At 36.8% G+C, this 62,749-nt stretch overlaps 1 long non-coding RNA gene across 3 annotated transcripts; it reads right to left on the bottom strand.

Annotated features, from left to right (window-relative positions):
• Nucleotides 1-29,560: 29,560 nt before the first annotated feature.
• On the bottom strand, nucleotides 29,561-60,626 carry LOC140622411 (uncharacterized). Of its 3 annotated transcripts, none has more exons than XR_012022183.1 (4): nucleotides 60,520-60,626; nucleotides 39,743-39,882; nucleotides 37,877-37,981; nucleotides 29,561-29,757 (listed from the first exon to the last, which is right to left on the bottom strand). It is a non-coding gene; the product is annotated as an uncharacterized lncRNA (long non-coding RNA). The 3 variants fall into 3 exon arrangements; XR_012022184.1 differs by lacking the exon at nucleotides 60,520-60,626 and adding an exon at nucleotides 59,611-60,035; XR_012022185.1 differs by lacking the exon at nucleotides 60,520-60,626 and adding an exon at nucleotides 59,447-59,600.
• Nucleotides 60,627-62,749: the final 2,123 nt, after the last annotated feature.

Here is a 62,749-nt window from a genome sequence, read left to right as displayed (position 1 = left end):
TTTTTTGTGTTGCTTTAAAATTCTCTCTTTAGCACTACGTTTTGCCATTTTAATTACTATATGTCTTGGTATAGAATTCATTGGGTTGATGTTTTGGGGGCTCTCTGTGCTTTCTGGACCTGGATTTCTTTTTCTTTCCCCAAATTTGGGAATTTTGTAGCTATTATTTCTTTAAATAAAATTTCTTCCTCCTTTTCTCTCTTTTCCTTCTGAGATCCCTATAGTGTAAATGGTATTTGACTTGATGGTCACTGAGTTTCCTAAAGCTATTTTCATTTTTTTATTGTGTTTTTTTCTCTCTCATCTTTGGCTTGATTGTTTTCCATTACTCTGTCCTTCAGTCCACTGATCTATTCTTCTGCTTCCTCTAGGCTACTGTTTATTCCATCTACTGTATTTTTAATTTCTTTTATTAGGGTCTTCATCTCTGACTGGTTCTTTTTAATGTTTTCTATTTCTTTGTTAAGGGTCTCACTGAGGTTCTCCACTCTTCTCAAGTCCACTGAGACTCTTTATGGTCATTACTTTAAGTTCTCTATCAGTCATGTTACTTATCTCCATTTTGTTTAAGTCTCTCACTGTGACTTTGTCCTGTTCTTTCATTTGAGACATATTTCTCTGTCTCTTCATTTGTCTAACTCTCTGTGCCCTTTTCTATGTGTTAGGAAAGTCAGCTATATCTCCTGCTCTTGAAAGTAGTGGCCTTATGAAGAAGAGGTCTTGTAATGCCCTGCAGTGCACTGTCTCCTGTTCACCAGAACCTGTGTCTCCAATATGTGTTGCATGTACCATACTTTTGTGGCTTAGCTGCTTTTGCCTTGAGTCCAATTGTCTGCAATGACTCTCTTTGCCTGTTGTGGGTGGGGTTTGGTTCCTATGTAGTTAGTGGGCCAGTCTGTGGCTGCCTTGGGCTTAGGTTTAGTTATACCAGGCATTTGCTAGTGATGCAGTAGGACCAAACTGCAGGAGAACATGAGGGTCTGGTGCATGGTGCTAACAATGTCCATGCTGATGAGAGGGGACCTGAAGTTGCTAGGGACTGAGTCACACCAGGTTGAAGAAGGCATATCCACAGAAGTGTAGGGGGGAAGGACATGTTGTGTTAGCAATGTTTTTAGTCTGCTGTGGGAGGACACCTGGACCTAGGCCTGGATGGAAGGGATATGTCGTCAGAAGAACACATGAGCAGGATGTGCTTTTAGCAAACTATATAACAAGTTTTGGCACCATGCTGGCTTTAAGTTAAGAAATGGCATCTGTCACTTTCTTTGTTCCTGGAAAGTCCCCCCAAATCTCTGTCCCTCTAGTGCATGCTCTGAGATCAGTAAACAGATAGTCCTGTATAACACAGGCATTTTTAAAACTACTGCTTCTATGCAGTTTGTTGTGCTATCTCTTTAAAGGCAGGGTCTCAGTTTCCTCCCATTCTCCTGGCTCTCCCATTACCCTATTTTTTTTAAAGGTCCAGGTTTTAAGCCCTGCTGATTGCAAGAACTTAGGAATTTCAACACTTCTGGTTTTCAAAGCCAAATGTTGTGGAGATTCATCTTCCCTGTTCTGGCTATCTGGTATGGGAGTCTGTTACTCTTCCCTCTCTGAGACTGAAGTATCCTTCCCTCCTACAGGTAGTTCTGTGGGTCTGTTTACCTCCCTATCATGTCTTTGCACTTTCTACCCTCTTCAGTGTGGCCTCTTCTCTACATTTAGCTATGGAGAATCTGTTATGCCAGACTTTGGGTTGTTTTCTGAGGTGATTGTTATCTAGTTGTATCCATGAAGCTAGGTGAACAAAGGGTCCTTCTACTCCACCATCTTTCCTGGAAGTTCAACTTACTGCTTTGCAGTGGGTCTCAGAATGAGTGGTTCCATGTGCTAACTGTTTTAATAGAGTCTCTCTTATTTATAGCCCTTTGGATCTCCTAGGCATAAGCCCCATTGATTTTCAAAGCCAGACATTTTGAGGACTCATATCTCTATTGTAGGTCTCAAAGGTTTGAGTGGACTGATGGACTTGAATCCCTCACTCCTCAGGAATGTATTTTGTATTTGTGAAACCTCCCCTGTTCATGGGTCACCATGCCAGGAGTGGGGTTTTTGGCAAGATTGCATCTCTGCTTCTTCTACCTTTCTTGAAGTGGCTATCTTATATTTTGTTGTATAGGAACTAGTTATTCAGTTAGTTTTCAGGTCTTTTTCAGAGAGAGATCATTCTATATGTAGCTTGGTGTGTCCATGGGAGCAGGTGAGTTCAAGGTCTTCCTATACTGCTATCTTGGACCACCCTCCCATTTAATGAATTTTCAAACTGCTAAAGAATTTGCATTCTCTGAGGTTTATTGAGTGCAAAAAAGCCAAATAAATAAATGAAATATAGCCTTTGACAGTCCACAAACCTCCAGCAGTTACTATAATTTATAAAATTCTGTAATAAAATCTATTTTTGTATTCTCCATGAAGAAAGGGTACACCAAGTAAATGAAGATTAGCTGTTTAAAGCAAAGAAAGAAATTACTTTAAGATAATTGAGAAGCAATTAGTCACTATAAATGATAAAGATATCAATAAATCACTTTTTTTGTGGAATCATTAATTAATTGACTTTTTTTTTTTTAAATGTGGAGATGAATAAACTACAGTCTGTCTACTTGAAGCTCTCGCAGTATGGAAAGAATATCAGACTTTTCTTCCAAATAAGGTGTGGATAAAATTATGAGAGTTCAAAGAGAACAATACTAGGTTTTTTGGAGACTAATCTTAATGAGGAAAGCTAGCATTTATAGAATGCTGACTATGTGACAAATCATGGAAAGCCTGGCTCTAGAAAGTTCATCTTTAGAGCTGATGGGACCTTGTCCCAACTTCTCTATAGAGGTTGTTCCACACTGCAGCCTGACAGTAAACTTTAGCTCTCAGTTAAGGAAACAGGAATTCTCCTGTATATTTGTTCAGAAACGAGGTCTTGCCTTCTGATTTCTGATAGAAAGAGGAAGAGAAGTTTAGATTATTCAAACTCTGCTTCTCTGGTTTGTATTCTCAAAGTACCAATGTAGAAATCTACTTTTCCTAGAAATGGATAGGAATAAACTATCAAATTTAAGAAAAGTATTGGTAAGAGACTTTTGAAACTTCACAGGTGTGAAGAACTTGTAATTTAGGATCTTAGCTGCAACAAATAAATACTGGTTTCCTGTTTTGGGCTTCCTCCTCAGGGCACTGAGAAAAATTGTAGATGAGCTTAATCCTTAGGAAACTGTGGAGAATGTAAGAAACACTAGAAGGGGGACTTATGACTTACTGGTAATCCTGTGAGAAACCAGTAATCTGGGCATCAATTCTAGATGAAAGTATGATTTATGAACATATAGAAAAGAAAGCAGGAGGTTCACTAAGTCATGACAAATAAGTTAAAATTGTTTTTCCTTTTTGCAGGAATTATAGTTTGGTAGCTCAAGAGACTGCATTAAATACAGCCTATCCATATTTCAGGATTGCATTTGGCTATCTCGAACTTTTCTTCAACAAAATGAAGAAAGAGGAACAGGACGTCAGTACCAGCAGATGTATTCATAACTTGTCAAGGAAATAATTGAATCCCAAAGAGGACTAATCAATGGATTGCTGTTAACCTTGATATATAGTTCTAGAACCCTACCACATAGATTGTAGGTCCTTGTCCTGGTCAACAACTGACAGTTTAATTTAGTATCTACTATGTAATAGACTGTACCATATGTTAGAATAACATTCACTTACACATGCCAGGAACTGGCATACTTAACATTTTATGAACACATACTCAACACCTTATGATCTTATTTGATTCTCCCGATAACCTGATCAAATAGATTTTATCTCTATTTTGTAGATGAAAAAATGGAAAGTTAAAGAACTTGATTAGCCTAAGGTTCACCACACAGCTACTGAGTGGCCGTGTCCAAATGTAAATCTTGGTCTGTCAATTTTTCTTCACTGCCTTTTAAAAAAAATTAATGATTGGAACAAGAGAATGAATCAATATGCATATAAAATGAATGCAAAAGAGATATTGACGTAGGGATGTGCTTAATGACAGAATTAGTATCCAAAAGAATTTTAATAGGCTGGAGCAAATTTAATCAGAGAACATTTAACAGAGATGCATGTGAGATCCTGAGCTGGGTTCCAAATATCCAGCTGCACAGGGCAATGTGGCTTAGCAGCTGCATAAGCTTAATGTGATTCAACAGTGTGACATAGCTGCCCTAAAAGTGAGTGAAAACGGATGCCACATTTGTACAAATCTAGGATTCCAAACAAAGAGATAGATTATTCTGTTTTATTATGGAGCTTGTGAGTAGTTCTGGGCAGCATACCTTTGAAGGGACATAGACAGACTTAACCAGTCTTGTAAAAAGACTCAGTACCATTTTTCTCTCATTCTTTTTAGAAGTAGTTTTTTAGAGTGCTTACTATGTGTCACGCATTGTGTTAGGTACTCAGGGAATGGCAGTTTATAAAATAGCCCTCTCATAGCTTACATTCTTACTGGAGAGGCAAGAAATAAACAAATTAACAAATGAATGTGTATCATAATGTCATGTCAGTAATACATGCTGGAAGAAAATAAAGCAGTGTAAGGTGATAGAGAATAGGTGGAGGCTTTTTCAGAATAGTTTCTCAGGGAAGTATCTCTGAAGGGCTGGCATCATAAATGGAAGAAGAACATTCCATGCAGAGGGAAAAAGAAAGTACAAAACTCTGAGGTGGGTGTTTGTTTTGTAATTTTTGAAAGGAACCCAAGGAAGCCACTGTGTGATGTTAACAGACAGTGAGGAGAAGCAGGACTTCAGGCTGTCCCAGAGGTCAGGTGAATGAAGCATTTCAGGAAGGACAAAGTGATCCAATACGAGCAACACGAGTAAGATGAGAACAGAGAGCTGATCCTTGGATTTGGCAATGTGGTTCTTTGAGGATTTTGTTGTTCCTTATGAGAATTAGCTGAAGGAGCCTGAAGTCTTCTAGCCTCGGGAAGAAAAATCTTAGAGCAATGTAATTGTGGACCATCTGAATACTTCCTGAAATCAGATCTCTAGGACATGCAAACCTGGAATTTGCATTTTTAGCAGTAAAGGTTCTTTCTTTACCCTAAAAATGGAAAACTGTTGATTTAGGAATTCCTAACTGACTTGACAAATGTACAAAGTTGTTCTGCATTTCCACGGAGTGGCTGATGAACAGAGGCTAAAAGGAGACAGATTTCTGTGACATATGAGATGGAATACTTTAATGCTGGGATCTTAGAGCAGAATGAGTTATTTATGACAGAAAAAAGTTCTCATCAATTGAAGAAAAGTGGATAGTCACTTTTTTGGAGGAAATTGTTTGGAGGGATGGGAAGAGTGTTGTACGAAGTAAACTTCTAGCCCTGAGGTTCCATCGTCTGAAATGCAAGCAGCAACCCCCCCCTGCCCTAAATAGTCAGAACACTAGCTCCAACTATCCTTGTCTATGTCTGACTTGACTTTGGAAATGTAGGAAAAAGACATTTCTATTTTGTTGAGTCCCAAGATTTGAGTTGTCAAGTGATCATGGAACAGCATCTATTAGCTGAAGGAAAAGAAGAGAGTTAAGATCTTACTGTACAGTAGCAAAAGAAAGAAATTAGTAATTGAGAAAGCATTGTATCAATGTTTGCATGTTTCCATTATAATATATGAAGAAAATCCTGGATGTCTATTCCCTTTCTGTTATTTGATTTATTATTATTATTTATTAAATTGGGGCAAAAGCACAAAGTCAGGAATAGATATCTTGGGTTTGTTAGCAAATGAGATGTTCCAAATTTTGTGTCACACAATTAGCTTGGTGGGTTTCTTTTCGCTGGCCATAACATTTCCTGTGTGCAGCAGAGGCTGGGCTGTGGACCTCCTCATTTGTTGAAGCATATGCAGTATTGTTGAGCTCACCACACAGCTGTGGGGGGAAAACGTTGCTCACCCTAAGGTTATAACCCCCCTTTTCTAAATTACTGTTTACTGATGTGGGAGAAAAGGACTCCTGGCATAGCTCAATAATTACTCTTGGCACAGTTCAATAATTAATGAAGTGTTAAAAAGACGCTGCTAAAGTTTGTGCATCTGCTATGGAGGGTATGAAAGTACAAGAAACTCGCCTGCATCTCTGAGTCAAAGACACACATGGCCTTCCCTGTCCTCCCAGGAGAGGACCCAGTGGGGAGTGAGTGCAAACGAATGCTTTCATGGAGGAGAGAAGGAGACCCTTACTACCAAGCTGTTGCCACGTTTTTGAGAATAGAGAAGTCCAAAGTGATAGGGCTGTAGTTTCTCAGTTTTTTACTCCCCTGTGATTTATGGGTAGGGTCCTTTAATTTGTGAGAAGAAATTTCTATACTTAAATGACTATTCTTCTTTCTCTATTGGTTATAATAGAGTACTTGTTAAATCAGTAGTTTAAAATAATTTGATGACGGTAATGCAACAGGGACAAATAACTGCTGCCACTAGTGTGGTATTTACCTCCTAAAGTTTTAGGAGGTTGCAAGGCTGGCATCCTGCCTAGTGAATAAGATATCAAGAGTGCTTTTTTAACTGCAAAATTAACAAAGGAAGGAATAAATATTATTTTTCCCTCAAAGGACCCAGTTTGGAAAAAGCCCAAGGATTAACTCTTTGTGCCTTAGTCTGATTTCACAGCGTGTCACCTCTCGCACTTGTCCTCATCAATCACTGCCATAGGACCAGGCCTCAGACAGGCCTCTGGGCTTTCCCAGGAATCCCTGCTGCTTGGCTGGAAAGTCGGGTCCAGGCCCAGGGTTTCTGAAACACAGCTCAGGTACAAGCTGACTCTAGCTTCAGGCCAATTTCTTAGGCAAAGGGTCTTTGGTAATATGTGGAACAGAAAAAAAAAATGTTGGGAGAATGGGTTGGTGTTTCATTTACCTCTTTCCTCTACCTAGCCCCCACTCCATCTCAAAGTTATTTAAGTTCTAGTTCAGACCAAAAGGAAGACATTTGACAAATTTTGTTTTTTTAACTATACTCTGATTTGGTTGATCATAAGTTGAATATTGTTTTCTTCTTCTTTTTTCCCTCAGAGTTGTGTGTATACATTTCTTTGTGGTCACAATTTCTCCATGTGACAGCTAAGGGGGAGTATAGGGCAAGGAGTAAACCTTGAGGAATTAAGGTGCAGTCTGCCCTATTTTTTCCCCCTTCCTCTTTAATATGAAACTGGTTACAGGCACATTTTTTTAAATCTCTCAGCAGGAATTGCAAAGTTTTCCCGGGTCATCACCTAGCAACAAAACCCAGCAAAACATCCGCGAAGCAGTTTTTGCAATGCAGCCATCACCGACTAGCAGAAGTGACTTGTGGAAGGCTGAATTTGCCATGGAGGGAATTGAATGCTTTCTTCTTTATTCAAGTAGAATGCTGAGATGTGCAGTCTGGATCCTGCTTGGACCAAATTAATGTACATTAAAGAATAAACCATAATGCCCGTTGTGAATAGGGGGTCGGAAGATTCGACAAAATTTGATGATGGGCCAGTTTTTATTGAAACTACTTAAATTGAACTTTTAAAGCAGTTGTTTTAAATAAAGCAATCTGAGACTGATATAACTGTCCCTTTATTAGATAAAATATTCTGAGGACTTTTGGGTAGTGTAAGAAACCTTAAGTCTATTGAGTAATAAGTTCAGAATTCAACAGAAGATTACTTAGCCTCATCCCTGAAAATAAGAGTAAAAATCCCCCTTCAGAAGGAGAGGAAATCTGCTTTGTCTGGTTTTGACTTATACTCAGAGTTAGCAGCATGGCATAATGTCTCCTATCATTAAGAAAATACGCTACCCTGGAACTTGGTTATAATATCCATCTGAAGGTCTATGCTGTGGGTCTTTTTCCTTGGAAGAATCTTACAAGATCCTTTTGCTTTGCCATGTAGTTTAGAACCAAAAGATAGAATGCAAACACATCTCTTTTCAATTATCTTTTTTGATGGTAGCATATATGGAGACTCAACTATATCACGTCAATGACCAGGCATCTAGATCTTGATTTTTAATTCTCAGATAGGGCCTGCTGTGCTCATACCTCTATTAATAACAGAGGAGTTTCTTTAGCTTAGTACTGTAGGCAGGAAGCAAAAAGATTCATTAAGCTTGACTGAGTCCTCCTCGCTCTTCTTTAAGAATTCTATAAAGTTTGCTCCACATGTGTATAGTATGTGCATGAAGGAAACGAAGTGTGTTTTCCTATCAGGCTTCAGCTCTTGATCACTGGTAATGTGGTGGGGAAATTGTGCTCCAGTTTAGATGCTCTTCTATGTGTCCCATGCTTTTGTGACAGCCTGGGATGTCAATTCTGCTCAGTGTCCATTATTGTTAATGACAGAATTGTTCTAAACATTTGCCCCGTCCTTGTACAAAATGCAGTTTTTAAGTACTGAGTCCTCAGATGATTTGTCTAAAAGGCCTTGCTTCCCTCCAGTATGTTCTGTGAAGTGTTGGCTATCTGCTTTATTTATCCATCTTTCTTCAGGCTGAATGCTCTTTGACAACTTTTTCTCAGTCACATTAGTGTCTTCTGCAGCTGTGTAAGCAATATTCTAAATCCTTGCTACTCAAAGTATGGGCCAGTGTATCAACATCATCTGGGGACTTGCCATAAGTATATAATCTCAGGCTCACCACTCCCTCCCTCAAGAACTACTGAATTAGAATTTGCATTTTAACAGGTTACCCAAGTAATTCAGATGTACACTGAAGGTTGAAGAACACTGTAGATCTTTCTTGTTCAATAATTTGCTTCCTGTTGGGAGTTCTAGCTGAAAATGAATTGTGCTGTTGGCTTTTCTTCTAAGACATGAAGAACTCCTACTCTCAATGATTCTGAGGAGGAACCATAGGAGCAACAGGGAGACTTGAACAAGATGTAGAGAGTTCCCATACCTTAGCTGGTATTTACAGACAGGACAAGCCAGTGATTCCACATGATTTAGTAGACTATCAGACAGTTTTCTCTACCTTGTACACCTTATTGTTACTCATTTTAGAGAAAATTCTACATTTAGAATTCTACAAAATTCTACATTTTAGAGAAAATTCTATAAGAGAAAAGTCTTATATTGCACTTATTTTTATACATGAGAGTTTTCTTGTAAGATGAAAAACTTCTTGAGGCAGGCAAAGCACTCATATTTATCTCCTTCACATCCCATAGCCAGGGCTTTTATTATAATAGAAGCTTAACAAATGATGGTTGCTTTGAATTGTTAACATTGCCAACAGACGCAATGTGTTTAAAAGAGTTATGACGTCACTTTTTCTAGGAAAAATGAGAAGGAAGTTGATAATGACCTAACATAAAGCGCTGAGGGGATAGTGTGCCTTGGTGACTCTAGGCATTTGAGTTACATTGCAAATGGTGCAGTCTGGTCCAAATTAATCCTTTCTATTACTAAATAGACCAAGTCTTCAAGGTATTTATGAAAGACACTGTAGTTTGGAGTTATCCTTTTGATTTGGGTGTCCAAGGGTTAAATGTCCATCCAAAGTGGTCCTAAAGAAGGAAGAACCCCTAAAAGTGGAGGGGATATTACTTTAATAGTATTCATGAATCTATTAACCCTTCTTTTCAGAGGTGTGAAGAACCAGAATTAGAATCTGGGAGCATGAAAGGGAGTACACGTGGATAAGACCGATATTGGGGAAGACTTTTTATCAGAAGACTGATAAAAAGAATTTTATTTGTGTGGACCATTGAAGACTGTATCGTGCTCTTTTGCATGTTAATTACTAAAAATATGTTGATTGTAGAAAATCTAATTCAATTTACCCAATATATTACACAGATGAGGTGCTGATATTTTGGGAATATGTTTTTTTTTAATATGAAGTTTTACAAAGGGTAACATGACTAGGACTTAATCATGTTGCCCCTCACATCAAGGTTTATGTGATACATTGGTAATTTGAATTGGTAGTGGAAAAAATGGAAATGAGAATCCTGTCATGTACAATATTAGGAAACCATACTGGGGAAAGGAAACTAAGCATAAAGAGTCAACTTAGTTTCACCTCACAGTAAAAGCAAGAGGAGAGATGACATTTAAAGGTTTATACAAATTACTGTGTACATCATCCTAAAAAAATCCCAGATGGTGAGAGGAGAATTTTTATCCTGGCTTCATGGAAGTATATATTTCTTTTAAAGGAAGAGTTATAGTTACAAATAAGTATAGCCAATTAAGAGTAAAAGCTATACTAGTTTCAGAAGCACTTAATTTCATTTATAACTAAAGGCAAATTTGTCACTTAATTAGTAAGTCTGACACAGGTAAAGAGGAAGACAGCTGCTTTTCTAGGCATTTTATGCCTCACTGGTCCCCGGTAACCAGATGGCATTGTTGTTGCTGATGGATGAACCAGAGAAGATGTGGGAGAGAATCCACCCCCCACACCAACTCCTTGAAACAACAAACTTGTATTAGAAATCTCACAAGGAGTAAGCTTTCTTCTGTGTTCACCTAGGTCAGGCTGGGGTGGGGAGAAATGCTGGAGCTGAATGAGTAATTTTGCCCTCTCCTCTTGTGGTTTGTTTGAGAAGACCCATAGTTAGTAGGTAAATGAGTGGCTGCACACACCAGCCTTCTTTTGTTTAGAAAAATTCCCAGTTACAGAATTACTCAATAATGTTGCACCAGTTTTTAAAACCAAAAGAAATCCCATTTATTTGCCTAGCACTTTAAAGTTTTCCACTTGCATTTTCATCCGTTATTTTGTGACTACTCTCAGTAACTTGCAGAGTAAAGCAGGACTGGGATTATTAAAAAAAATTTTTTTTAATTTATTTATTCATGAGAAACACACACACAGAGAGAGGCAGAGACACAGGCAGAGGGAGAAGCAGGCTCCATGCAGGGAGCCTGAGTGGGACTCGATTCCAGGTCTCCAGGATCACACCCTGGGCCGAAGGTGGCGCTAAACTGCTGAGCCACCTGGGCTGCCTAGGTCTGGGATTATTATATGAGAAACTGAGATTCAGAAGTAGAAATTAAGTTGATCAAAGTTTGCAAGGATAAATTACAAACCTAGGACTAAAATCTAGTTTCTAGATTCCCATAGTGCTTCCTCTAATACAAAGATTATACAATAAATAGATGAAATGTTGATCAATCTCATTAGTAATTAGTAATTAGGGAAATAGAAATTAATAATATATCAAAATTTTTATCTTCAATTTGGTAAAAATTAAGAGAATTAGTTTTCATTCTTGGCAAATAAATGTAGAGACATAGTGTTCGTATTTGGGTACATAGAGGCAGCTTAAAACTTTTATAATTTTTTAACATAGTATTTCTACTTCTAGTAATCCATCCTATAGAAAAAAAATCACATTTCTACATAAAGATATATGTACAATGATGCTGATTGTTAATATCAATAAAAAACTGCAAATAACTTTAAGGTCCCTAAGTTGGGAATTGTTAAATGATTATAGCATATCTATATTATGAAATACAAGATGAAACTATTTTAGAAAGGACAGATGTACACGTACTGATACAGAACATTTTCCTGACATACTGATAAGTAAATGAAGCAAATTACACATGAAGCTTAAAGTTTAATTTATTTAAAAAATTGCATGTGTGCATATACGTGTATAAAATGCAGATGCATAGAATAAAAGGTCTGTGACAGCACAGACCAAACTGAAAATAGTGGTTGCCTATGGTGGGAAGAGTGATATTATGGGGATGGACAGGTAAAGAGGAAATTTATACTTAGTCTAGATTTCTGTATTATTTGACTCTTTGATAAGAATTTCTTTATGTATCATTATAAAATAAAAAATGTTTAAAAAGAAAAGTTAACTTCTCCTGGGCTACCTTCATTCCTTGCATCCTGGATTGTGGCCTCTCTCACACTGTCTAATGACTGGAGTCTGGCCTGAGTCTCAGCAGGAGCTCAGCTCCACAGCTCTGACCCAACAGTATCTTTAGGTAGAGAAAGATTCTGGCACCAACCTTTCAGGATTATCTAGATTTTCTATCATTGCATTATGATGGTTCTTTACCAACCTAGATAATAATACCATGCTGATTTTTTAAACTTTCACTAGACCAATGGTTTCTTCTTTTTTTTTTTTAATTTTTATTTATTTATGATAGTCAGAGAGAGAGAGAGAGGCAGAGACACAGGCAGAGGGAGAAGCAGGCTCCATGCACCGGGAGCCTGATGTGGGGTTCGATCCCGGGTCTCCAGGATCGCGCCCTGGGCCAAAGGCAGGCGCCAAACCGCTGCGCCACCCAGGGATCCCAGACCAATGGTTTCAAAACACTTTTGGCCACAAAAGTTATGCTCAGAAGCCCAATGCATGAAAAGACAAAAATGGAGCTCCTTTGGTTGAATTTGAGGGTGGTAAGGACTTTTCCACCTTACCACCTCCCACTAATAAACTCTAAAAAATTGCTTCCAAAAAACACCTATGCCTCCAGAGAGCAGTTTGAAAATCACTGACATTATATTTTATAAAGAAATGGGAGTCCAGTGAAGTGATTCAGCTGAGGTTAAATGCTAAATGTGGAGCCAATCTTTGAATCTAGATATTCTGCACCCAGTTTTATTAACTTTTTCAGGATGATGATTCACCTTTTAGGCAACTCCAATTAGTTTTGGCCGTCCAGACTTTCTCAAAAATAGAGAGCTCAAATAACATCTTTACAACTGTTAGAATAGGGTTTTGTGTGTGTGTGTGTTTGTGCACACCTCTCAAACACCCTTTATGACTAACTCTTAATTACTTCATCTTGAGGAGCTCCACTAAGTAAGGACTACAAAGTGAACTTCACTTGTCTTGTACTATTTTACTTTATGAGATGAAATGGTAAAAATTATAATTTTAACTTGTACCATTTTATAATATCCAGATGGTGCTCATGTTATTCCACATTGAGCTATGATGACTGAGTGCTTAACATTGAGAGCTGTCAGTATGCAAGTCTCCTCGCTATCCTAGTGTTGGTGGTTGGGCCAGTGAACCTTTAACTAGACTAACTGATTAGGACATTCTACTCCATTGGTACTAATTTTTCACCTACATTGGAGTTATGAGTGATTTACAAGTTTACAGCGATGACTTCAACTTATTTTCTAGTTGATAAACAAATTATTCAGCAGGGTAAACCACTCTTAAAGATCATAAAAGTCTTTAAAAAAAAGCAATTAGAATAATGCAAGTTCTAAGACCAGGATTTGATCTGTATTAAGTGGAGTAAAATGTTTCACTAACTTCTGGCTGACTTGGCTAAAACAAGTTAATCCTTTTAAGTTGGGAAAGCTTAATAACATTAGTTTACCATATAAATGTTTTTCTCACCCAGTTCTAATGAGATATAATTGACATATAGCACTGTATAAGTTTAAGTTGTATAGCATGATGATTTGACTTGCATATGTTGTAAAATGATTATCATAGCATCTAAGTTTTAATATCATTATTATAATCATCATTGTGATTTATAAAGTGCCTTTTGTTAGCCTTTGGGAGTGAAGGGTAAGATCAAGAAGTATGCTATGGTTTACATAAAGCCAATAGATAGAGACTGTAGATCCAGTCCCAACATTTGCCTTTCTGGGACTCAGTTTCCTAATCTATACAATAGATCAGGGTTACTGAATCTGAGTTATCTGAACCTCTAAGAATTCATAAAGGAAACAATGAGAAACAATGGGGCCCATTTTTAGTATTTCAAAAACTCTAAATGAAATGACATGTTTATATTAGTTGCAGCCCTATAAGGGAATTAATGCATCAGCCATGTAATTAATTGCATAAATTAATTAATTTTAAATATTGATGATTGCCTATTGCTTTTACTATATTGTACATTACAGTTTTGTATGAATAAAAATTAGGAAACAATTCATTACTTAACATTACTTAATAAATAAAATCTTCCAGGAAGAAAAATTCAAAACACAAAATACATGGAATGTTTAAATGTTCTTTGGTGGTGAAAAATTGGGAACTCCTGGTCTAGAAGATCTTTAGGCATCTTCTAAGAGGACCTCAATGATCCCTGACATCTGGCATTTATACCCTTGTGTAATTGCTTCCCCTTGAGCATGACCTGGATTTATTGACTTCTTTCTAATGAATAGAATATGACAGAAGTGATGGGATGTCACTTCTGAGATTGGGTTATATAAGGATTGTGGTTTGGCTCTCTTTTGGATCATTTGCTCTGGGGGAAGCCAGCTGCCTTGTCATGAGTTGACCTTGTGTAGGGACTCACATGATGAAGTTTAGAAGCAAGTCTTCTAAGGCCTGCCAATAGCCATGTCAGTGAAATTGGAGGCAGGTCCTCCTATAAAGGAGCCCTGTAATGCCAGTAACTTCAGTTGACACCGTTATTTCGGTTTCATAATAAACCCTGAGCCAGAGTTATCTGGCTAAGTCATTCCTGGAATCCTGACCCACAGAAACTGAGATAATAAGTGTTCATTATTTTCAATCTCTAAATTTGACATATTCTGTTATGCAATCATAGATAGTTAATATGGACTTTTCACCTTTCCATGTTTTAATTTTCAAGTACCCTTAAAGAGACTTTAATAAGGGAGAGGGGCAATACAAAGAGAGATAGTCATTACTAAAAGTAGGGGAAAAGAAGAAAAACAAGAATAGGAAACATCAGACAGTCAGAGGGAGCAGCTGTCCTTGAATACCATAGAATATCCCCTTCTGAAGAAGTTGAATGAATACAGTGACCCATCATTATCTTTTGTGAAGAGTGTCTCTACCCTGGAGGCAGTTGGGTGGAGATTATGGTGGTAGTCACAGAGAGCCTCTCCATTGCCGCATCTCCTCCAGTCAGAACATTGGCCTAGGAATTTCTTTCACAAGAAATTTGTTAAGTTTTCTTTCACAGATCACCAAACATCACCACCGTAGTTTATGTAGAAAAGCCATGCTTTGTACTAAATATTAGCTATGTTTTCTGTATTACTAGTACAAGCATTACAAAAAATGATAGAGGAAGAGCAGAAACAGGAAAAATTCTGTGAAATTAAGACAGAAGTTTTTATTTCTTTGACTTTTAAGTTATGTCTATTATGCCTTTTTTAGTCTTTGTTAAGAAAATTCATGAGGAGTAAGAAGAGGAGAAGGAAAAGATAATTTTTAAAAAGAGGAAAAAATAGAGAAGGTGGGAAGATTTCTAGTCAGGACACTCACTTCATTCCAAATACAGAGGAATGATAGATAAAATGTGAAAACAAAAAATGGAGGAGAGATTTACACTGATGAAAACTCAGAATAAACATCACTGTAGACCAGTAGGGACTGATTTCACAAGCCTGGGGAATCCAGTCCTAGAAATGGATAGTGTTTTCAGGAGTCCTGTAAGGAAAGTTTTCCATGAAAGAAGCAGTCACAGCAAGGCTAACAGTTTTAATTCGGGGACTGGAATAGGATAGTCCCTGTCCTGATCACTACCTGCAATTATGGCTTTAGCAGGTGCCAGGCAAGAAGGGAGGTGGTTTAGTGAAAGGAGGATGACACAGATAAAATCCATAGCCTCATTTGTCACTATTAAAGAGGAGCTCTGAAATGCCATTATACTGCTTGATTCTGGACTAGTTACCTGGGAGGTAGGTGGAGGAAACCTCAAACTGTGGATGGATAAATACAAAGGTGAGGGAAAAAGAGAGAGACAACTATAAAAATATTGACTTAACATTTGTTGAACTTCTGTTATGTGGAAGATATATAGAATGCTTTATGTATATAGAATATATAACTCATGCATCATCTCAAGAACTATGAGGTAGTTATTATTTTAATTTTTGTAGTTATTACTATTGTCTCATCATACAAATGAGGAAACTGAGCTACAGAGAGGCTAAATAAATTGCCAAGATTACCCAGCCAATGAGAGACAGAACTTGGATTTGAACCCAGGAAGTCTGAGTCCAGAGTACAGATGCTAATCATTTCACTATTTCGTTTGGAATGCAAAACTCACTTAAAATAATTCTACTCAAAAGGAACCTACAAATTATATTCCAAACACAGTACATCTAATTCTATGAAAGGCAGGAAAATAATTAACCAAATTATGAATTTGATATAGGTAACATTAGTTTGACAAAGACTTAACATTAAATATATTTAGTATGATTAAACAAGGTAAGTGAGGGAGTAACTTATTTTTTAAGAAAGCAAGACATTTTGAAACAAAAGCAGATAAAAACAAAGAGAAATAGTTGGATGGGAAAAGAGATCAATTAGAAATATTGGAAATAAAAACATAGTCATTGACTCCACTCTTAATTTATAGTTGAGTAACTAGTACTGGATTCAACTTCTTACTGTAAGCAGCTAGAAAACTGGACAAAGGATATTGAATAATTTTTCTCAGATATTAGGCCACAGGCAGCACAGAATTGTGATTCTTAAGAGGAGAAATGGGAAACTCAAGAAGACCACAGCAGTCTCACTGAGCTGAGGAGACAGAGACCAAAACATGAACATATGAAAATAATGAAAAGAGAAATACAAAAGCTATAGACCGAATTGTGTCTCTCCCCAACCTCTGTAAAATCTGCATGTTGAAGTCCTAAGCCACTGTACCTCACAATGTGACTGTGTTTGGAGACAGGTCTTTACAGAGCAATTAAAGTTAAATGAAGTCATTTGTGTAGACTCTAATTCAATATGCCTAGCATCCTTCTAGGAAGAGATTAGCATACACAACATGCACAGAGGGAAGATCATGTGAAGACACAAGGAGGTGCCCATCCACAAGCCAAGGCAAGAAGCCTCAGAATGAAAACAACCCTAATGACACTTCAATATTGGACTTCTAGACATCAGAATGGGAGGAAATAAATTTCTGTTTTTTAAGTCACTCACTCTGTGATATTTGTCATGGCAGCCCAACAAAGTAATAGGAATATATTTTAAAAAAAGAATTCCTAGAGATAAAAATAATTTGAAATGGAAAATTGACTGGATGTGCCTAGCAGCATATTAGATACTACAGAAAAAAATATCAGTAAATTTGAAGTTGTAGCTCTCTGAATTGAAGCACAGAGAAGGAAAAGGTGAAAAATAAGAAAAAAACAGAATCTCAATGATCTACAGAACTGTATTAAGCCACCTAACATATTGTAAACAGAAAGAAATATGGAGGAGAGAGAGTGGAAAGAATATTTGAGAAAAAAATTTGCCCAAAACTTTCTAAATTTGAAGAAAAGTACTATCATATATTTGAAGGCAATCAAAAAACTTCAAGTAGGATGAACACAAATAAAAACACACCAATGGACATAATAATAAAATTTTGGAAACCAGTGATAAAGAGAAAATCTTCAAAGAAGCTAGAGAAAAAAATACACATTAATATAGGGGGAAAAATAAGAATGACCACTGTCTTTTTTATCAGAAACAATGCAAGCAAAAAGAAATGGGAAAATACTTTTAAAATGTGAGAAGAACTATAAACTGTGTTAGTCAGCTCAGGCTGCCATAACAAGATACTATACACTGGGTGGCTTCTTAATTAACAGAAATTTATTATCTCACAGCTCTGAAGGTTAGAAGTCTAAGATCAAGGTGCTGACTGATTCAGTTCCTGATGAGACTCTCTTTCTTGTTTGTATTCAGCTACCTTTTTTGCTATGTTTTTACATAACTTTTCCTCCATAGGTGTAAAGAGAGGGTGCTCTCTGTGGTCTCTCTCTTTTTAAAAAAATATTTTATTTATTTATTTATGAAAGAGAGAGAATGAACAAACAAGTTGGTGGGTAGGGGGATTGAGGGGCAGGGGAAGGGAGAGGGACAAGTATACTCCATGCTGAGTGTGGAGCCTCAAGTGGGACTCTATCTCACAACTGTGAGATCATGACCTGAGCCCAAATGAGAACTCAGATGCTCAACCTATTGAGCCACGCGGGTGCCCCTGCTGTCTCTTGTTATAAGGACACGAATCCTATGGGATCAGGAGCTCACCCTATGATCTCATTTAACTTTAATTACTTCCTTAAAGTCCCCATCTCCAAATATAGCAACACTGTATTAGGGGGTCTAACATCTAAATTTTTGGAGACAAACATTTATCCATAACATCAACCTAGAATCCTATATACAACAAAAAATATCCTACAAAGTGTGGTAAAGACACAGATAATAAAAAGCCATGAGAATTAACTGTCAGCATTACAAAATATTACATGTGTATTATGAAAGTGTTAAAAGAAAAATTTAAAGCTGAGAGAAAACAAACAGTACCACATAGAAACTAATGTGTACACAAATAATGAAGAGTACCAAGAATAAAAATATTTGAGTAGTATGAAAATATTTTTAATCATTTTAATCTCTTTAAAAGATAACTTAATGTTTAAAGCAAAATAATGTATTGAGAAGATTATAACATTTGCGGAAGCATAATGTATGACAATATCACAAAAGACAAGGTAGTGATAAAGTGGAAGAAAATTGTAAGAATCTTATACATGAAGTGGTGTAATGTCATTTGCATGTAGACTATAAAAAGTTAAACATGCATATTGGAAGTCTAGAGAAAACAATAACAATTAAAACAATTACAGCTAATAGTGCAATTGCTAGGTCAGAGGATAGCTCTCCCAAAGATACAAATATAGTGACCCAAAGGGACTATGGAAAAGGCTCAGATATCCATCCACAGATGAATGGATAAAGAATATGTGATATATATATATATATATCCATATATATATGGAATATCACTCAGCCATCAAAAAATGAAATCTTGCCATTTGCAAGGAAGTGGATAGAACTAGAGTGTATTATGCCAAGTGAAATAAGTCAATCAGAGAAAGACAAATATATGATTTCACTCATATGTGGAATTTAAGAAACAAAACAGAGGAGCATAGAGGAAGGGAGGGGAAAAAAAACCCCACCAAGACATAATCAGAAAGGGAGACAAACCATAAGAGACTCTTAACCATAGGAAAAAAACTGGAGGTTGCTGGAGGGAAGGAGGATAAGGCGAAGGGGTAGCCTGATGATGGGCATTAAGGAGAGCAGGTGATGTAATGAGCACTGGCTGTTATATAAGACTGATGAATCACTGAACTCTACCTTTGAAACAAACAATACACTAGATGTTAATGAATTGAATTTAAATAAAAAAAGAGAAAAAAGCCCAGAGCTACAACTAATAAGCGAACTGTGAGGGATAAAATGAAATCAAGATTTCAATACCAAAGAAATCATCGCAGGGCAAAATAGTAACAAAGACATGTAGGACTAGTATAAAACAGTAACATGGGAGACTTAGAACCAGCTGTATCAATAAGTGGACTCTACACTATGATTAAAAGAATAAATAGGGAGGTTTCATAATGATTGAAGGATCAATTTATGAAGAAACCATAACAACCTGAAATGTGTATACTCCTAATAACAGATCTTCATATTACCTGATTAAAAAACCATCAGAAATGAAAGAAGAAATAGGACATTGCAAGTTAAGAGTGGGAAATTTTAACAATCTGCTCTCACTAATTGTTGGAACAAATAGAAAATTAGAAAGCATAAAGATGACATTAACAGTACTACTAACCAACTAATTTGCATTTCAGAGCACTCTACTAAATAATAGCAGGATATATATTTCTTTTAAGTTCACATAAAACACTAACCAATGTAGACCATATTCTGGGCCCAAATCCAAATTTCAACAAATTTTAAAGAGTTGATATCATACAAAATGTACAGCTTTTTGTATGTTAATTATACCTCAACAAAGTGGTGTTGAAAAAACCACTGATGCTAATTCATTAAAGTATAATAATACAATCATGATAAAACAGATGCTATATACATTGCTTATTGATATAGTGAGTTGTTTATGAATTATTGTTAAGCTGAAAAAAGGCGAGAAAACTAAATGCACAGATGTTAAACAAATTTCAACAGTGCTGAGATTGGGGTGGCTGACTTCTGGTGACTTTTTTACTCTGTATTTTTCTGTGTTGCTTGAATTTTTTACATCAGAATATATCCCCTTTTTAATGAAAACAATGAAGTTGTATTCATTTCAAACAGAAAAGAGTACACAAAGTTTGAAGATGCAATAATGTTCACAAATAGTGGGGGAAAAAGTGGAGACACTACTATGGACTCTACAGACATTAAAATTATAATAAGGAATTCCTATAAAAATATTAATAAATTCAACAACTTAGATGTTAAGAACAATCTCCTGGAAAGATAGTTTGCCAATAGGACACAAAAGAAATGGAAAATATGAGAAGTCTCATTGAAAAAATTGCATTCATAATTAATCATTTTTCCATATATAAAAATAGTAGACTTAGATGTTTTCAACTGATATTTCCCTCAAATACTTAAGGAAGAAATGGTACTCTGGGTGACAGGCACTGAGGGGGCCTCTTAAGGGGATGAACCCTGGGTATTATACTATATATTGGCAAATCGAACTCCAATAAAAAAAATATATATATACATTTAAAAAAGAGAAAGAAATGGTGCTAGGTTGAAACAAACTCTTTGGAACTATGAAAGAGGAAGGAAGACAACCCAATATATTTTTTTTGAGGCCAATATTATTTTGATACCAAACTAAGACATTATAAGAAAATTACAGCCAACATTCCTCATCAACATAAATGCAATAATTCTTTACAAATGTTAGCTAACTAAATGCAACAATACATAAAGCTGATAAATCATCATGATTGAGTGGAGTTTAGTCCAAGGAATAAAAATTTGGCTCAACATACTAAAAACTCAGCAGTGTAGTGCCACCTTTAGCCCAGGGTCTGATCCTGGAGACCTGGAATCAAGTCCCATGTTGGGATCCCTGCAGGGAGCCTGTTTCTCCTTCTGCCTGTGTCTCTGCCTCTCTCTCTCCCTCTGTGTGTCTTTCATGAATAAATAAATAAAACCTTAAAAAAATACCAAAAAAAAACCCAATGCAATTCATCATATTAAAAATAATTTAGAAATTAGAAAATGCATATGATAATTTCAATAGATATTTCAAAAGCATCTGGCAAAACTTAACATTCATTTAGGATAAAATCTCTTGGCAAATTAGGAATAGAAGGGTACTTTCTCAACTTGAAATAGGGCATCTACTAAAAAGCTATAGTTAATATAATGTTAGAGAATGCATGCTTTCCTCCCAAGTTTAAGAATAAGACAAGGGTGTTTGTTTTTCCACTGTTGGAATTCTTATCTAATACAATAAGATAAAAAAAGAAAAGGCACATATATTGGAAAGGAAGAATTAAAACTCTATTCAGATATCACATGATCATGTATGTATAAAATTCTTTTAAAATCCACAAAAATCTGCTGGAACTAATGAATGAATTTAGCAAAGTCAAGGATACAAAGTTAATAAAAACATCAATTGTAGATATACCAGCAACCAAATCATTAAAGTAAAAATTACAAAGATGGTATCACTTAAAATAGATTTAAAAAAACCATGAAATACTTAGGGATACATTTAATAAGTGCGAACACTGAAATCACAAAGTGTTGCAGAGAGAAATTAAATAAGACCAAAATAAATGGAGATATACCATACTGAGAATCAGATGATGCAATTGTGTTAAGATGTCACTTCTCCCCAATTTGAATTATATATTTAATACAATATCCTCAACTCCAAACTCTAAAAAAAATTAAGTTCTTAGATTAAAACCTCCTTCTGAGTATCAAAAAAGATAATGAAAATAAATTTATACATGGACAAATCATAGTAAAACTTCAGATTCTCAAGGATTAAAAAGAACTACCTTAAAAGCTATCAGAGAGAAAATACAGGTTATGGACAAAAGGGGGAATATGTTCAATAGTCAGCACACTAAAGAACAGTGTTTTGGAAAAGTGAAAAATATGTTGAGTACACTTGCAGTTATTACAAAATTTTATAGTTAAATGTGCATGCTAAAAGTTAGGGGTAATTACGAGAGCTATAGAAATGTAACATATACCTTTAAAATTAGCAGAAGGAAAAAATTTCAGTTTAATAGAAAGCAGAAATGGAGCAGAAAAAAGACAAAAGAAAAGAAAAAATATAAAATAGTAGAAATAAGGCCAAATAGATCAGTAATCACAGTAATGTTTAGTGGATTAAATTTGTATATTAGAATATAGGAATTATGGGCTGCCTGGGTGGTTCAGTTGGTTGAATGTTGGACTCTTGGTTTTGGGTCAGATCATGATCTCAGGGTGGTGAGATCAAGCTGGAAGTTGGGCTCCAGGCTTAGTGTGGCATCTCTTGAGTTTCTCTCCTCCTCTCCCTCTGCCTCTCCCTGCTGCATTCTCTCTCTCTCTAAAATAAATACATAAATCTTAAAAAAATTATATTGAAAAAAACCCAAACCTGCTAATGCTTCTGAAGGGAGACACTAAAACAAAGTCTCACAAACGTGTTGAAGTTAAACAATACATCATGCAAGACCCAATCAAAAGAAAGCTAGTGTAGAAATACCAATATCAGAAGAAAAATAACTAAGGCAAAAACATTAATTAAAATAAAGAGGGACATTGCAAACAATTCTGTAGGAAAAATATTACAGTCATGAACCTGTATGTACTAAATTCAAGATGAAACCTCATTTAGAGTAGATTTATTAGAAACTGATGAATCACGCTGGCTGAAAAATGTTTTTGAAAAATAAAATTAACATTTTATCTAATATAGAAATAGACCCTGCATCTAATAAGAATACATTGTTTTCCCAGCACTTAGCTGTATGTGATCTATTTTTTCTATTTTGATCTTATCCTATGTAACCTAATGGATGTAAATTTTATTAGTGCTTTATGAATGCTTTAAAAACAGACTAAGATAAAAAACTGATCAAGAAATGAAAAGATAGAGGTACAAATGAAAACAATACTAATGACAAAGAAGAGATATAATTATAGAGATTTAAAAAGATCCTGTGACTAATATGAACAGTTTTATTTTTTTAAAAAGATTTATTCATTTTAAAGAGAGAGACAAAGTTGGTTGGGGAGAGAGATAAAAACCCAAGCAGACTACCCGCTGAGCGTGGAGCCCAATGTGAGGCTCAATCCCATGACCCTGAGGTCAAGACCCCAGCCAAAACCAAGAGTCGGATGCCCAACTGAGTGTGCTACTCACGTGCTCCTAATATGAACAGCTTTAAATTGATGACTTTGAAATCTTAAATGAAGTGAATGATTTTTTAGAAAAGTGTAAATTACAAGAATTGACTTAAGTATAAGTGGAAGATTAACTAATCCAATAACTCTGAAGACATTAAATTGGTAATAAATAATCTCCATCCCCAACTTTCCCACACGAACTTACTCCCAAATTCACTGGACTCTGTAATCTGCCTAAAGCTATATTTAACATTTAAATAGGAGATCTGATTAGCCATTATACCATAGAGATTCGTGTCATGAGTGATTGTCCACATACACAATAAAATACATCATTGGTGGTGAAAAGGTAGGAGCCCCGATGCCAGCGACAGAAATTTCCCAGGTCTCCTGAATTTCTTAGTCTATGTATACTTTCTTCCCCATTTCTTTGCCAACGTTTTCTCTAATGTCCTCTAAAACCCCTTCAATACTAAATGACTATTAGTATAAACTGCTACCAGTGAGCAGCTGGGAAAGCTTAAACAACAGAATGCTGAACATTAACCTAAGGGGAGTATTTTTGACTAGGGCCTCCCCTGGGTCCCAGTAATCAGTGACAACTTGCACTTCAATGTGAGAATAAGCTGGCTAACCAAAAATGAAGTGAAATGAAATGAAATGAAGTGAAATGTAATCAAATGAGAGATTAAAAATAGCAACCATGAAATAAAATACCAACCAAATCTCCATTTATTAAGTATTTTTTTCCCAATAATCAACAAGAAAATGACTTGCACATTAGTTTCCAGAATTAAGTATTAGGTCTTGAAGTGCATGGGAATATGCAACAAAATCCATTTGGCATCAATGTGTTGAACGTTACTTTCCCCTTAAGTGTTCATATCATTACCACTTGAATTGTAAAAATTACTCTAGTAGCATGGCAAAAGTGTTTCTTCTGTGCTTCACCCAATACTTTGGGTATTTTATTATAATGAAGTAGGATCATTATGGTTTGACATTAAGTTAAAATAAAATAAAGTCACCATGAATGTAATGGAGTTCTTAGGGGTTATTAAAAAGAAAGGCGAGTCCCTCCTTCTCATATTTCCCTAGGTATAATATTGATAACCTCCTGATTTTCAGGTTTTCATTAATGGGAAATGTAGAATTGGCAAGCATAAAATCCATAATTTCCAGAAGTGTACCTTTGATTATGTTTAGTCTGAATCAAAAGCAAAGGGTGTACGTTGAATCATTCAATAGGACCTGGAAATTGCATACTTCAAGCACACCTTTCAATGGTCTACTTTTGTCATTACAGTATTAACAAAAGGCTCTAGGGATGCCAGCAGCCATATCTACCTACTTTCTTGGGAAGAAAATCTAAAAAATGAAAAGACTCAACAAAAGATTATAAGATGGAAGGAGATTGTTGTGAAGGAAATGTCCTGGATTTCTTTTTTTATCTGTTGCCAAGGAGCCAGAACCCAGCTTACACAAAATCTTTACTAAGTATATTGCTGCTAATAATCCTAATTGCAAGTCAGGTAAGATATGCAACTGTGTCTTTTTAGACATCGTGTACACTCAGGGGGCCTATAAACTCAAATTGAAAATAATACCTTGTGACCAGATAAAACAAATAAAGCATATATTTTTTGGTGATGGATATATGCGTGATGAAGGTAAAAATAAAATGAATAGGTCACTGAAAGTGGTACAGATGAAAGAACACTTCAGAGTTCATAAGAAGTTTTCCTTGCAAAAAGATCAAACAATAGTTGAAAGTATATTTAAAAGCTGTATTGTGGTAGAACTTCTGTTCTAAAATTCTTCCTTAGCCACTACATTTGAAAACACACATTAGCTGTTAGGTTAGCATCAAATATGGAAATGTCAAGATGACCACGGTCTCAGTAAGGATGAAAGGAAAACTAGGGACTTGTTGTAAAATACATGCTTAACTGTCGTTGCACCTCTGGTTCATTGACCTTGCGGATATAGGTCTTTTTTCTTTACCATCACAGACAGTTCCATCCTCTGGAAGAATGAACCCCTAATGTTTGGCTAGGTGTGCCTGGAAATTTTTCTTTGAAGATACTATGTTTCATCGTAATGAGGTCTTAATTGGATCTATCTCAGTCATTTTCCGATCATCCTGGACATCTTTTAAAATATAGATTTCCTTTTAAACAAGAGTAGCATAAAACAACCACAACAAAAACAAGCATACTAAACAAGACTCATTTTGAAGATTTTAGTAACTATGTTTTAATTTTTCAGAAATCGTCTAATTACTTTTTCTTTACTTCAAAGAGACAAGGTAGGACAATCAACCAACTTACACTGATTTGAATAAACCAACAGTTTGTTTCTCTCAGCTGCTTGATATAGATTTAAAAGTATTTAAAATGAACATATATCTTGGAGAAATTATGTTGGATTATATTGCACGTTCAAAAGACTTCTAGATTTATAACTGACGATATATCCAGGTTTGAAATCTCTGTGTGTCCACTGGAGGCTCTTAGACCACATGTTCAGTATCTGGGGTGGGAAACGAACCTATTTTCCTGAACACATCTTTATATTTGTGTTAATCAAAATATTAATTTATTTGAAACTCCTTCATGGGAAAGACTATATTTATTTTCTAAAATTGTATATTTTCATTGAGTTTTTTTTTAAAATGAGCTACAGATCCAGATATCTTCATATACTACACTGTCAATTTCCTCTCTTGATTGTTTCCTATTTTGTACTTTCTTACCTCTTCTCGGTTGATTTTGTTCTTCAACAACAGATGAAACAGCGTCATAAATTAATACCACTCCATTTCTTCTCTGTTACCTTTCCACTTGCCTAGCCTTCTTATTCATCAGAAGCGATAAGAAACCCATGACTTCAAAAAAGCATCTTAAAGTAGCAGTAATTTATTCATAACTTAGACTCTGTTTTTTTAAATGTAAAACTCATTTCTGAAACACACACTTTGTGACAGACATGTCACTTCCCTAAATTGTATTCTAAGAGAAGCTACACCTGTTTTAATTGGCCCTCCCTTCCCTGACTGATTTGAGGGTTGCCACACATTCCAATGATGAAGTGACATGACAAAAGCTTTCTAGGAATGCTTTGCTGTGTATGTAACAGATTATTCCAGGGCAATTGTAAAGAGTAAAGATAAAAAAAATAAGTGAAATAATATAGGAATAAAAACAACCTTTTGAGGATCTTCTTTGTACCAGAAGCTTTATGTATTTTTTTCCATTAACCTCGACAATAGCCTTATAAAGTACAGATTAGTACCTTATTTCATAGTTCAAGAACTAGAGGCACAGACAGGTTGAGTAATGTACAAAACAGAAGAACTGGGGTTCACAGCAGGTAAACCTGACCCTAGAGTCCATGTTCTTTCCATGTGATAAACTTATTAACAGGAAAGTAGTGACATATTTTATTTTTGTCAGTTGGGAAGTCACATGGACCAGCCCCTTCTCTGTCGTTGGACTCAGCCTCTGCAAAACAAGTCAACAAAAATAGGAGAGATAATTTGAAAGGACCAGGCCAATTATGAAAAACGGGTCACTGTACTAGCTCAAAACATTTAAATACCTCTAGAGTAGAAGTACTCCTTATTGTTCATAGACTTTTTATCTAATTTAACTGATATTTATAAGAAAAGAATACCTACCATCTTAAGAACTTTGTTAAAAGAACTTTTATATCATCTGGTGATTATCTCTGGCCTAGAATGTATGAAAAAAATTATTTTATTACATATTTTGGTTTGGTGGGAGGAATAGGAACTGTGAACTCACATATATAGGTTTTAGAGAGATTTTCAAGAAAGAAATTAGGGAAAAAGCTCACAGAAGTGTTCTTGAATGCTCACACAGTCTCCTTAATATTCACATGACACATGTTCAGCAGTGGCTAGTGCATCAGCTAGTTTTAGATAGGAGAAAGAATTAAAGGATGTTTACAGGACAGGCAAGGATATGTAGTAGGATGCAGAGTTGCTGTTACTCTGCAATTATACTTTGAATTTGGCTCTCTACCACCATTGTGATTTGTTGAGACTATACCATATGACAGAATGTGACCAAAGAGATGTTTAGAAAGTAAATCTTAATTATTACATGTTTATTTCACTAAACATTCTCATTCAACTTTAATGTCTGAGACGTTTTGTTAGGCACTGAAAGTGAAGTGTCCTTCACTTGTTGGATGTGAGTTGAAGAAAGATACATATTCTGGTCCCATTTTTCACAGATGGCTCCATGCAGGGCATGGAAAAGACAAACCAAGTAATTACCATGTATTATCTGCAATCCTCAGGGCATAGATATTGTATAATAGGATGTATATATATATTTAAAAAAATATATATATATTTTAATTTGGAAAGCAAACTCTTTTTCCTTCTGTAAACAATTTAGAAACTCTGTTGAGAATATTAAGACCTGTAACTCAAGCACTAGTTTTAATAGATATGTAAGTTAGCTCCTCACATACATGTCAGATGAAAAATTTATAGAAAGCGGGCAATAAACTTAATAAGGTGTTATATAATATGCAGAATAAATATTAGTACAGTACATGAACCTAAATGACAGCAACAAATTATAAAGCTTAGCATGCAATTAAAATCACTAATGGAACACCGTACGGAGAGAATGCGTTCATTTGTAGATCAGTCAAGAGTAGCTATTCCAGTGTCAGAGCCACCACTTGAACTAATGACACCCTCTTAAACTTATTTTTAAACACACTCTGTCTGTCATGCAATAGCTACACTTTATGGGTGACTTCAGTTCAGGCTTCTAACGTATATACATACTAATAAAGCCAGTCCTCAAGGCAGAATAGTCCTCATGGCCATGAAATCATCTTCAGGTGCACATTCAAGTGAATTTTTCTGACGTCAAATTTATGGGCAATAAATAACAACAATAATAGTATATCAAATAGTGACCTGCATACTGACAGGGTCTTAGGATTAAAACCTAGCTAACAAGAACTGCCTGAAATTTGTCAGTGAATCGATCCTGCTACCTTGACCACTATTTTGCCCTGAGTTTTTGTTTTTGGACTATTAATAGAGGAGAGAAGCATCCCAGAATTGGGTATGGAAGCAAAGAAATGCCAGCTTTGGGTTTCTAAGGTAGATATGAACATTTACTGAAGTGGGAGATATTTGAGAAATGATGGAATGGCTTTGTAGTCTTTGAAGGTATTGGCATATAGAGATACGCTTTCTATGTGTTATTTTAAAAGTTGACATCTGTCAACTCTCTTGATGAAAGAAACATTCACATAAATGAAAGGTTTAAATCCATGCCCACATTTGAATGGGAGAAAGGAATGATCTCCTGTATTCAGGGAGAAAAGCTCACAGAGTTCATGGTAGGAAAGAGGAGAGAAAATTTAGTGTTGGTGTTGAATTTACTCATTGTTAGAAACAAGCCTTTTGGTTTTCCTTTTGTGCCACTACGACTCCCCACCAAGGGACAACCTCAAGGAGAGTGTAACTAGCAGATAGCCTCCAGATATTGCAACTTGGGATCCCCCACAGCCTTCAACTCTAAGTCTGTACTTTTCTAGGGCTGCTCACAGCCAGGAGCAGCAGAGCAGGGGTTTTGTGAGCCAAGTGTTGTACACCAGGTCATTTCTGCCCAAGGTGGGACCCCTGTAATGGGCAGTGTTTGCTCTGGGACTCTGCACTGCCCCTGGCTGGGACTGCAGCTACACTGCAGTTGGAGGCTCTTCCTACCCAATCCTCCTTCCTTCCCCCTCTCCTTCACAAGTGTCAAATCACTATTGTGTTACGAAGGCTTTTCCTTACTATTCTTGCATGCTTTATCTTTCACAGTGATTTATTTCTCCCTGTATCCCATCTTTACATCTGCTTCCAGAAGTATCTGAACTGACACAGCTCAGACTAGCTATCCTATTGAGGCATGTCATGGCAAAATTGGACCTGAGTACTGACACTTATGAATTCATTCATTTATTCAATTTATTTTACGAAGTTTTTGAACATTTACTATATGCTAAATACCTCTGTACTAGACACTAGTGATGCAGGAATGAACAAGGCAGACAGGATTCATGTTTCGAATAGAATCTACATTTATAAGGAAACTAATTAAATGGTTATTATTTTCCACTTATTTATTATCCCATAAGATTGTGTAGCTCATGAGTATTTCCCAGTTTTTAGCAACTTTGTGTCTAAAAGTTTTCTTTATGTCCTTGTCCTTTCTTCTTTTCCTTCTTCATCTTTTTTCCTCCCTCCCCTCCTCCCTTCCTTCTTTCTATCCTTTCTTCTTTTCCTACTTCCATCAGAATAATTAATAACACACATTTCTAATGAGAGAACATTTATAGATGGTAGTACATTTGGAGATTATACCTTAAGCTCAATGAGGGCAAAGCACATTTCAGCTTGGATGGGATTAAGGAATGTTGATACATTATCAGCACAAAACAGTAGAAAAGGAGGAAATTTGGGCTGCCAAAATCTGTGACTGACTGCAGGTTTGACTTTATTTTAGAAGGGCTGGTTTCATTCATATCCCAAGGAATTCTGCACCTGGAAAAAATGATACCATTTCTATTTTATTTAATGCTCAATTTGTTTATCTTTTGAGTTTACTTTAAAAAGATGAATAATCTTCTAAAATATAAAAGTTAATACTTCTCTAAATCAGGAGTTGAAAAGTTATGGCCTGTGGGCCAAATCCAGCCTGATGCCTATTTTTGTAAAGTTTTATTGGAACACAGCTGTGACCATTCATTTAAGTATTAGCTCTGGTTTCTTTCATGCTCCAACAGTAGGGTCAAGTAGTTCTGACGAGATGATCTGGCCTGCAAGCCTAAAATGTTTGGCATATGGTCTTTTATTTAAAAAGTTTGTGGGCCTCCTGGGTGGACCAGTGGTTGAGCATCAGCCTTCAGTCCAGGCTCTGATCCTGGGGTCCTGGGATGGAGCTCTGCATCAGGCTTCCAGTAGGGAGCCTGCTTCTACTTCTGCCTATGTCTTGGCCTCTCTCTCTGTGTCCCTCATGAATAAATAAATAAATAAAATATAAAAAAAATTTGCTGGCCTCTGGTCTAAATATTTTTATCCTGCTGACTCTGTTAAATGTGAAAAACTGATAGCTTTAACATAATAAGTAACCCAAAATATAAGCATTGATTCCATCTTTAATTGCACTCTTTTCACTTTATATTAAATCCATAAGCTATTCTCCTAAATAATTTAAACATCCCTCTCAAATAAACCAAACATGAAAAATATCACATTGATTACAAAATATCATAGTGATTACAAAACTCAGGGAAAACTGTTACACTAAAACTATTTATCAAAGTACTAATGCCATGGATTTGAGTTTGTTCTTCAGTACCTTTGTTGATCTTTTTTTTTAAAGATGTTATTTATTTATTCATGAGAGACATATACAGAGAGAGGCAGAGACACAGGCAGAGGGAGAAGCAGGCTGCCTGTGGAGAGCCTCATACAGGACTCAATCCCAGGACCCGGGGATCATGCATGACCTGAGCCAAAGGCAGACGCTCAACCACTGAGCCATCCAGGTGCCCCTCTTTGTTGATATTCTTATTCTTAATTTTGATTTTATATCTTTCTCAAGATGACCTTCCTGTCTGCTATAATTAAACAGATATTATTTCTATGATTGCAGTTATCTTCCTAGTTACTGTAATATTACCAGATACCAAGAGGGGAAAACAAAACTAGCTAAATCTGCAAGGTCTGGATTGATTCCTGATGAGACAACTGGACAGCCCAAGTTGAATGAAAGCCAAGTCTGTGATCATTGAAACATTTTTTATGGTTAAGTCTTATGCTTGGTAGTTAATAGTAGAATGTTAAAATTCTTCACTTTTTCCTTTTTTTTTTTTTTTGAAATCTGATGTACCATCTTAAAGTTGGGTATTATTATTTTACCATTGTGATATACTGCTCTAGTTTGGGAATTACTATAGCCAAATTATATGTCAAATTAGTTTTTAATTTTAATTAGTATGGTCAGACAGAGATTTTCTCTACTAAGCATCAAGAGATCAGGTTTGCTCAACTAATTCTCATCTTTGGAATCTAGGTCTGATTATTCATGATGTAACACACCATAAACCTTTTTTTTTTTTTTTTAATTGTGGTAGGTGATCACAAGGACTGATCAACTGATAAACTCTTCTTATAGTTGTTTATTTTCTGTGACCACTGATGCTAATCAGTCCTTACTGTTGGTATTGTAACTATCTTTTCTGGATCTGTTTGACTTCTTATACTTTCCTATGTGCATTCCTTGCTGTAGACAAGTACGTACAGTTAGAAACAAGTACTAGGCTAAAATTTAAAAAATATACATATCTTTATAGGAATAAGGCAAAATACCTACTTACATCAATATTTCATTACTTATTAAAATGAAAATATTATTTTTATATTGCAACTACTTTTGCCTACCTTATAAACTAAGTTTTTTCTTTTCAGTGCCATAATGAATTCTGTTTCCACAGATTCAATTGTTCTAATTAACAATAGTTGTTATTATATTTTTGTCTGGTTTGGAGGTTTGAATTATCACAGCTTGGTGAGTAGTAGCTCCTTCAGCTGGATCTGTTGTCTTTTCAGCACACTCTGTCATCCTAGAAAGAGTCTTGATCTTCTATAGCCATAGATGTACTATCATCATTTTAACTTATTCTGCCCTAAGACATGAAGTTAGGCACCCTTCAAAGAGTCCTGGTTCCTTTGAGTGGGATTTGAAACCATAAATTATACCTATGGGCTCATGGTGGCAAGTTGTACATGCAAGTGCTGCTGCTAATAGATGCAGGACTTTTAGTAGCAGGCTGGGAGAGATATTTTTAGGAGTATGATCTACATCAGATTTTTTTCTAAATTAAAAATTTTAATAATAAGTTTTCGTATTGTATTGGTAATATGAATTGAATCGCACAAATGTGTTTCATAAACCAGGGCTTGTTTCTATTCAGTACCAATATTCTCTGGCTATGGTGGGATCTGTGGTTTTTGACCCACCCAGGAGCCCTTCCCCTCTTATTGTTAATAATACTCCAATTTTCCTTCGCTTCCTTCTTTCTGTGCTGTTCTAATATGACAGTTATGTGTATTACCTATACTCCTTGGATGCATGTCTAAGGTAAGAATATTCTTGCCCTCCCAGGAGTTGAAATCTTCATTGAGTAGACGCTGACACAAAGCTCTGCAATGAGTCTTTCCAATGGCCATCCCCTGAAGAGATCATCTGTTAATGCCTATTTTCTAATTTTCTGGAGCATCTTTGATCCTATCCTTCTCAAGACCTGATTGTTTGCTGTTTTGTTAGATTCTGTAATTTATTATTGTTAATTATTATTAAAATTGCTTAAGTTAACCAGAGTCCATTTCTATAATCTGTGACTAAGTAATCCTAATTTATATGCCCATTTTGTGGGTGGGTATGGGGGTTGCCAGTAGCTTCTAACCATGGTAGATTCTAAAAATAATTTGTGTGATGACATAACTAGTTCATTTAGAGAAAATTTCAGTCAGTAACGAGGGATGTGTGGGTCTTTTTTATTTACAAAACAGGATTTTTTTTGAAGCACATTTTTGTCTCTATATTTATGTGTATATATAAATATTCTTAGGGTTATTTATTTTCATTTGAAAAAAGACAGATTGTTCATAATTTGTCATTTTCAGAAAGAAAGAATGGAGGCCTTCTTTGAGTAAATGGCTGCATAACTTCACCACTCTGCCCAAGTGAACTGAGATTGCATATCTTATATATTACACAATAATTAGACAATTACGTAACACAATTATTTGGACTCTTGTCTTCATAAAGGAGAAGACCAGAGGAAGCTTTGGTTGTTTCTCTTGATATGTTGGTGTGGAGATTTGTTCACAGGTGATGATTTTAGGATATCAAATGTTTGAACTTCTTTGAGTTGAACTGTATATATCCTACCATCAAGAGGGCTGTGTTTTCTCCATCTCTGAAGTGCTATTCTCATTTCCTGTGTTTGGTAGATGATAATGACTGAACTTGAATTTTGTTGGGTAAACAATGATTAATAGCCATGACTCCATGAGATCACAGTCTAGGTAGGGTACCCGTTGCATTCTTTGTTCAGTTATTTGTTTTCAAATTGTCGGCTCAATCTTTAGGTTGTGTGTAGTAAGCCATGCCAAATGATAGGTACAACCGCAGCTACCACATATTGAGTGTACTATATCAGGCACTGTATTAGGCAGTTTGTAAAAAGTGTGTTCTATGTTCACCAATATCCTTGGTAAGTATTGTTATCACCGTTTTATAGACAAGAGGACTGGGATTCAAAGTTCCATGATTTAACATAGGTTTCCCTACTCTGCTTTTTGACAACTTTTTCAAATGAAAGATATCCTAATCCTGCATATTTGTACAGAGATGTCACATAAGAGCCTTGATAAATAATGGGATAAAAGCAAGACATGTACCGATCTATTTAGCCCTTATTTCAGTCATTTTCTCATCTCAAATTCTTTAACCCTATTCTTTTATTACATCCAAGCATCCAACACATTTTCCAAGTTAGAAATCTGAAAGTCATCCTTGGTCTTTCCTTCTTTTTCACTCTCTTTTGTTAAATTGGTTATCATATCTTGTCAGAAATATAATTTGAATATGACTATTTATCTTCCTTTCTATTGCTGTCATTGTAGTTCAGTTTACCAGGATCTCCTTTTTCCAATAAGGGGATTAATGTAATAATATTTTAGCTGTACCTAAAAGGAAATATCTCAGGTAATATATGCTTATGCAGACCTATTGGAGCCAGGCATTTTGGGGAATTATTTGTGATCCTAAAGGGATATGGAAGAGGGTGAGACTAAGTGATAATGGATGGTCCTAGACCTGGATGAGAGACCATCTATGGAGCAAGAGTACAGATTGGGGTGGTTCATTTTAGTGGGAGGCTAAAATCATGATGGAACCCTTTGAACCAAGTATGAGAGATTAAATTAATAAGCAGGAAATGGAGCCAGTTTTGGATTTGGGGCTTAACAGATCAACGTGCCATACTTTTGAGGCAAGGTAAATGTATTAACAGAACAATGGATGCTAGCATTATTATATGAGGAGAAAAGAGCGTGATAAAGTCAGAGAGATGAAATGGTGACTTTCTTAACATTTACTGTGTTCTAAGTAGGACATGTTTGTTGAATTATATAAAGGCTATATATTCTCACTTATATGGTATCAAAGTCTTCCCAGGTTGAGGGTAGACTCAAAGTGCCTGGGGCAACATAGACCTTTAGGAGCTAAGGGCTTGAAGCCGAAGTATTAATTCTATGAGTTTTGTAATGCTCTTTGGCCATAATTTTTCCTTAGCTAGAGATTTGAAAGTGGCCAATATTGTGCTCAAGCAGATTGGGTCATGCCCATTTTGGATATCCAAAAGCAGAATAAAAGATAAGTAACAGAATTATAGGTAGCCAGATCAGGTGTGATTTTTATAAAAGATGAAATGAAAGAAGTCAGCTTTATATGAAAAAGACTTTAAAAGCAGAGAGAGGGACGCCTGGGTGGCTCAGTGGCTGGGCATTTGCCTTTGGCTCAGAACGTGATCCTGGAGTCCTGGGATCGAGTCCCACATTGGGCTCCCTGCATGGAGCCTGCTTCTCCCTCTGCCTGTGTTTCTGCCTCTCTCTCTGTGTCTTTCATGAATAAATAAATAAAAACTTAAAAAAAAAAAACAGAGAGATCCACCACTGTAAGTGAAATACCATTAGATGGAATCCACAAGGGTGAGGCTGATGGTTTTTGCTAAGTCACTATGGATTATATTTACCTGGAGTCCCAGTTCATTGTGTAGTAGATAGGGTGTTGGGAGAGAAGTAAAAACAGTGGATTCCTTATCAAATAACACACTTCACCTGGGAGAGAAATGTTATGGGTCTCTCATAGCCAGGATGAAACAGTATTTCATTGAAAACATTCTCTAAACTCACGAGGATCCGGATTTCTAAATTGGTTTCAATTAAATATATTTTTTCTCTTCTAAGAAAACAACATACACCTATAATCTCTTCTAACTATTGGCACATCTGTGATGCTATAGCACTCTACATCTTCCCAGTGGCTGCAATTACACACATCAAATTTCAGGATGACTACAAGGTAAGAGTCTAGAGGTAAAAGGCTACCACTTATGGTTCCCATTTTGCTCTCATGTGTCACAGCCTTTTATTTTCGGAAGTTATTTAGAGAAACAGTCATCAGCTAACAAAACCATCTGTTAGTTAACAACAGCAAAATATGAGGCTATTTCAAAATGGCATGGGGCATTTCAAGTTAAGGGCAGACGGGTGCCAACTATTTTTTCTCTTTAGTCTTTCCTTGTTAAAAAAAGAATGCATTTGTTATCAAAGCCAGTTTGGCTAATGTGCTTTCACCTCATACATATCTAGAAATCAAAGCTGCCTCGAAAGTTATTTGAGGGTATGTTCTCCCTTTGGAGCCCATTTTGCTCTAGTCATGCTAATAGGAATTTCATGTGTGTGTCAAGAAGACAATATAGCCTTTATGCAATTCAACCAACACGTCCTACTTAGAACATGGTAAATGTTGGGAAAGCAAAAATGGTCTTGTTGGATAGATTTAGTAAAATTCTTCACCTTTGTTTTTTCTGCATGACTCCATTACTTTTTCCAGCTGGGACAGGAGGAGTGGTAGATGAAGAATCTCTGTACTCCTCCTTTTCCCTTAGCCAGATAGTTTCCCAAATCACCTAAATATAACTCCATTTATTGTCATGCTAAAATGTTCTATTTAGCTGTGTTTAACTGGATATCATGATTCCATGGGCTGACCTTTCGCTCCTGGGAAGTCGTTTTAAATTCAATCCCGGCAAAGGAAAATCCTTCCAATTCGTTGGCTGTGAAAGGTCACAAGTGAAATGTGTTTTGATGGTATCTGCCTATGGTTTAATTCTCAGTAAACCTGAGCACTAACTGGGCCTCAATTGTGCTTTGTCTTGGGAATCTGAGTTCTAAGAAGCCTGGGAGAGCTGAGTGGGAGATGTGGGGCTGAGTTGCCGGCATCAGCCAAGGGTACACAAAGGTACCAGCTGAAAGGTGAGGTATATGGTGCTAAGTTAGGTCAATGTTGCCTCCTTTCTGAGCTGATGGAGGATTCAGACTAAAATATATAGTTTCTCTCCCTGTTTCATTTGATCTCTTTAAGAGGGGCATTTCCCACTTTCTGGGAGGCGGAGAGGGCTTAGGGTGAGATAGGGAAGGAACTAGAAGTGTGTGAACCAGTCAAGAGGAAATTGGAGTATCCTGAAAATTTAGCCATTTTAGGGTCCAGAGCATAAACACAGTCTTCTGAATCTGGATATTCCCTTTTATGATCTATCTCTTTTCATATTTCAATAGCTGGTGGATTCCTCACTATCATCATTATGTTGATTTTCAACCAAAAAATACTTTTATTAAATCTCGTCAAAGACCATCCCCCTTAAAAAAGATCTTATTTCACCAAGAAATATTAGGATTTCTTTTGGAAATTTTTGAAGAGTTCAGCGAATGGGATATTGAGGTGAAGTTTCCAGGCTTCTATTTTGTTTTGTATTAACTCTATTTCAGAGTTATAGTCACTCTGTGCTATAATTTTTCAGTCAAGTATATTTCTCAGTTAGAAAGAAGCCTAGGGAGCAATTTGTCCTTTCCACTATCCCATTGCTCCATTATACACATACTATACTCAATTCCATAAGTATTCAATGTCTCCTGAACACAAACTTGCAATTCTATACTTCTATGTCTGTGTTTATGTTGCTCCCTCTTTCTGATATGTTTTCATGTTTTCATCATTCATGCACAAAAGCCAAAATGTTACCTCTTTCTATGAAGCCAAAGGACTTCTATCCCCCTCACTCCCCTATTCTGTGGAGAAGGCAAGCATGGCTTCCATGACACTCTGTCTATGTATCCATTATCCCTAGTCCTATGTTAGCACATCTAACATCTGTCCTGTGTCTCCCATTCAACCCAGCTCTCTGAGGGCAGGAGCTGGGTGGCTTTCTTCATTTTTATACTTCAGTGCTTAGCTCAAGGATTACTCCCAGAAGAGGAGTCTTTAGCCTTTTGGGAGTAATCACAGAAGTATGAGCAGTCAGGCCTTTGATATGAAGGTGAAGAAATGAAATGATGTTTTTTATATCAAATGTGTCTTGAGAGTTCATAGCAACCACCAGAGTAAGCAGAAAGCAAACACTCATTCACTAAAAGCCATAAAGGCAGTTCTCTGATAATAAGTGAGAAAAGTTGTGCTTCCCCTTCCTCCTCTTCTTTGTGTTGTCAGTTTTACTTGGCAATACTGGTTGTAGCGAGAACTCTTGGAATGTTAACCCAAAGTTCAGATAGGAGAAACGGAGGTGGCTCTAAGTGTGGGGTGGAGGCAGTTATACTTGACCTCATTTTCCCAGCTTCTCATTTTCTTCTCCATTCCTGGCTCTATCACCTAGTAGACTGCAGATCAGTTCTGATTCCTGAGCTTTCTCGAGAGGATAAAAAAGTTGACGATAAGTAGACCCCTGAGGTAAGCCATGTTCTATAGAGAAAGCATTCAGTGATCTAGTCACAGTTGATAGAACAAGCTCCACACACTGTCTGCTTTACTTACCATCAATGAGATCTGGCATTTAGTGACCAAGGGGGGTGGTCTTGAGTGTTCATGGAAGTCCCAAATCACAGCACTCTCTGTCCCTCATCAGGGTAGGGCCATTCTCTGAAATTGGTTTAACCCATTATAGTCAGGATTGTGGTTGGAAGAATTCAGTCAGTTTGGTTTAAGCAAAAAAACCCACCAAATATCGTGGTAGATCAGAGACTCCGGTTTGAATGCTACACAACTAGAAACCATAGCTAATTATGCCACAAGGGCCTTTGTTGGCAAAAGCGCCACTCCTGACATCCCATGCCTCAACTCCATAGCTCAACAAACATTGGGCAGTTATCATCAATCACATAAGGGACTAGACACCAGGAACTCCACTGCTTCTTGCCCTCTAAGACTTGGATACATTTGCTACAGGTTCTCTAGAAGGTGAATTTCACAGGTCTTCTTCACATTGCTTACTTTTGAATATAAGTCTCGCATGGCTGCATTTGATTCGTGAACACAAGGTCTCCGGTGCAGCTAAGGAGTTGGGGGGACTTATTTTCTTGTTTCTACCTTAAGGAAGTCAAATTTATGGGACAGAAAATGTCTAAATATTTCAAGGGCTCTCAGAAGGTGCTGAGCAACTGGAAAATGTGACAAAAATCTACTATGTCCTGTAAGGCACTAACATTTTTATTTTAACTAATATAAAACAATACGGCATGGTTATATCAAGTTCCTTTATCTGGCAACTTAGTAGTATGTGAAACTTTTTTTCTGGGTTTGAGGTATAGCTCACCTTTCCCATTCCTGACAGATCTCTTTCTTAACTAAGGATGTTGCTTTTTATCACCTTCGTCACATTATCTTTTCTCCAGAATTCATTCTTCCACATATTGTTGGGGATCTTGATGCATGGAATATGTTTTCTACTGGAGACTTTCAAGTGGGACTTTAGATACCAACCCTTGTGGCTGTGGCCCACCTCTGGTATGGGACTTTTAGTTGCCAATAATTTTCTGAGCCATATCTCAGCTCACGACTCTTTGAAATCATATCTTTGATTCTTTGGGTTGCCCTTTAAGACCAACCACTACACCTAAGTGAGTTTGCCCTAGCCCTAGAATTGAATCTTAGTGAGCAGATCTCTGCTCTGATATAGCTTGAATTTTCTTCATAGGGTCAATATACCTTGCTTATGAAAGGTAGGCAGAAATATAGAGATCTGACAATGTAGATTTCTCAAATTAAAACAATCTCGTCTAGTGATTTCAGCTATGCTGTCAGTTCCTCAATATCCAGTATCATGTTTTAATCATTAGCCATCCATATATTCCCAGTGCTTAGTATTACATCTGACATGCCGCATCATACAATTCACCCTGGTTGAATGTATGAACAAATGAGAGACTGCAGATTGCATAAAGGCCACAGTATATTTCAGCATCACAGACTGATCACTCAATCATTCATTTAGCAGATAATTTTTGAGAAGCTGCTTTTCTGTGCAAAGCACTACAATAAATACATTGGAAATCTGAAATAGCCCTAATGTTACTAATAATTATAACCATGGCCAACATTTATTGAATACTGACTAAATGACAAGCACTGAGCTGTATCATGGGCATCCACTTCTCACAACAACCCTATGAAGCAAATATGCTATTATTATTATTATTCCCATTTACAAGGGAAAGAACTGATTCTCAGAAAAGTTAAGCAAGTGAAAACAGGTTGAGGATATGTTTACATGGTAGAGTTGGGAAGGTGCAAGAGCCATCTGGAATGTCTTAAATATCACAGGGCAACATATTCGTGGTACTCAAATTCCATTCAAAGAGCCCTTGAGTGCTAAATGGATACAGCTGGGGAATCAGAACTTACCTGGTGACCTTTAGGCAATCTGCATTTTTACCAGTAAGGAACTCTGCTTTATTCTTCCATCCATCCATTCAACAAACATGAATGGGACGCTTGCTGTGTGCCAGGAACCGTGGTGAGCATTGGAGGTGGGTTAAGGAGGGCTGGGAGAGGGGAGACATGTAAAAAGATCATAATAAGAGCTATAATAGAGATGTGAACATATTTCAAAGGAATATTTTCAACATTTTACCATTACGTATGACATTGGCAGTAGGTGCTCCTGGTTACCCTCTATTAGGTAAAGAAAGATCCTTTCATTCCAAGGGTTTTTAAAAAAAATCTTGAAAGGATTTGCATTTATTTCAAATGTTTTCCTACATCTATTTGGATGATTTTTCTACATTTATGGAGATGGTTTTTCTTCTTTTGCTTATTACTGTGGATACACAACAATTACCCATAATATATTATTCTCTAATATTAAACCAACCTTGCATTTTTAGCATAAAATATATTCATATTTTTATAGACCTCTTCAGAGTTTCTTTTATTTTTTAATTTTTAAAATTCTGCTGCATTCACTTGCTAAGTTGTATGTTTGTAGAATTTATCTCTAGCTCCATAGTTTTTAAATCTATAAGCAAAGAATTTTCATTCTATTAATTTATTATCTTTTAATTTATATAGCATGTGTATTTATGGCCTTCGTTAATATTGCTTATTATTCTTTCTCTCTTTTTTCTCGATTAACATTACAAAAAACCTTTCAGTTTTATTTTGGTCTTTATAAAAATTTTAGTCTTTTAAATGACCTTACTTTGGTTGCTTAATTCTAAATATTTTATAATTTTGTGGTATGTTTTACACATTAATTTTGAAACTTTTGTCTACTGTAAGCATTTAAACCTATGTTTCCTTACAAGAAATGCTTTAGCTGTAACCCTTAAGTTTTGATATATTGATTTTTCATATGTAATTATTTTGAAATATTATATAATAATCTGATTTCCATTATGGTTTCTCTTTTGTCACTAATTTTCTAAAATGTATTTAAAAATTTTTAATGAGTAGATTTTTATTTTGTTCTTTTGAAAAAGTTGTACTTATTACATTGTTACCTGCTGATGTGGTCTGTAGAGAGTCTTTGAAATTTATTAGACTTGCTTTATAGCCTAATCCATGGTTAATTTTTGTAAATAGCCCCTGTGTATTCAGCAAGTAGCTGGATTGAGTGTTCTATAACATATCCTTTAGATTAGGCTTGTTATGTGTGTTCAAACCTATATCCTCGCTGTTCTTTGTTTGCTAGATCTATCAATTACAGAAAGAAGTATGTTTGAGTGGGTGAACATATACATTTTTCTTAATAGATATCTCAATTTTGTATTCATAGATTTTGAAGCTATAACACATACTTAAGAGTTTAACATTGTTATATGTTCTTAGTGAATTGAAGCTTTTATTATTATGTAGTGACCATTCTCATTTCTAAAATGCTTTTTACCTTAAAGTCAATTTTGTATGATAATATGGTTACACTGGCTTTCTTTTGGCTGGTATTTGCTTGGAAAGAAATGGTTACAAATGGTGAAGAGAGGCTAATGCTAGATGATGAGATGAAAGGTATGGAAGGTAATTGTTATTTTCTTTATACTTTTCAGTATTTTCCAAATTTTATTTGAAAAGTATATATTACTTTTATAAATAGAAAAAATTATATTTAAAAAATTTTAATTTAAGAAATGACAGTGTCAAAAGAGGTCCTCCTTTTTGAACAGGCTTTAGTGCTTTGGTACCAGATTCTGAAACAGCTAAATATGCATACAACCGAGTTTTTAATGCCCATATGGGCAGCTTTTAGCCTTGAAACCTTTTTTATGAATTATAGGCCAAGAAAGAAAGCCAAATAGAGCCATATTCTGTCCTGCCTGCTGGATAGTTTATTATTAGGCGTGATGAAATGTAAAGTCTTACCTAACCCTTCCAGGAGAATTACTGGCCCCCTTCTGGATTTTCATAGCTCACTGAAGATGTGAATCTAGCACTCATCGCTTATACCTTGTGAACTTTGGTTTGCTGGGGGCAGGAATCTCCTTTTCTGGATGAATTCATGATAAGCCAGCAAGATCTATCAGACAGGAATCATGGTTTGCTGGAAGCAAGATCCAGGAGAAAGGTAGGTGTCTGGGGTTGTAGGGCTGGACTCCTGAGCTTGACTTACCATCTTTGGGACCCAGTGTTAAGGCACAAGAAATGCTGGTCAATGGTGCTAAGGCAAGCTAGTGTTTACTAAATGGAAACCTCTTTACAAACACTAATCCTTGTAACAATCCTGTGAGGAAATAAGTGTTGTCTTTTGTAGCAAATTGTATGGATTGTATTGCTTCACCTGTTCCAACCTCTTGTGGTGTGCTTTCCTGATCTACAGAGGCTGTACAGCTAAAAATGACATTTCCCACATGCTCTTGCAGCTATAATTTTTGATGCAATTTCAGTTTTATCACTTGCACTCTCATGAGACTTGGATTAGTCATAGGGTTAAATATAGGGACAGAAATTAGGCATGAAACATCTATATTGCTAGTGAAGAAGATGCCAGAGGTTAAGTGGTTCTAAGGGCTGGAAGCTGTACCTGGAAACAGCACAGAGCTTGATCATCTAGCCCTTCAAATGATTTGAGAAGCTACTCATACTCGGTAATAAACTCCTTTTTGTTTTAATAAATTATAGTGGATTTTGCCGTTTATAATTGTGCTCTGACAAATACACCCATTGTGCAGCAGAGAAAACTCATAGTTGGAGCTAGGAAGTGACCTCTTCAAGGTCACAAAACTAATGGGTGGCAGAGAGGGACTGTGAGTGTAGGTCTTCTAATGGCAAGTCAGGGCTCCTTCAGTAACAGGTCAAGCACAGAATCAAGTAACAGGCCATGGAAGCCTCCAGGATCATTAAGATGGTACTGAGAAACCATATATGCAGATTGAAGGTCTGAGTTCCACAGTCACACTCTGACAACATTACTAGGTAGAGGCTGCTGCCACTCCTCATGGGCCTGGGCTGGAAGTAGATGGCTTTCCACTACCACCACTTTCTTTATTGGTTCCTTCTTGTGATCTTTTAGGTCTTTCTACTAAGTATTACTTGCCCTCCTGTATTTTTGTCTTAATATCAGGATCCCACACAGTTTTGGTTCCTCATTCACCTGTGTCTACATTGTACTGGGTGCTCCTTTACTGCTCTTAGAATATTTTATTGCTTCTTCAAAACTTGTTGGGGATGAAGGAGGCAGTAATGTACCTATAAGCTGATAGGCAGATAAGCAAATATTGATTTACGATTATCAGATTACCCTTCTGTCTCCCTCTAAACTATTTTAAGTACCTGTCTTGTCCATATCTGCCCATTGTTGTCTTATATATGGCTCTTCTTATAATTTATAATTATTTTATTTGGGGGTGGTGGTGGTTATGTTTGTTTTCTTTTTTCTTTTCCATGCTAGAAAATAAGTTACATGGGGTCAGGGTTCATGTCTATTTTGATCAACTTATATTTGAAGCCCTTAGCCCAATCCTGGCACAAAGTATTTGAAAATGTTTACTGAGAGAATTAATGAATAAATGAATGAAAAAAAGCAAGGACCATATTTTGTTTTTTCATCTTTGTATTTTGGCGTCCTTTCAGAACCTGACGAATAGAGGGTGTGGGCTTATTTTAACAGAAAAAGAAGCTAAAGTATGTATACATGACTTACATTAATGAATATAATTTTTTTTTGTTTCAATGTTTTCAAAACTGGAAACTTTGGGTTGTTCATATTCACTCCACATGTAGCTATAGAGTTGGTTGATAAAGATAGATAAGAAACAAACCTTTCACAGCTTCAATTTTAGAGAGGATCCAGAATATTGTATATCCTTAATACATTTTCTAAATGAATAAATAAATGAAGGAAGTAATGTTAAATTTCTGGGCCTTTTTCTACCTGAAAAAAGGACAAATAGCACTTTTAGCCAATAGGGTAATTGTAACCAGACCGCATTGCTTGAATGCACCGGGCATTTTTGTACATAAGACAATATTTCCTAGATGGTGTTCTCTCTGGATGTTTATTTGGCTAGTCCTGGAGAACAATGATCTGCAACAGCTTTGTCTCTGAGTGTGGCTGGTAGGCCTAAGCAATGTCTTTGGACACCACTCAGACAGTTGAGTCAGTCACAGGACAGAGTAGAGAGAAGGGGAATGGGAAAGTGAGAAAAAAAAAAGAAAAAAATGAAATGAGAGAGGTCAGGTGATGAGACCAAGGGAAAGAATGGAAGAGAAAAAGGGAAGAGATATAATGACAATGGACAAGGCTAGTGACACCTGCCACTTATCAAATGCCTTTCATAGAGATTCTATGTTTTGTTCAACATATATATTATCTCTAATTTTCATAACCTGTCAACAATGTCAGTAACATTTAAAGATTTAATTAATTAATTTATTTGAGAGAGAGAGAACATGAGTGGAGGGAGGGGCAGAGGGAGAGAGATCTCAAGCAGACTTTCTGCTGAGTGTGGAGCTGGTCATGGGGCTCCATCTCACGACCCTGAGATCATGAGTTGAGTCAAAACCAAGAGTCAGAAGCCTAGCCAACTGAGCTACTCAGATGCCCCAATGTCAGTAACATTTATTATTTTTATTGTGCAGATGGGAAGACAGACTCAGATGTTAATAAGTGCCAGTCACACACTACTGAAAAGTAAAGGCAGGATTTGCTCTCAAGAGTTTCTGGCTCAAAGTCATAGTATGTTCACCTGGTGAGCAATGACAGAGATCCACCACTAAGAACCTTATGCCTCCCATGGGGCATTTGGATTATAGATTGCTGTAGATTGTCAACCTGCTACTCCAGGAACATCTAGGTATCAACAGTTTAGAGTAGATATCTATTTATCTGTGTGTGTGCTCGCACACATGTGCATGACCATGCAAGCACACACACACACACACACACACATACACAGGACTAACTAGAAAAAAAGAAAAGAAATATTTGCTAATTTTTTGTGTACACTTTGACCAAAGCCTTCTGGAATAAATACTTAACAGAAAAGAGACTTAACAGATGACAAATAGGGTGACATTTTCAAATGCCATAATTCCAGAAGTAAAGTAAAACCCCTGACTCCAGCCTCATCCCCCACATGTCGTGAGTAGAGAAAACAAAGCCACGTAGACCAAAAAAGCAACAGGAAAATAACAAGCAAAATTGAGGGCCATGTAAATATTTTCTGAATGTCCGTTCCCTAAAGGGTTGAGGTCAGACATATGGTTCTATTCACCAAACCCTAAACAAAAGACTTGGGCTATTTTATGCCCTGATCATTATTGTTGGTTACATTAAAGCCCGATCAAAAAAGTGTAATGGAATATTAATTTCAGTTACTGTAGCTAATTGAAAACATAGCAGGAGTTGTGACTATGGAAAATGGAGTGAGAACACTCAGATGCACGTCCAAGCCTAGCCTAACTCTTTTCAAGTTGGGCAGTAGCATATTTTTGAGAAGTGGCCATTATCCTTGGAGTCTATACTTAAGCACATCAGGACAAACACTTGGCTTGGGAAAAAAGACAAGCAACTAACTCTGAGCTATCAGGAGACTTCAAAAATTCAAGTCCAATTTTAAAACTATCAGTTGTTAATTTGTTCACATGAAAGGCATTGCAAAAATATATAATCCTTGCCAAGCCAAGGACTGCATGGTTTTCATCTTGCTGTCCCCAGTTTGAAGCCTACATCCTAGCATCTAGGGGACGCTCAGCAATAATTGTTGGGTGAATGTGTGTATGATTGTTGACAACCTTTGTTTATTATAACAAATGAGAGGGCTCTCTTTCGTAGACAACTGGCTTTTTTCCTAAGTGAAAGTGCAGACCAACAAGATTTGGGAGAGAGAAGACAGCTCTACTTTAGCTTGATATACAAATCTGAGAGATGAAGAATGTGAACATGACTTTTTGTCTGTTTTGTTCATTGCTATATTTCCAGTGCTTAGAACAGTACTTGGCACATGTGAGATACCAATAAATATTTGTTAAATTAATGAATAAATGATTAGCATGGAGTTGGAAGGAGAGAATGAGTTAAGCAAAGGAGACAAAGTAGAGAACTCAGAACTTCACAGTGTATTTTATTTTATTTTTTTAGAGAGGGATGGGGGAGGGGCAGCGGGAGAGGGAAACAGAGAATCTTAAGCAGGCTCCATGTTCAGTCTGATGTAGAACTCGATTCCACAACCATAAGATCACGACCTGACTCTTAATCACTTAGCCAACTGAGCCACTCGGGTGTCCCCACTGTGTATTTTATGTCTCTGCTGAATTATCCATTTTCAAACATCAGGCATACTCTTATTTGATATAAATACAACAATCCCCTCCTCAAATCAGTATGATCTGCCTTGTGGAATTATTTGGGATTACTTGGGATCTTTTGATGAACATGAGGGACTAGGGTAATGCTTTTAAAGACATCAGTTTCAGCAACTTAGTGAAAGTTGTTCTACAATCACTTAACATGCATAGGGGACATATTCAGGCAATGCCAGTCATTTTCATGTTACAGGAGAATGGTGTGTCCTTAAGAAGAATTTGTATTAGGTTTCTGGGCTTTGTACTCTCAACCTCCATTACCTACTTATACTCCTTGATTTTTTCCAAGAAAAGGCTACTTCTACTCATTTTTATTAAAGTAAATATACTTTACTGATTATCAAAGGCCAATGATACAGAGGATATACATGAGAGGCCATGTTTAAGTAGCACTGAGAGAAATGTTCTTATGAAGAATGCTCCTAGGGTATGTCCTTAATCTATACTTGACAACATAATGGAGTGAAACACTAGCAAAAAAGAAGCTGGGTGCACTTTAGCAGGAGTTATTTGTATGGAGTAGAAAAAAATGTCATCAATATTCAATCATTACCCTATATGGCATTTGATTTTTCTTTATAAAGCGACTGTGTGTGGTATTCTGTGTTATGTGGGTGGCATTATTTTGGCTTTTTCAGGCAAGTTTATATATGTTGTTTGTTGTCTTCTCCTTTTGTTATACACTTAACCATCAATTTAAAGAGGGAGAAAAGACTGTTGAAACATTTATTTTCATTTATACAAGTACCACATTTTCTGAATCCATTTCGAACTCAGTTCTAGTGATGAAAAATTGGTAAAATTTTGCATAGAACCACAAATTTGAAAAAATTGTCACAAAGTTTAGTGTTCTTCTATTGTCTCATGATCATACACGACAGCCAAAGTCACACACTTTTGAACACATCTCGTTTGAATTGAATTCCCAGAAATGTGGCACAAAGATGCAGGCAACAGTTTTCACATAGTAAGGAAATGTTCAGTGGGCTTTTGCATTTTGTTCCACCTCAGAACTATTTGAATGTGACTCTTTTGCATCACGGGGTAAAGCTCTGGGGTGTTAGTAGACACAATGGGGCTCTCTTTAACAACCAAGAGGATGGGAGAAGTCATAAGAGGGCAAGCAATAAAGCCAAGGGGAACACAGCTTATGAATGCAAAACTTACAGTAGAACTTTAGATAGGAAAAAAGTTGACAATGCAAGTTAAAGCTGGCCCCAGGCAGCAATAACTTACTGAAGTGGCATTTATTTGGCTGATAAACCAGGGTCTTGCTGAACTTGCTAGTACAACAGAGGTAATCTTTATGGAAGAATGAATTACAATAGCAGTTTGCAGTAAGATTATTTGATCTTTCCCTTGTGTAGAATGACCTTGTGAGCTTCCCCAAAGCTCCAAGTTTCAACTTTCTGCTGTGACTTAGCAGCTAAAATAGGTATTCTTCTACATATCCCCAAAGATTTATCCAGATTTGCAGTATGTCCTGCTGGCAGTACAGCAAGTGATAAGAGTTTAATGTGAGATTCGATTTCATGAACTGAAAGTAGTTTGAGTAGGATATTTATATTCTGAGAAGTAAAATGACTTGCTCAAGGTCATACAGCTAGGTGACCTGCTTTAGATGTCATGTCAGTAGCTATTATTTGGGAGCTAATTAAATAGGCTCAGATTAAGAAGTCTCAAGATATAAGAGGATTATAAAAAATATTATAATGCTGTTCTGAGGACCGTGGGTGTCATGGAACCAAAATAATATTGAATTATATGAAAAGACTAGCCTTTCTTTCTTTTTTCTTTTCTAAGTGGAATGGTATTAATGGGCATTAAATAATTTTGCAGCTGAAAGATTGAAATTTACTCTTCTTACCCCATGTCTTTTATGCATGTAGTTTCAAATGCTTTCTCATGAGTTCTGGACCCATATTTCCAATTGCCTCATGGAAATCTTTCAATCTGCATTGTAGACACCACAACCTCAGCACACTCTATGCTGAACTGATTGTCTCTCCTCTAAAATCAGCTCTTTGGCTTATATTTTTGATTCTGCTTAGTAAGTCTTCTATACCATGTCTTTCATGTGAAAAACTTGGGAATAATCTTTAACTCTTTCACCCTTGCTACTTGTGTAATTGTCATGAAATTCTCTTGATTTTGCTTCTTAATCAATTCTCAAGCCTGTCTTTTCCTTTGCCTGCTTACTGCCACCACTGTAGTTTAGCTACTCATCATTTCTTAATCCCAGCTGATTACTATCAGTCATGAAAGTTGTTATTGGGAAAATATAAACAGTGTGGTATGACAGAGTTTCTAGAATCATGTTTCTGATAAAGTGACATTTTGGTCAGATGACAGGGAGCCACTCTGGGATGAACTGCAGGGTAGATCCCACAAAAGCCTCAAGGAAAGAGCAAGCTTGGTGGGTTTGAGGAGCAGAAACAAGACCAGTGGGACCAAATCATGGTGAGCCAGGGAAGGATATAGGTGTATGAGGTCAGAGATTAAACAGAGTCTTAGGAAATGGAAAGGAGTTTGGATTCATTTTAAATGTCATGACAATTTATTGGCCACGGAGAGAGCAAAAAACACTCATGGCTCTGGGACATTAGTAACAATATTGAAATGAGGAAGTTGAGGAGAAGGGCTAGTTTGATGGGCAAAGAGATTTTAGCTTGAGGAATTAATCCATGGTTCTGAAAGTTAGAAATGTGAGTTTATGGACCGCAGAGTTTGTTGCTTAAAGCGCTCTCATTTTGGAGTTTACCAAAGATGACACACAGCAAAGACATTGTAAAAGAGAGGGAACTAAAGAAGAAGGGCAAGGATAAAGCTTTGAAGAAGAGGAAATGGTGGTCAAGAGAGAGGCCTCAAAGGAAATTTGTAAGGATAAAGGAGATTTGGCCATGTTCTCAGACATAGGGATGGGGCCACTGGCAGAAGAGACAAAAAATACTGTCATGAGTCATGGTAGACTCTGGATTAAAGTAAGCTGGGACCAGCAACATACAGGCCTTAAAGAAAGATGAACTGCCAAGTTGAGGCTGCCTGGTCAAGGTAGATAGCATACATAAATGGAGAGAACCCAAACTAGCTGCATGGGCTGGGGCCGGCTAGGCCAGTCAGGCAGGCCGAGGCCCAGGTCTGTTTTGGTCAAAGACCAGAGCAAGGAGCTCATGCTGACTGACCTTCCTCACTGAAGTAGGCCATAAGGTCATGTCCTGTGAGTGAGGTTAAGTTGAAGGAAGTCAAGGGGTGGGCCTTTGAGGACGAATGTTGAAAACAGCCACTGTGGTTCCCTATAATGATTAGTCAACAAGGGATGTGTAAAACCATTTCTGAGGATCAGTGAGAGCTCAGCTGAGGTTAGAAAGCATTGCTTTATGGCGGCCCAGTTTCCATGGTTTCCTTTCTCATGCAGCCTGGGAGAGGGAGCGGAGAAAACCAATTATTGTCTACAATACGTCTAGGGTAAGAAGTAGTAGTTTGATGTTGGAGGCTACTATATATTTTTTCACCAGTGGCACATGTTATTTTGAATTTTGTAGTAAAAAATGGAAAGATTATAAATTGAATTGAAATTTGTTATTTTTCTATCTTAAAGAAATTGTATGTGATTCAGACCAATTTCAAAAATCTGCAATAAGTAGAACCAAGGTTTTACATTAAGAAGCCTACAATGATTTGTATTTAACTCTGATTTAAAAAGAAATTTGAAAATGTTGGACCACTTGTTATAGTGATTTGGGCTCTTATCTAGAAAGCATGTGCTTTGGAGACCAAGAATGTACAAATAAATAGTAATGGTATAACGCAAATTTCAAATTTTTTGAGTGACATGTTAACAATGTGAAGTTTTCCACTGACTGATATTTTAATGTCACACCCCCCAACAAACCTATAATTAAAGTTATTTTGGCATTTTCATCTCAAATCCCTGCTTTTGGGGGGTGGGCGGGTTATAATTTCACTTTTAAAATGAGCTTCCAGATACAATTTGACATAAAACACAAAGTCTTATCCTAGCAACAATTTCCCCTCCACCTTTCCATCATGAAGTATAGGAATATGTGTCCTTAAGTTTTAAAAGTTATAAAGATTTTTTAAAAAGGGAAACTGACCTTTGTTTGTTTGTTTGTTTGGATTTGTTGGCCAGAGTATACCGGTGGGGATTAAAGCCTGGCTATGCAAATGTCAGAGGTCATTACAGCAGATAGTAGTTCTGGGAGAAGGCAGTAGCCCCACTCACTATGGCTTGTCTTTTTTCAATAAGAACATTAATTAATTCATATTTTTCTGGGAGAGAAGTAATACTTGCCCAGTGACTATTCCCAGGAAATGAGTTTAGGTCTATAGCTACACATTTTAAATAGCATATGAATAAGTTAAAGCAAAAGCATTAAAATAGAAACAAACAAGACTCAAGGCAATTGAAGGAGAATCATCTTTCTTTAGTTCCTTTCTCTAAATCTTCTAAGCACAGAAGTTTTAAGTGGAATTCTAAGGGTCTCTTCTAATCATTTATGTGTATATATACACATATATGCCATGTATATGTATTTATAGATGTAGTTAGTGTGTGCGCATACATCATGTATTATATATACATTTATAAATCTCTTGGGATAAAATCTCTTGAGGAATCATCTCTGGAGCCTTTCCCCCCCTTGAATATGAATTCTGACCTTAGGAATGGGGAGGCTTTAGATACTTCTGAAGCAAGGAGTTAAATTCTTCATTGGAATTCAGAAAGTAAAAGGAAAGTGCTTGGGAAGAAATCTTATGCTGAGGTGGGGGGTCATAGAGAGGGCATTCAATTCTCTTAGGAAGGTCATGGGGGCAGTGGGAGGGGTCATGGGCCGAGGATCCCTTGAAGAATGCCATCCTTTAAGTAGATTTTAGGCATATTATTGGTTGGGAAGCATCAATATGGTCTTTCTTGCACAAACAATTCTAGGAAATGCCTCCCAAGACATTTTATAGCCCAGGGTGGGAGTGTAGAGAGGGGTGAAAACTCAAACAACCATCATTTATTCCCATAAGAATAAGTACAGAGCCACATACAAAAATCCTTTCTAAAACTCTTGGTCATTTTATGTGGGCAAGAACTTCACTTTTCCTTAAGAGAGACATTTTCCTTATCAAGCTCTTTCCTGCTCTCCTCTCCAAACACATACAACTTAATTTCCTCAGAAATAACAGAGTCCAAGCTTCCAATGCTTAGAGGTTTTGTAGCTCCCTCCTCAAATTTTAAAATTCTCTGGTGTTAAAAAGAAATTCTCAATGCCACCTTAATGTATATAAATATGAAAGAAAAGAGCAACATCGGGTACTAGCATTGAGCTGAACGTTAGTGTTACTTAATGCAGTTCTTGATAAACCTTTATGGCAAATTAGAGGTTTTCCATTTCCCCAGTCGGCTGGCTATAAGATGTTGGGAGGTTTTTTTTTTTCTTTAACACAAGGCTCTTAAGAATTTGTAGCTATGTATTTTTAATACTGTCAATAAACAGCTTCCTCAAGACTCAGAGGGGGCAATAATGGAAGCTGTTAACAAAGTGTGAAAAGCAACGGGCTAGCAAAGGTTAATCACATGGCTGCCCACTAATGACCTCTACAGCCCTCAGTTTAAACCCAACAGCACTTGTAAAGACCAATCACGTGAATAATTTCCTGTCTGAGGTAGCCTTTATGGTTAAGAATAAAAGCAGAGCTGATTGTGAATAGAAAGCCCCCGGCAGGGGAGGTGGTTATTATTTTTAAGCTGATCTAAACACCTGGGTTTCCTACTGGACCCTATTAAACTTCCTCCATTATGTCTAAATATTTCAATCATTTCTACAGCAGTTGTGAATTCGTGCATTACTAAGGTAGGCCAGGAATAGGAGAGGGGGCAGGTTGATGAATGGCAAAGAGCTCCTTCCTCAAGGTGATGACCATCAGGTAGGGAGAATCCCAGGCTTTGGGAAGGGATTTGGAGGTCATCCCTCCCTCTGTAGCTCCCCAATTCCACCCTGCCCCAAGGAAGACCACACGTAAAGCCATTCAGATGAAGCAAATTTTACTATTTTAAAGGCCTGTAGATGAGGAGATTCCTTAGCTTGCCCTGGTAACACATTTCAATGTTTTATAGCCCTCACCATCAGCCAGTGGTTTTCCCATGTAAAGAACTTCAGTAATTTCTGCTGTGGCTAGAACCATTTTCCCTGCCCTGTCTTTGGATGGCTGTATTTTGCTATCTTTACACATTCTGTCTGGTTAAACATTACTTCTCTCCCAATAAAATTGCTGTCTTTAAAGACTTTATTTTCTACCTCCAGCTTATAGATCTGAACATATTTAAGTTAAGAGCCTTGACTAAAGCTCTTATCTAGTGACAATGACATTTATTTTTTTAGGTTCATAGCAAAGAAAAGATTTAAAAGCAGTAATAGGGCCTCAAGATTCCAGTTGGGTACCTAGAATTTGGGTGATCAGTCCATTCTCCATGCTTCCTCTCTTGCCATTCCTTGTTTGGAACAGTTCATATCCCTTTATATTGTTTGTATAAATATCTCTTTTCTGATTCATATTATAAGACTTCATAAAGAGCAACATGTAGTAGAGGAATAAGAATGAGACACGCAGCCAGATCTAAGTTCAAATTTCACCTCTATCTTCTTGTGAGAGCTTGGATAAGTTACCACAATAAGACTCAATCTTTTGAAAGAAATATCTACTTCTTAGAGTCACTACAGGGAAAAAATTAAGTATATATAGTCCCTGAAATTCAGTGGGCACTTCATATGTTAGTCTTTGTCCCCCTCTTTATTAGCAACCCCGAATCCAGTGTGGTACTCTGTACTTGATAAAGATCCACTTGAGGCATTCAAATTTAGCGTATTGGGGATTATTTGATTCCAAGTAGCAGACACACAAATTAAACTAATTTAGGCAAGAGGTAAATTTACTGTTTTGCCTAGCCAATCAGCAGGAAATGCTGTAAAGGTAACTAGGTCTCAGAGATGCCTAGAAACAGGGACTCTCTGGGGTGGTCACCAGGACAATCATCTTTTCTATTCCTCTTCCCAATCCACAGCTTAATATTCTCAGGCCAACTTCTGTTTGGCTTGAAACATGGCCATCTGGTGCTTTTAGGCCCATGTCTCCCAACTTTGACACTACAGAAAGAGTCAAACCTCTCTGATCTCTAGCTAGAAAATTATGGGGTTAGGACTCAGATTGGCCTAGATGGATCATGTATCCATTCTCAAACCCATCAATGGAGGCTGAGAATTGGGAGAAGAAATTGTAATTGTCACTTTCTATCAAACTCATGTGGTTGAAAGAGTGGTAGAGTTAGCTCCCCCAAAGAAGAGAAGCTATTTCTTAGAATAAAAGAGAGTGGTGGGCAGCAAAACAATAAATATTTATTTCACTAGAAATCCCAAAGGACCTCACTTCACCTAAACCTTTACTGCCACAGAGGTGCTGTGCATATCTTCATAGCCAGATGACCTTGGCAAAAGATTTGCAAGAGGGTATTTTTAATGCTTTCTCCTGATTGGGCATCAATAATGACAGTGATGGTGATGATGATGATAAGAGCAAACCGATTCTTGAAATTTGTATAATGCTCTAAAATCTGCCAGTGTCCAGATCATTCTAGAGCTACCCTGCCAGTGTCCAGATCATTCTAGAGCTACCTCATTCTAGAGCTACCCAAGCTACCCTGCTTGGTCTACAGCCTTGTGGTATAACTGGAGCAATCATATTTTTCTAGTAAAAACATTGGGACACAAATGATGGTTCTTTTTTACCTTCTTTGTGCTTCTCTGAGCTTTTCAAATTTACTGCAATGAATATGGATTATTTCTATAATTAAACAAGCAAGCACTGTCAGAAATAAATGGGGCTTGTGGTCTTATGGGTGAACCCTCCAAGCTCATTCTCATCTCCAGGCATTTCCATGGGCTCAGATTCTCATCTCTCATGGATGTTTGCTTCACATTCCTTGGGTTGTAGTTGAAATGTCATCTTCACAGAGAAGCTGTGACCAGAGGCAGGTTTTGTGGGTCCTAGAGCTTATATACTTTGATATACTTTGGGGGTTCTCTTTAAGAAAAAGTACAAAATCATGAACATAAATTTATACTCAAAAGTGAATATTTATTTAGAATAATCAGTACAGACATCAATAATAAAAATAAATTTAAAATAATAATAAATTTAAAAATGTAACTTGTATCATAAACGCTCCTTTAATAGTTTTTCCCAGCATTCTCTGAATATATATATAATATATATAAATTATATTATATATATATTATATAATTTATATATATATAAATTTTTTGTAAAAAATTGAGATATAATTGGTGGCTCAGTTGGTTAAGCATCTGACTCTTAATCTCAGCTCAGTCTTGATCTTGGAATCATGAGTTTGAGTCCTACATTGGGGCCTACTTGAAAGGAAGGAAGGAAGGACAAAAGGAAGGAAGGGAGAAAGAATTGATGTGGCTACATATCTTTTGATTGCCTTTTCATTGACAATGATATTATAATATTTTCCACAGTGAGAACTAGAAAGATAATTTAGTTTCCCTCTTGCATAATAATAAAATTTGTTTTTAAATTATAGACAATTTAGAAAAGTTTATTTCAGCTTCACAACTTTTTTTTTAGTACCGCTATGCAAATATTTATTAGTATTATTTTCACACAGGGAAAAGCTCTATCTTCCTCCCTGCATTTCATATCTGGTTTCTCCCCCACTACCTGTCTATTGCTGGTGCTGAGCAATGGAGGATGCAGTCATTTCAGGGGACACCTTCTAGTCATGTACCTTGTGTCATTCTGCTGTATGAGCTGGTATAAAGGCTGGGAGGAGTTTTCTTGGAAACTCTTCCTACATTGGGATGCTAGCAGTAACTTAATTATATTTTGTAATATGTCCCACCAAACCCAAATTACTTACTTACTTACTTAACTAATTAATTACTTCCATCTCAATTTTCCCCTAACTAGATCCCCCAAATGCCCATGGCCCTCCAACTCCACACAACATAAGGGGAAATACGACATGAAACCAGAGTAGAGAGATGATTGTCTTAACGCACTGCAGTGAAAATACCTTATATTTGCAAACTTTACAAAAATATAGAGCCATATAACCACACTGTAGAGCTCCCCTATCTCCAGAGCCTTGGAAAGAGCTCATAGAAATGAGAGGCTTTTAAGCTTAAACTTCATTAGTTTCAAGGTAAATCCACTTTCACACAAAATCCAAAAGGCAGGTCCCTGTGCCTCATAATTTACTGTTCTTTTTCCTTTTTAGCTCCTGGCATGTTTTAAAATTAACTCTTAATCAGTATGTGGGCATGTTAATACCTGTCTCTCACACTAGGATAGTGTGCTCCATAAGAGTGGTACTACATGTGCGTTCACACCACTGGATACTAAGACCTGTCCTCATGCTAGCACATGCTTAGCACTCAGTAAGCCTTACTTAAAACAACAAAAAGAATAATGAGTAGACTCAAGGGACAACAGGATTGAATATTGACATCGGTTTCCATCATTATACTTCCTTCCCAGCTGCCCAGGGCCCAGACTCTAATTAAGTCACCTCTCTCTGACCCACCTTCTCCAGGCTGCACCTGGTTCCAATTCCACAACAACCTGAGACCCATGATTAAAATCTATCTGTCTTTTCCAGTTTCTTTTTCCCTAAGGTCAAGCTGTCTTTGGTGGGACCAAAAAGCTGATCTAATAAATTATTCTGTGCCAATAATAATAATTTTTTTTTATTTATAAGGCACATTCCCACGGATGATGCTATATGCAAATGAGAAAAGGCAAGTGAAAGATACACATTTTGCAAGGCTTTTCTGAAGATGCCACGTTTAGCCCATCCCAACCCCCACACCACAAATACATACAAATAGACATAAACTTAACAATGGCAAGGATTTCAAGTTAGTTTGGAAGGTAGTAGAGATTTATGGGAAAAAATTATTGAAAGGGCAGGATCTTATGGTTCTCTCTGGAAGTCACACTTTTTGAGAAGCCATTAACTTCATCTTGTCTTGGCCCCTACTTTAATCTTCTGATTCAGACAAAGTTTATGTTTGTTCTATCTGGTTGGGAGTTCAGGATTTTGTGACATTATATTAGGGATGCACAATCTGGAGAAAGATGGAGATGATCTTTAAAAATGACTTCCAACACTGTCTCGCTTCATTTTCAGTGGCCTCACAAGGCCAGTAAAATGAATGAGTTACGAATGTTTGCTTGAACTCCATAGCAAAAGCACCAGATCTGCATAAGTCCACACTACAGAGTGAGTGGGAGGGGATGCCAGAATGAAGGTCTAGAACCTGAACACGCTGCTTCTTCTCTGCATCATGTTACTTTTCTATCACATATTTGAGGGCTAACTTGAAGCAGAACATTATACACTCACGTATCCGATTCCACAAGCATTTGCTCATTTGTTAGTGGGTACTATGAGGTAGTCTCTGTCTTAGGCACAGGAGATTCTGAGATGAACAGGACAGAGTCCTGCCATCATATTTCTTATAATTTAGTCAAAGACACATGTAAATAAATAGATTACAAAATAGTGCCCAATAAGTACGATAGAATATTACTATCAGAGGTGGTTTGGGAGAGAGACTAATGAACTTAGGCAAGGATGGGGAAGTGAGGAAAGCCCCTAATTAGAAACTGACCTGTGACTTTTATATCTGATGGGGTTGCCGAGCACACTGGATGAATATCGTCCTTCCACCTTTTAGCAATAGGGTGGTTCATATGGCAGTAGCGGTTCACTAATGATATGGGCCAGCATGCAATGAGAAGCCTCTATTTCAGACACTGTTAGGGTTTGCTGTTTATAATCTCATTAAATCCTCACAACTCTTTGAGGATTAGTACTCTTCATTTTGTAGATGAAGAACATGAAGCTTAGGGAGGGAAACTTGCCCAGGGTCACACAGCTCTGTAAGGCAGAAGCAGGATTCTAACTCAGGTGAGTTTCACTTCGGGGCCTATGCTCTTGACCAAACAGCATACTACTGAAGAGAGGCCTTGGCTACTGTGCTTGGTACTACAGACTTCTCACAGTGCTTTCTCCTATTTTGACTCTGGAACCTCTTAAGCCCTGAGGTTGAACCTCTGGAGGGATGTTATTATTCCACGTAAAGATAAGAAAATGTCACACATTTAGTAAGAGATAGAGCTGGGCCAGTACTCAGCCTGTTTGACTTCTGGTACAGTGCTCTATTCACCACAGAATGAATGGAGTCTGTCACATGCATAGAAGTTATTACTACTTTCCCCACGCACCACCCCTCCCTTCCCCTGTCCCATCCTCCCACCACCAAGTGTCCTGAGCTTGATTTTAAAAATCCAAGGAAAATTTCTCTACACAGTTAGGCAGGAATGGAGGACAGATCTTTTCTTTCCTAGGCTTGAGGATGGGAAGAACCTACCTTGTACTCTTTCTTATAAATTATCCTAATGAAAGGAAGAATGCAGCCTATGATGTTATCATCTAACATGTCATTGCAGAAAAATAGGTGGTGTTGAATTTTAAAGGAGCAATCAGAAATGTGTCCCATGGGGGTGACCCATCGTGTTTACACCTGGATGGAACTGCCAATGGTGTAGATATTATAGAATCCCAATCAACCTCAGGGTATTAACAATGCATCTGGATGGCTTATGGTTAAAACGTGTGCTGTAAGTTGTCTCACCATGTAGGTTGAAAGATTCACAATACCTCTTAGCTAACAAGGTGAGCCTTGGTCCTACCTCTAGGGCAGCATCTTTAAGGGTTGTCAAGCAAAACTATATGGTCTTTGTGAAGCTAGCCTCCTTCCAGGGTCAGAGGTCTGTCTGTTGTTACTCTATTGAGGAATTCCAAATCAAACTTTTACCAGGAACAAACAAAACTTTATCTTATGTGATTTGACTTTCAAGATTAAGTCTTATTATTTTGAAAAAGAGTACTGTATTCTTTCCTTAAGAATTGATAGATATTGCTTATTGAGTTTTGTTTCAAGGAATATATGAGAAAAACACATATATGGGAGGCTCAAACTTAATTTGCCTTTCAAGTTCATCTGAGGTGGGATAGAAGCATTTCAGATGGGAAAAAATTTATGGGAAAACTTTAAAGGAAATGCACCCTCTCGGAAGGGCAAATTAAAGCACAGAATAAATTAAAATATGAGCTATCTTGAATTTATTTATTATACATATGTCAGTGATTTGATAGCTCCCTCCCATTCTCACTTCCATTGTCACCCCCCCTCCCCCAAGAAAGTCTTCTATCCCCCTGACTACTCTTCTTCCACCTGGACTAAGGGGCTGGGAATTACTCATCTCAAAGCTCACACCTAGCACAGCTGTGCCTGACATGAGCAGGTACTGGGTAAATATTTGTGGCATTAATGATCAAATGAATAGGCAAAATTTGGATCTTAATTCTTACATGAAACCCTGTTATTGATAGATCAGAGAATACTTTTTGATGTAGGCCTTTTTGAAAAAGTCAGCTTGCACAGGCCAAACGCTATACATACCACGCGGTGTATCACACTGTGCATCTGTTTATTGAGTAATTGCTCGGAGACATTTTGCTATAACATTTGTTCAACTTCATTTCATTCAGCATGTACTGGATTCTGGCCACAGAATCATACTCAGGAACCCTGAAGTAATATCATATTTGAGGGAATGCTGCTTTAGAAGTTAAATAAAAATATGAGATGTCACAAGGCATAATTAATGTCGGATGAGTGCTATACTCTCTATGGTACCGTTATGTAAAGGAGAAGGATTTGTGTGGAATGGTTGGCAAAATCTTCTTGAAGCAAAGTGGAAGCTTGAAGGATAGATTAAATCTGGCTTGGTGGGAGGTGAAGGAGTACCATGGTTTTCATCTCTTTTCCTCCTAGCATGGGACAGGACACACTCCTGTTAATAGCAATGGGGGTTTGAGTTTGGGGAAAGAAGTTTTGAGTAGGTAAATAAATGCCCTTCAACCCGTTTTCCACTGAGATTCTCAACCCTCAACTCACATGATGCACTTTGAAAAATACTGGGGCTTCAAAGGTGAGTGATTGGTCAAAACTACTGGAGACTCCATAACCAATCATTTACTTTTACTCTTTCAGACTCTTTTGGGATTACTTAGCCTAATTAAAGAGCTTCCACAGAAGCTGTGAATTATTGGGGATTCACTTCTTTGGGGTTTTTATTCGTGGAAATAGGAGAAGAATAGAAATCTCTTTATCTACCACTTGGTACAAAATGTATTATCAGTCTTACCTGGTTCTACCTACAGAATCACAGGATTTGGAGACTAGATGACATTGCTGAGACTCTGCATTGATTCAACTCTCTCATTTCATAGATGAAAACACTGAGGCCAGATAAAGCAAGTTATTTCCTCAAGGCCACACTAAGTTAGGACTGGGACTGAGGACACCTACCTTCCTCATGTCCATCAAGGAAGAACTTGCCCCAAATCGGGCCTCACTCTGCACCGGGAGGCAAAGCTTCACCCATCTACCCAGGGGCACTGGCTGAAGAGTGATGTGAATAGTCTCTGAACTTTGCTACTTTCACAGGTTACCACAAGTGCAGGCAATTTCCCTTTCCACGATTAACAAAGTTGTCCATCTTTTTTAAATTTCCTTTTGTATTTTAAGGCTTGCAGACCTTTAAAAGGGGCATATTTTCCTGGGTACTGATGGGTATATCTAATGTCCCTGGCTCGAGTTCCTTTTGAACTCTGGTCTCTTTGTTGCTGTTTTTTTTAAAAGTGAAGTAAAGAAGATGATCTTTTTTTCTTTTTGTTTAAGTATAGTACATACACAATGTTATGTCAGTTTGGGGTATATGCTCGGTGATTTGACAAGTTTATACATGTGCTATGTTCACAAGTATAGCTACCATCTGTCCCATTGTGATATCATCAACTGTATTCTTATGCTGTGGCTTTTATTCCAGTGACTTAGTCATTCCATACCTGGAGGCCTGTAGCTCCCTCTCTCCTTCACCTATTTTGTCCAAACCCTCACCTCCCTCCCTTCTGCCAACCATCAGTATGTTATCTGTATTTATAATTCTGATTCTGGTTTTTGTTTGTTCTATTTTTAGATTACATTTATGAGTGGAATCATATATGATTTGGTTTTTTTTTGATCTGACTTATTTCACTTAACCCAATACCCTCTAGGTTTCTCCATGTTGTCAAAAATGGCATGATCTCACCCTTTTTATGACTACCTAATATTCCGTGGTTTATATATATCACATTTTCCTTATCCATTCAGCTAATAATGAGCACTTAGGTCATTTGATATTTCTATTTTTAATTTTTTGAGGAAGTGTCATACCTTTTTCCATAATGGCTGTACCAGTTTATATTCCCACCAACAGTGCACGAGAATTCCTTTTTCTCCACATCTTTGCCAACACTTGTTTTTTGTCTCCTTGATTTTAGCCATTCTGGCAGGTGTGAGGTGATAACTCATTGTGAGGTTTTGTTTTTCTTTTTTAAGATTTTGTTTATTTATTCATGAGAGACACACAGAGAGAGGCAGAGACATAGGCAGAGGGAGAAGCAGGCTCCATGCCTGGATCCCGATGTGGGAATCAATCCCGGGACTCCAGGATCATGTCCTGAGCCGAAGACAGAGGCTCAACCACTGAGCCACCCAGACGTCCCACTGATTGTGGTTTTGATTTGCATTTCCCCGATGATTAATGGTATTAAGCACCTTTCCATGTGTCTGTTGGCCATCTGGATGTCTTCTTTGGAAAAATATCTGTTCAGGTCTTCTGACCATTTTTAAAAGGATTTATTTATTTGAAAGAGAGAGAGAGACATAGAGAGAGAGAGAGAATGTGCACAGAAGTTGGAGGAGGGGCAGAGGGAAAGAATCTCAAGCAGACTCCCTGCGAGTGTGAAGCCCAATGCAGAATTCGTTCTCACCATTCTGAGATCATGACCTGAGCCAAAACAACCAAAAGTCCAGTGTTCAACTGATTGAGCCACACAGGCACCCTGTCTCTACCCATTTTTTAATTGGATTGTTTATTTTTGGTATGGTATAAGAAAGTGCTCCAATTTCATTCTTTGACATGTAGCTGTCCAGTTTTCCCAGCACCATTTGTTGAAAAGACTGTCTTTCCCCCATTGTATATTCTCCTTTATCATAGATTAATTGACCATGTATACGTAGGTTTATTTCTGGGATCTCTATCCTGTTCCATTGATCTCTGTGCCTATTTTTGTGCCAGTACCACAATGTTTTGATTACCACAGCTTTGTAGTACATCTTGAAATCTGGATTTGTGATACATCCAGCTTTTTTCTTTTTCAAGATCACTTCGGTGATTTGGGATATTTTTGGGTTCCATATAAATATATGAGCTTTATTTGTTCTAGTTTTGCAAAAAAAATGCTACTGGTATTTTGATAGGGATTGCATTAAATCTATAGATTGCTTTGAGTTTATAGACTTTTTGATAATATTAACTCTTCCATCCATGAGCATGGAATATCTTTCCATTTTTTGGTGTCATCTTCAATTTCTTTCATCAGTGTTTTATAGTTTTCGGAATACAGGTCTTTTACCTTTTTGGCTAAGTCTATTCCTAGGTATTTTATTCTTTCTGGTGCAATTGTAAATGTAAATATTATTGTTTTTTAAATTTCTCTTTCTGTGACTTCATTGTTAGCATGTAGAAACACTTCAATTCCATTTTTTACCCAAAGCTGTATGCTTTCTAAAAAGGATAACTACCACCATGGTTCAAACCACCCAATTGCCTAAACTCCTCTTTGAAAATATAAATGTGGTGACACATTTTATGTTCATGCTCCTACTCTTGAACTCTTGCCTCTCTTTCTGTGATTCATTTATATTTTCAGACTCTAAAGAATGATTTAGCTAATTTTCATGTCTTATTAATTTGCAAATTTTGCTTTCTTGTTATACTAAATTGTCTTTGTATTAATGGCAGAGGTTCATGTTGAAAAGATGCTTACATTTCAAATAGATTTTATTTATATTTTGTCAGATAATTAATATATATGGAGCCTTTTTTTGTAGTCTAGGACGTTATAAAATCTTGTTCCCATTTCTCCAAATTTCTGCTTAAGTTGATTGTTGATGGGTAGAATAAATTTTCAATAAAAGAGAGAAGTGTTTCTAAGAGTCCAAAGAGAGAGCCTTACAAACGTTTTCCCACGTTTCAATATGAATTATTTCCTTTTGACTTTTTTAAAGCAAGCAGAGACCAAGCCAAGCTTATTTGGAAGTCAGTCTGAAAATAAACGAATCTGGATCTCTCTAACAACAAAAAAAGGCCTTTTCTGGGGCACTCAAGCACATCATTCACAGCTAACTGTGTGTTACTCTACAATGAAGATACAAACATATATGATAGGTCATATGCTCAAAGACCAAGTAATATTTTTGTAGTGAAATATTTTATCCCTCCCAGGGGAATAGAAATCCCTCTAAGTAGGAATTCTTGGGAACAGAAATTGCAGTTTGCACAATGACCCGGTTTGAGATATGGGCTTTTATTCTTTTTCTGGTGTGTGTGTGTGTGTGT

Source organism: Canis lupus, chromosome 31, assembly GCF_048164855.1.
Source record: "Canis lupus baileyi chromosome 31, mCanLup2.hap1, whole genome shotgun sequence".
NCBI classification, from domain to species: domain Eukaryota; kingdom Metazoa; phylum Chordata; class Mammalia; order Carnivora; family Canidae; genus Canis; species Canis lupus.
This window is presented reverse-complemented; position numbering and strand designations above follow the sequence as displayed.